This window comes from Notolepis coatsorum, assembly GCF_963971535.1.
Source record: "Notolepis coatsorum genome assembly, chromosome: 12".
Lineage (NCBI taxonomy): Eukaryota > Metazoa > Chordata > Actinopteri > Aulopiformes > Paralepididae > Notolepis > Notolepis coatsorum.
Window position 1 is genome coordinate 24,545,018 of NC_140176.1, and position 53,564 is coordinate 24,598,581.

Below are 53,564 nucleotides of genomic sequence, written 5' to 3' on the forward strand. Positions count from 1 at the left end.
AGCTGTATACTTTAAAGGGGCATTTCACTGAAAAAAAATGCTGATTTATTATGCACATATACAGTATCACTGGATGCCTATGTGGCGCTAATTACAGCTCAATTAAATGATATAGTTGGAAAAACTAGCGATTGCTATTTTTTCACCTCCATCATTTCATGTAATTAACGCAACATGGTTTCAGTGTCCTCTGATGACATCACTGGAGGACATATTCAAACTCGTTAACTCTCAATGACTGTCAAACTAAATTAATGTGTGCAAAACTGTTTACAGCTTTAGGAATCCTTAGGATACATGTGAGATTAGGTGCAAAATAAATCTTAAGTCTTTCGCTAAAGTGCTCCCAACTCTGTCACAAAAAAAGAAGTGCCACGTACGCAAGTTAGCGCCCGCGTCCACCTGCCGCATATTTCTGGGCGCAAGCGTCTTTTGTCAATTGTTCCCAATGAGGACAGAGCGTATGCGAGCGTATGCGGCCGCATGCTGCCGCCTATAGGAAATGCGCTGCAGTCGGCCTCTTTTTTCAGCGCCTTTCAGTTTTTTTGTGCGGCCGCACCCAGCGTTTAAAGTTGAAACTTTCTGAACTTTTCAGAGCGATGCGCTGAGCGCATTTCAGACAACCAATCACAGCCAGTTATATCTACCACTCTGTTTGTAAACTGACACCGGAGTTGCCTGCCTGTCTGCCCACAAGAGACAGGAGCAGTATGAGGGCACAAATACACTAATAACTACACGAATACACTAATAAAAAGCAAAGGGCAAACTGTGGTGTCAGGCAATAACTATATATATATAATTAATATACAATAAAGTGTATTAAAATATGCTATATGTGCAAAACCGCGGCAGTAAAATACGATAAAAAGATGGCTGTCGCTAGATTTCTATTCTCTCGGTCATCTTGCTACAAGATGCGCTTCATCCCAAAACTACCGGCGCACTGCCAGCGTTTTTCAGCTGGAAATGTGAGCTAGGTGGACGCATGCCCTTAGTTTTCTTTTTATTGTCAATCACATTGTTACACATACCCAGGGTTTCCCATTAATTACCTGTCCCACCACAGTCTAATTAGTCCCGCCACAGTTGTATAATGAACCAAAAATAAAAAATAAATAATTATTTCTTTTATTATTATTATTTTTTTTTTACAATTTTTTTAAATATGAAGTTTGCCAATAGCGATGTATCAGTAGTATTGGCAGTGGTAGTAGTCGTAATAGTAATCCACTATATATATTTTTTTTTTTTCTAAAAAATAAACCAGTTCAACACAGGTAACCACTTTTGCTTAATTTCTTTGATGGCTCAAATGTATGCTCTAGTCCCGTGGTTCCCAAACCTCTCCTCGAGACACCCCAGCCGTTCCATGTATTTGTTAAATTCCACCACCAGCATACCTGATTCAACTAATAAAGGGCTAGTTAAGTTTAATCAGGTGTGCTGGTGGTGGAATTTAACAAATACATTGAACGGCTGGGGTGCTTCGAGGAGAGGATTGGGAAGCACTAGTCTAGTCGATTTTGTGTTTTGAGCACAAAAGTTCATCATAGATCTAGCCTCTTTATTTGGCTCTCAAAGTGCACCAGATTGATGCATTTAACTAAAATGTACAAAAATAAAAATCGGGGGGGCATGCCCCCGGACCCCCCTAGGGTCGGAGGTTCACCCCCCATATTCTCTGAAAATTCTGTGGGAAACACTGCATACCCAAAATTCATCCTCTGCATATTATGGAACTATACTTATGGGAGAATGGGCAGCCATAGTCAGGCGGCCGGGAACCAACTCCAGCTGCAACGTGTGTAGCTACCTAGCATGCATGTCTTCATGGTGCGGGAGGAAACCGGAGTACCCAGAGGAAACCCACGGCAAAAACACGGGGAGAACATGCAAGCTCTGCACACAAAGGCCTTCCAACGGGGTACGAACCCAGGGCCTCCTTGCTGTGAATGTGTGAAAGCACTGCTAAGTCACTGCGCCACCATGCCGCACCAAATGGCTACATAATGTGTACTAAAAATACATATTAATTTGTATTAATTAAAAATGTTTTTTCAAAATGGAACAGAGCAAAGCCTGTCGACATTAGCCGGTGTTCCAGCAGTGTCTGCACACATACATGGAGGCTCCACTGCATTATTCACATGACAGCTTTAGTCTCTGCAGTACAGCACGCAGGTGACACGCAGTACGGTCTCCACTCTCCGCTTCCACTTTATACTCGTCAATGTCAAGTAGGGGTCGGGCCGACGGACGCTCTCTCACCCAGACATGTGCAAAATGATTTTCTCATGGGCTTTTACCTGGTGAATGTGTGTGTGTGTGCATGCGTGCATGTGTGTGTGTGAGCGTGCGTGCGTGCGTGCACACACATTTGTGTGTACGTGTGTCTGTGGGTTGTGTTGGTTGGTGAGAGGGTTTATTCTCTTTACATTTATTTTTAAGAGAAAAAAAACGTCACTCTGCAGCATATAACAAACTATTCCATTAGGGTTGACAGGCTTGTTGAAGACGTGATGTAGAAGTCTAAGATGAGGACCGTCGCAATTAAGGAGAAATCCTTTATGTAAGAGTACTTTAAAAACAACAGGTATGACCTGAGAATAGATGAGGATCAGAGTCATTAAAGGCATTGTGTTATCTAAACACAATGAACAGTGACACGTCCCTGTGCATCCGTGGGGTCTTACTTAATTCCTCTATATGGCGGAGGCGTTTCTTTCCAAGGCCTGTGATTCCCAGGTTTAAGTGCCATTATTATTGCCTCTTTGCAAAAGAAAACACCGTCCTTGACGGTGTGAGGAGAGAGCGAGTGGGTGTACCAGAAGAACACCATCCTCCCTGGCAACGGTGACGCACAACCCTGCACACCATGTTCAGAATTTCAACGTGACTTTTTGCTCAGTGCAATTTGGCTCATCTTCCTCTCGGCGAAGCTTGACGCTTGATGAGAGTGTGAAGAGAGGAGAGCGGAGGAACAGGGGAGGGAGGGAGTGTGATCACCAAACACCACATGCGCTTCCTTCTATTTACCCCTCACCTGGTGGAAATTAAAGCCCCCAAATAAATCATGTCTTTTTTAGAAAACATTAGTAACTGACCTCTATTAAACTGTTGATGGTCCTGTAGCATAGACATCTGTGCTTTTAATACATGCAGTGGAACACTGGGAAGCACAGGCACACACATTCCCACACAAAGATGCACAGCCCCCCCCCCCCCCCACCCCATCCCACCCCACCCTCCTGTGTGGTGGTGTCACTGCATGTCCATCCATGATTGGGACACGGCCCGAGGGAACATCAACTCCACTCCCAGCGTCATCCTAATGACATTTCCACCAATAATTCTGTTCCTGTCCTGTCAAGTGCACACACACACACACACAGACAGACACACACACATACACACACACACACATACATACATACATACATACATACATACATACATACATACATACATACATACATACATACATACATACATACATACATACATACATACATACATACATACATACATACATACATACATACATACATACATACATACATACATATACACATATACACACACACACCCACAGACAGACACACACATACACACACACACACACACATACATACATACATACATACATACATACATACATACATACATACATACATACATACATACATACATACATACATACATACATACATACATACATACATACATACATACATACATACATACATACATACATACATATACACATATACACACACACATATCCAGAAATCAAAGTTTGGGTTGGGCCAACATGATTAATTCCTAGCCTCGACACCGTTATGTTTGCACGACAGAATGCGTGCGGCAATGTTTGTGCGGGTTATCGTGGTTGTTTATGGCTGTGTGATCCTTTTGGAACCTTTTGGATATGATTTCCTTTTGGATGATTTATCTGAAGCTGACGGTATGTATGACGCTGAATGGCATGCTGTACACTGGGACCACTGAGCTGAAAACTGTAGAGTTTAATAACATAGGGCTGCAATGTCTGTGTTGGAACAAATCAGCTTTGAAGTAGGGACTCCAGGGTTAAGTGGGACCTATGATCTGCTTAATTCGTCATTCTAGACAGCTTTACACTAAGCCTGCATGTTTTTAAAACGCTTCAGACAACAAATATAAAATGTAACAAATTGTGGCAAGATGTTTCTAGGCAGCCCGACGGACGCTACCAGCTTGACGATGTTGTCTTTCAACTTCCTATGAGCGTGTGACATGGTAGCTATCTCAAAATGCATATATACTAGACTTCAAAGTCAGTCAATTCTGAATCGGAAACAACAATCCTCTTGTTCTATTTCTTAAATAGCTTTGCTATAAGGATTAACGAGTTAGCTAAACAGTATGTGCTAAGCAGATGCATTATTCATTCTGTTTGGGAATATCCACTCTAGCTACAGTAGCATCTTTGTCGTCAAGTTCAGCTACTGGAAATAATGACAATGACAGAAGTGGGTAGGGCATATAAGGTGATTCATTTAGGTATAATTATATTTGTATATTGATTCATACATTGGATTGGATTTTAAAACAGCTGAGCAGTGTTGGGAAGTATACAGAATATGAGGGATTTTTACAATAATGTTGTCCACGGTATATTCATTATTGTAAAACATATACATTAAAACATAAATACTGTACATACTGTATATTTTTAAGTTAATAAAAAACACGTTTCTTGTATAAAATAATATATGTGATGTGGGGGTGGCTGGTTTAAGCAACCACACCTGGCCTGGATCAAGCTAATTAGACATGGGAGCAGATAAGGTAAGATAAGATAATCCTTTATTGATCCCTTTGGGGAAATGCAGGTGTCATAGGAGCATGGGGAGGGGGAGGGGAGGTACAGGTATGGGAAGGGTAATAGTAGAAAGAGAAAAATATAGGCTAAAAAGTTGTATCTGAATATAGAAAAATGAGAAAAATAAACATTGTAAACAATATGATTAACTCTGAAACAGTGTAAACAAAGGTGCAGATAAGGGTATGTATGCCCTATTGGTTATATTAATATAGGCAATAGAAAATGTGAATCTGAATATATACTATGAGTAAAAGTAAACACAGCAGTATACACAAGGTACCGTAACTAACTGGCATGCTATACGTCATACTGTACGTTGTAGTCTGTGCAGGTTTTGGTGGTCAAGAGTCAGACATTCCTAATAGTTCTTGAGTTCTGCAGCCATTAGTTCTCCAGCTGCTGCAGCAGTCCATGCCCACGGTTGTGGAGCCTGACTGCCGCTGGCATGAAGGACTGGCCGAGGTGGATAGTGGAGTGTCTGGATTGTGTGAGTCTGTGGCTGAACGTGCTCCTCATCTTGGCTAGGGGTGGGAGGGATTCTTCAGGATAGCAGCCAGCTTCCTTCTCATCCTCCTCTCTCCCACCATGGAGCTAAACTTCCTCACCAGCTTGTTCAGTTTGTTGGTGTCCCAATTGAGTTGATGTAGCCCCCCCCCCCCCCCCCAACATACGGCGGCAAAAAAGAGGACACCACAGACTGGTAAAACGATAATCAATGTGCAGTGCACGGGTTAAATCTGCCATCCTCACACACAAACGAGGAGAGCCTTTGTATAGAGTAGACAACATGTACCATCTGCAAAAATGGGGCTAGTTTTGCATGACACATCTGACGATTGCATACCCAAAGTAATTTGCGATTTATTATACTTTATACTTTATTATACTTTATACTTATAGCATATACTTTATACTTATAGCACATGCATGAGTCTGGTCTCTTTTAACACTTTCTGTGCCAAAATCGGCTTATTACGTTTCTGGGCCCCGACCGTAGAGTGCCAAAAACGATATTTTTATTCATTATCCATCCAGGGAGCCTGGTGTTACCATAGGGAATGAGTCTGAGATTGCAAAAGTGCAATACCGGCCGCATCCTCCCAGGCGGCGGTATCGAGCACCCTTTGAAACCTTGTGTCCTGGGCTGTGCGTCGATCTAATGTGTCTGGTCTGATTTTTCCTTGTCGGGCAAGGGAAGCGGTTATAACGATCGGATTGAGAAGCGTCAAATGCTCCAGATAGATTATGTGTGGCAGGATTATGTTGGCGACACGATCGACACCAATACTGTGACTCGCGATCAGATAATTGGAATATTATTTTTGGGGTACATCCTAGTCAAGGTAAGGGCTATATGATATCAATCTTGCGTTGATCAAAGCATGCCTTCAACCCGATCACAACATCTGTGTGTAACGTTAGTCCACAACATATTCCATTGGTGACGATCAAAGCATCAAAAAACGAACATAATACCCATCATATGCATTTGATGTGTGTAGGGACAAAACGCCAATGGATTTAGTATAATACACGTTGCAGGCTATAACCAGCCTCCCAGGAATTACCCTAGACCGCTCTAAAACCATACTTATATTCACCACGGTATAAAACGGGAATGTATGGATGAAAAAAAATAATCTTTTTCACATATTGAACGATATACTCAATGTCAAATGGGCCATAGTATTGTATCCATAGCTATAATATAGAATATAGTTATAGCCCTGCAAACACCGCCACGTATTCCTATACTTTAAAGCGTTGGCCTTTTAACCACACATTACGCATATCGCTCCGGCGCTGATTGGGTTAAGAGGTTAAGCCCCATCTAACGTGTAGGCTACTCTCCGTCAACTGTCCTTGGTAGGTTAATGACTATAGGCTACTGTCTGTCAGCTGTCCTTGTAGGCTAGTGACCTGTCCACAGAGTTGGGCTTTTTTTCTTTCCCACAGACAGTAGATGATCTCTGTGTATGTTATGGGAGTGTGTTTTGATGCCGGTAATTATCATTAATGGTAATAGATGGTCTCTGCATGTGTTAAATGTTGTAGGTGTGTTTGTTTGCTCTGTGTGAGAGACAGAGAAAATAAATGTGTGGCTACAGCCTGATGAAGATTTGTGCTCTACTTTCTAGTTTCTGATCATAATTGGACTCTTGAGATAAAGAACCATTATGTCCAGGTTTAAATGTTTGGACAGCCTGTGTATTTGTTTCAGACAGCCTGTGTATTTGTTTCAGACATCCTGTGTATTTGTTTCAGACAGCCTGTGTATTTGTTTCAGACAGCCTGTGTATTTGTTTCAGACAGCCTGTGTATTTGTTTCAGACAGCCTGTCTATTTGTTTCAGACAGCCTGTCTATTTGTTTCAGACAGTCTGTGTATTTGTTTCAGACAGTCTGTGTATTTGTTTCAGACAGCCTGTGTATTTGTTTCGGACAGTCTGTGTATTTGTTTCAGACAGTCTGTCTATTTGTTTCAGACAGCCTGTGCATTTGTTTCAGACAGTCTGTGTATTTGTTTCAGACAGCCTGTGTATTTGTTTCAGACAGCCTGTGTATTTGTTTCAGACAGCCTGTGTATTTGTTTCAGACAGCCTGTGCATTTGTTTCAGACAGCCTGTGTATTTCTTTTGGACATCCTGTGTATTTGTTTCAGACAGCCCGTGTATTTGTTTTGGACGGCTGATGTATTTTTTTCTCCTTTTTTCCGATTTTTCTCCCATCCCACTGTTAGTCGTTATGCCAATTCCCAACCCCCTTCCTGGTTGTTGCGCACTCCCCCCTACTGTTGGTCCGGGAGGCCGGAGACTGTCACATGCTTTCCTCCGACGCATGTGCAGCCAGCCGGCAGCCAGCCTGGCAGCGCAGATTCTCACTGGGAGAGTGTAACGTGTGGAAGGTCACACTACCTCCCTCCAGATCCTACCCTCGCTGTGCAGGTGCCCTGACCGAACTGTAGGGGTCGCTGTCCACAACGCCCAGGACTCACTCATCAGCTTTCCCACCCCTAACACTGCCAATTATGTTAGTGTGAACGACCAGCCAAGCTGATAGCAACGCCGAGAGCTGGATTCGAACCCAGCGTCTCCAGCGTTGATGGCGAGCACCTTGCCCATTACACCACCTAGCCGCCCGGACGGCTGATGTATTTGTTCTGCACCGTATAGTAGTGTTGAGAGTACACAGCTTTGGTAGATCCAGAGTTTTGTTTTGGTGCTGTATTGGCTTGACTTCCAGATTTGTTTAAGTCTTATGAAGGTTGTGTATGCTTTGTTAATCCGGTTTTGGATGTCCTTACTTGCTCCCCCATTATGGTGAATGATGCTTCCAAGGTATGTGAAATGATTATCCCACCAGTTAGGACAGCCGAAACCCGACCAATCGTTCGCCGTCGACTAAAGACACACTTCTTCAATCAATATCTGAAGAAAAAAATATGAAGAAAAAAAACGAACCTTACTGTCATGCACTTGTCCTAATACTAACCTACTGTACACTGTAGCACTCAACTCTTTGATGAACATTGTTACTCAGCTGATAGAGTTGTAGCCTACCCTTCCTGCTGACTTGTCATACAAAACTTGTAAGTCGCTTTGGATAAAAGCGTCAGTTAAATGACAAAATGGTAAATGTAAATAGTACAATAGTACAAAATAGTACCACCCCCCCCCCCCCCCCTTCCATAACTCGTTAGCAGCCTGTCAGACTTGTGGAAGGCATCATTGGACTCAGAATAAATTTAGAGATGCTCTTGCAATTCTATTAAGCTCACTGCTATACTTTGAGAGCACCTGCACAATGAATGTGCTTGTGATCTGCTTATGATCACAATCTACCAAATGGTTTTAATAGTATTTTTTTTTCATTTAATTCAGATGTTCATTCATATGTTACACATCAGTCCAGGGACCTGCATATACCTTATTGTGGTACTTGACTTAGGCAGTTCTCAGTGAGGTATAGAGGGTCCAATCTTTGGAATGCAGCTGATCCTATACTGAGGAAATCTCCATCTCTGCTTATTTTTTAAGCAAACTACAAAAAAATGCTCATATCCAAAAGTAGTAGATAGATAAATAGGTCATACATGTAGGTATGCATTTGGTTATGTGGGTGGGTAGGTTTGTAGGCAGGTGGGTGGGTGGTTATGTATTATTATGTACGCAGTATGCATGTATGTACTGTGTGTATGTATGTTTGTAATTTGTATTAGTATCTTTTGAATGTATTCTGGTATTTTATAACATGTATATTTTTGTATGTTTGATTTTACAAAACGGGAAGTTCTCGATAATCCTCTAGGCTTCTAACTTCTCCTTCACAATATGGTTATAACTTATTATGTATTGTTTTTACTTTCGTTTAACTGTGTTAATAAATAAATACAAATACAAAATACCCCCGGAGCCAGTATGCAAACTACCATTTCCAAACCATCTACAGAAGTGAAGTCTACAAAACGTCCAGCAGGATCATTAACCTCATTGATCACAATTTTTAATGCTATAACAAACTTGGCAGGTTGACAGCCAAACCTTTCCCATTTCGCCGGGCATGTTAAGTCTCTGATGCTAATGGAGTTGGCACTGCATCGCTTACTTACTCCACATGCCATTTGCGGAGCAGGAACAACAAGGCACTGGCACTGAGAGGCGGAGGTGTAGGATGGCGCTGGCAACTGAGTTATGTGAGTGTCAGGCCCACAGAGGGTTGCCATGGCGTTCAGTCCGTCATGCAAACTGAAGCTCTAGGGGCTTTGTGTGTGTGTGTGTCAGAAAAGGTCTCTTCGGCAGACTCTAGGAGGAAGGTAGAGGGCTGCTGTAGGTTGTGAATGATTTATCGCTACTACTTCCGTCCTGGAGGCGTCACCACTGAGTGGACGAGCAGTGACGGTTTGAAACATTGGGATATTGACAACCATACTGGGTAATTTACATTGGAGGTGGTTGGGGGGGGGGGAGAAACACTGTATAAACAAGCAAAACTGTACATTGGGGGGGGGGGGGGGGGGGGGGGGGGACACTGTACAAACAAGCAAAATTGTACATTGGAATATTGACAAAACCATACTAGGTAAATTACTGTACATTGGGTGGTAGGGACGATGACAACTATGAAGATCAGAAAGATAATGGTGACGATGTAAACACTGATGATGATGATGACAATAATGATGATTATGATTATGATTATGACGACGACGATGATGACAACAATAATAATGATGATGATTATGATTATTATGACGACGACAATGACAACAACAATAATGATGATGATTATGATGAGAGCAGAGATGGTGATCCATCAAGTACAGTACTAGTACCCCAAAAACAATATCTATAAATATACTGTATGTTATCTGAAGATGTTTAATTATGATGATGATGATGTAGATTTCTTTATTTTATTCTATCTTTATTTAACCAGGTTTGTCCCATTGGGATCCAATATCTCTTTAACAAGGGAGACCAGGCCAAGAATAGCAGCAATACGGAGTTTCAGAATAAACTCATTACACATTACTTGTTAATTTGTTCAATTCACACTCCTGTCAAAACGGCAACGACGGGAGACCATGTTGACTTCTACGTTATGCAAATGCAAAAGGAATTTGCCTATGGTGACGATTCTAAAGAGAGTCATGGAGTAGAGAGGAAGGATATGGATTAGGGACTCAGGGCGAGAATTGGCGAGAGTTGGTGGTCCTTGATGTTTGGTGTCAGCCGTGGGTATCCTGTTAAATACCCAGAGCTTTGGTGTGAAAAGGGAGCCGTAGGCGTGAGCCAATGGACAGGCGGTGGCCTGGCGCCCTGCAGACAGGCTGCGATGACAGCGTCAGCGGTAATCTAGAGCCAGACAGGTCGCTTTGTGACGCGGCAGGGGAGAAAAACAAATCATGTGACCACATCTTACTCGTCTGTCTAGTTATCTAATCTATCTATCTATCTATCTATCTATCTATCTATCTAGCTATCTATCTATCCATCCATGTCTTCCAAGATATATTATTTGCTGTACAGTTGTCTTGATATATAAAGAAAGGGTGGCTACCAAATCATAAAAGAAAATGACTTATTTTCATTGTGACATCGTTATCCTTTAATCATCTCAACCGCAACACCATAAAACAGAACAAGACAGAATATCCACTGTCACGTACGTGGGTTGTTCATTATCATTATTGCCATATTTTAACACCATGTAACATCAGGTTAGTATATTTAATGTGTTGTTTTGTTTGTGTGATGTTGTGTCATCTCCTAACCTCCTGTTTCTGTTTTGCAGATGCCACTCATCTCCTTGATTGGATTGGTTGCACCTGGTTGGTGCACCTTCAGACAGTCAGTTGAGATGAGTGGATATAGGGTGGGAGATGACACACATCCTGGCGCCTCTCTCTGTCAGTTGCCAGTGATCAGAGTATTGGGAGGTTGCCATTGATTGACCACTGTGTGTGGATACCTTGTGCTTTGTTTGCCACTGTGTGTGGACTTACCAGTAGCAGGATATATATATATATTGTTGTTGTGGGCCTTAGAGCCATAATGCCTTCCTGCTTGGAAGTAAGTATCTATATATATATCTATCGGTATTGCTCTGGTGCTAAGTTATATACTATATATTATATTGTATTATATACATATTATTAGTATTCTCCTATACCTTACCTTGTCTGTTCTCCAATTACCTTGTTCCCTATTTGTTTACATGTTTGTGGGATTACTTCCCCTCCTTAGAATAATAAATCAGTGGAGGTTTGAATTCCTACCCTATACAATAAATATAATTTACTATTTTGGAAAAGCGCCTTGTGTACGTTTCTTACCTGCCCGGGACTGTGCTTAATGCACTACTGGAGGGGCTGATTTTCACATACAGCCCGCTCCAGCTTATATTCTATATAGTCATTAGACTTTGGTATGTGACACCACTTCTACCAATCTGTATTACTGTAATTCTCCTCTGGAAAGAGCACTCCTCTGTGAATTGCAACTGGGCCTTGATTCAAGAACCCCTCTAAACTGTAACGACGGAATAACGTAGAGACAAAACGAATAAAAACCATTTCCCTATTCAGAGTAACAGGTTTTTTTTTTAATGCAAATGCATGCAGTGGGTGCTTAAGCAGCTGCGATCGCTCCCTTGTTATGTCTTTAGAGACCTCTTCTCTTGCATTCTGCTTCTTTGCGATGTGCTGCTAAGAGGGACACCGGGGTTGTGTGTGTGTGTGTGTGTGTGTGTGTGTGTGTGTGTGTGTGTGTGTGTGTGTGTGTGTGTGTGTGTGTGTGTGTCCATGAGTGGGATAATCATATCCACATCCACCCCCGCTGACAGTTACTGCTCCTCTCCTACGTGTGTGTGTATTATTAATATTGTGTGCTTGTGCATGTACTGTATGTGTGTGTGCGTGTGTCATGTGCGTGTGTGTGTGTGCACTGGGACAATGGGTTGGGTACAGCTAATCAACTGGAGAGACAGCCGAGCAATGGTGCGGGGGCGGCAGACCCGATCCCACAGTCTTACGTAACAGAAATCCACCACGGCCACCTGATTCTGCTGTGGATGATGTACCTCCTGCTCAGCGACTAACCCACTTGAGAGAGCCGATGGCACAGATGGCAACAGTAAACAACAAAACAATTTTGAGATCCCCCTTGGCACTTACTGTATGGAGTCATCAGGGTTTATTCCCCCCCTTGCTCTCCCTGAGATACAGAGGGTTGATTCCCCCCCTGACAGGGACTTTAAGGGTGCCTTTGAACTTTGTAAATTGCTCGAAAAGATGTGTTGCGGGGGGGTGGGGGGGGGGGGGGGGGTTCTCCTGTGTACTCAGATTATTATATTGCATGTGCAAAACACAGCATTTGCTCTCTGGTGGTTCAGCTTTTGCACGTTTAGTGTTGCTGTTATTGAGCTGAGGTGTGTGTTGAGTGTTGTGAAAAGACTCCCTCAGGTGTCATAGAACACCCCTCATCTGTCAATCTTCTGTATGAGTCAAATGTTCTGAAGATTATGAAATGCTGCGTGAAAACACATCTATGACATGAAACATGTTGACCAAATGTTAGGTTGTTTAACACTTTCAGTTGCCAGCAGGGGGCGCACATTTAGTGCTTGAATGCCCACCATCCACTTCAATGTTAACGTTAATATCGCCTAATCTAGGTTTTAAATTATGGGTCTAATCTGCCCGTCGCTTATCAATGACTCATTTTCCAGTCAACATTGTCGAAGCGTATTGTTTTTTTATCGGTTAATTTCCGTTTTATAGCATTTTGAAAAGCCCTCGTTTTCAAGGGGAAAAAAAGATTCTGTGATAAACGCCCTGTACTGGAATATTCTAGAACGTTGTCATTTTTCGGCCTATTTATGAATAGTTTTCAAATAAACGCTAGATTATCGATAGTATAATTATGTGTACGTATGCACGCTGGTGCCGCGAGCTGAAAATCGATTCTCTTAGTTCCTGATCGCTCGCACAGTCAAACAGCCATATCACACATAGGGGAAAAGCTTATATCTCCGTGAAAACAGGTCTGATTATCCTAAGACTGGTCAAATAGATTCCTTACCTGAGATCAGATGGTATCCAAAAAGATTATTCCAATTCCTGATCGCCATTCCAAAAATCGATCCTTTTATTGATCCAATGCTACGTACTGTAAAGACATATTACACGCTGTTCTGAGGGTCCACAATGAATATGATCGGCTCCGGTTACATGCGTGAGAAGTAAAATGTGGATTCCGGAGTTTTTTTTTTCTCATCCATTTTCATTGAGTCCATTCCAAAAGGGTGCATTACCATCTGGGAGACGATAGGGGGCGCTTTTTCACATCTGAGCGCCTGGTGGGGCTGGTTTACCAACGGTAGACTCGGTTGATGAAATATGAATTCAGATCGCTAATAAAAAAATAAAACTATATTTCTCGTCGTGGGCACTCAATGGGGGGGCTGATAACACGAGATATGTCGGGATGGGCATTCAAAGTGTTAACATCATTATAGATGTAAAAAAAAATCTTTACAAGTGTGTTAGTGTGTTGTTTGATAAACACAGGGCCGTTGCTTTCGCCATCATTTAGATATAATCAGCGATGACTGATTATAACACAATTGATTTGCTCCCCTCGGCTGTGCAGGTGTTGCATACCGCAAGTTTGAACAACATTCCAAATAACACTCTCGACTTCTGACTTAGTGATGGAGCTTCTTTATTAAAAGCTCTTTGGTGACACAGGCCAGTGGATGAAGGGCGTTACTTGTCACCAGGGATATAAAACAGAAGTGAGAGGGAGAGGGAATGAGGGGAAAGTGAATAAAGCAATAATATGGCTGGATTTACCAGGGGGGGGGGTTTGATTCCCATGCATACGTGGCAGACTCAGCAATATATTCAACAGAGGTTACGATATAACAATTCTCATCCTCCCTTTCTGACGGCAGAATACATTTTCTCTCCTCTTTTCCTCCCCTCTTCTCTTTTCCTCCCCTCTTCTCCTCCTCAGAAAGCTACCACTGGGACAAGAGAGATGGATGGAAAAGAACTGAGCAAAGGCTGCAGCATCCCTGAGAATCACAACTCGACTGATCCGAGCTCCTTCACAGACGCAGTCGCCATGGAAACGGCTGAACAATCAGAGATGGCTACAATAACAGACTGTGGAGTGGCACTCGCTGCGACTGACTCGACCGAAGAGGAGACGGCTTTCAATGCGGATGGAGAGCAAGTTTGTTTCGAGGCAGACTCGCTAGATTCCATTGGGTCGAGGAAGGTGGTGCTCGACATCCTAGCTGACCTACCGATGAACAAGGTTGAGGTCGACGAGCTTGACAGCTTGGGGAATGGGCTCTGTGTCAATACTCCCTGTCCGGATCAAAAGGAGGCTTTGATTTTGGAATCAGGTCGCGAAGAGCTCAACAGGAACGAATCCATCACCTCGTCTGTGTCGGACACACTGTCCAGCGCAGATAGTGTTTACGAGAGCGATGCTCATCGTAAGAGACAGGACACACAGGAGCAAGACCTTGAGCCGCTGCCTGAGGCTGAAAACACGGAGCCTGATCCTGAGGCCGATGGCCAAGGAAATCCATTTATAGAAACAGCGGAGGATCCTGCGGTTCAAGAATTCCCATTTGAACCCCCTATCAGTGATATCACAGAGGAGTCGATATTGGAACAGTATATTAGAGAAGAAGCCATGTCCGATGTTTCCAACGAATCCCGTCACGACTTTGACCCCGACGAGATTGACGAGTGCCTGAGAGTTGAGATTGCGGCCACTTCGTCAGACAGCGACACGGACGAAAGATGGAGGACAATATTCTCTTCGTCCATCAATAAAGAAGATGACGATTCGTACTTGGAGGGTCTCAATCTGACCGCACATGAGCTCTTCGTGCAGAAGGTCGAGATTAGAGACCTGGAAGGCCAAGACAACAACAACGCTGTGGAAGTGGACGCTGAAGACGCCCCAGTGGACAGTCCACAGCAAGTAGAAGTGTTGGAACAGCCTGATGACATAATTTCCTTCCCTTCCCCTCCACATGAAGTAACATATAACCCCTTAGCACTTCAAGGCCTATCTAAAATCTCTGAAGATGAGAGTGAGAATGGAAAAGATATGAATCACAACAACCACACCACCCACCGCCAGGAGTCCCAAGAACTGAATTCCGATCCCAAGAGCAAGAGGGTACCCAAAGACTTCTGCGTGATTCAAGAGACGAAGAGCAAGAACGTTAGCACGGAACACGTGGATTTCCAGGTTGCTCGGAGGCAGTGGCTGGAGATGGAAGAACAAACCAAACAGCAGGTTGTCTCTCCTACGACCAAGCATCCCAGCTTCCACGGCAGCCACAGCTTCATGTACACACCGGTTCGCAACGTGGAAAGACCTCACAAGAGAGACCACGAACCGGAGGGTTTGAGTATGGTCGGAGACTACCCCCATACCCAGTTCAGCCCTTGCTCAGAGGACTCTGGCCTGGACGACTCCAGCTATAGGTCCCCTTACGATGACCCAGAAACACCCATTGAGAAGGAGATACGCATAGCCGTGGAGACAGAAGAAAACTTCCGTAGAGAGAGGAGCTTCTCCAAGATGGGAAAACTGACGGACTGCGGCCCGTTGCGACCTATCCCCAGATCCACCAGCACTCCTCTGACGCCGTCATTTATCATCACATCCTCACCGTCAAAGGGGCCGCTGAAGCGCGAGATGTCCGCCAACAATATCATCATTCTCGAACCTGCCGACGACTTCCCCTCCAGCCCAAGACATGGCAGCAGTGGCAAAGAGACCCTGTGCCCTGAAAATAGCAACTCCAATCTCATCATCCTGGAAACGTCTAATCTGATCATCCGTAGCGCCTCAGAGCTTTGCCTAAACAAGGTTTACGGGGAGCCCCAAGAGAAGATGTTCCTCAACAACCCTTTCTTCAAGCTGCGCTCAAGAAGTACAATGTCGCTGGTGGACGAAGAGATTAAGATGGTGAAGCAGAGGGAGGAGGAGCTAAGGAGAGAGAGGGCCGGCCTGTACACCAAAGACAGATTCAACACAGCCACGGTGACGCAAAACCACATGGACAGCTTATCATTTGATCATTCAGGTGAGTTGAGATGTCACTGATCATAATAATAAATAATAATAATAATAATAATAATAATAAATGGGATTTATATATCGCTTTTCTAGAAGTCAGTCAACAACAATAAGGCATGGGGGTAGACAAACAAACGATACACAGAATGGGGGGCCTAGGAGAAGGCAGTGGTGAGTCTTGAGGTGGGATTAGAAAATGAAGATTAGAAAAAGAAGCCAGGCTGAGTCGATTTGATGAACTGGAGAAGGTTGGTAGGGGGAGAGTTCAGTGAGATAGCGGTTGATATATCAAAAGACGATGTATTGAAAATAATATTCATTATAATAAGGGCTAGGACCTGATAAGCATCTTGCTTCTTCCTATTCCATTTAGTTTCTTTCTTTTTTTAATTGTATCTTTTCATTGATATTTTTGTATTATTTTATATTGTTCAAAATAAACTATTCAATAGTTCGTTCATTCATTCATTCATTCAGATAAGGCAGGTGAAGGGCTTTGTAGGTGAGGACCAGGAGAAGATCACATTCAACTGAAAGTGATTGTTTATGTTTCCACAGGCTTAAATGGAACTTTTGTCTTTATGATTCTCTTAGTGGATGTGCCCATTAAGTGCAAGTCCTCTCCATCTTCCCCGATGAAAACAGCATACAAGATGGATCGCTCAGCTCTATCGTGTGACCACAGGGTAAGATCCATTTTGCACATGTTCTCCCATCACCATCACTCATAGTTCATGAAAAACATCTTACATTTACATTTTGCCATTTAGCTGACGCTTTTATCCAAAGCGACTTACAAGTTTTGTACAACAAGACAGCAGGAAGGGTATCTTGTTGAACAAAGTGAAGGTGAACATTAAAGAAATTAAAGTACCTAAAAAAAACACTGTGGTAATCACATTAGCACAGAGTTGTTTCTTTTTTCTTTTTCCAATACTGGAGTAAAATACATTACTTTTTTTATAAAAATAAAATTATATATGCACGAATGGGAAAGTTGCAGAATATTTTTCATCTAAAAGCTTTACCCATCAAGAATCTCTAGGGTATATACCCGTATATGATATACACAAAAAGTAAAGGAGCACTTCGCCAAAATATAGGTATTGCTATTGTTTCATCTACATAATTTCATGGTATAAAATACCAATAAATAATGTTCACTTTGCTCTGTTGCAACTAAAGGGAAGATGATTTGTTTGTATTTCATGTCCATGTTCAAGTTCACCTCATATCATTGTCATTTTCATTTCATCGTTTGTCACCATCTCACACTCTTTACTCCATATTCAGTGTAATAACCTGACAGAGGAGGCGGAGAAGAGGGAAGAGGTGCTTTGAAAACAGGTAAAGGAGCGCCTGTCTCTTCTCAGTTCCCAGACGAGGTCTACACAGGAGGAAGACGCAAGAGTGCCATGGCCCTGCGCTGGGAGGCCGGGGAGTTCGCGAGCAACGACTGAACGGGAACGGGACCAGCACTGTGCGGGTGGGAGGCGCCAAACGTCCACCTTCCGCTCTTTCGGCTGACTTCAGACGCAATCGCTGCAAACCCATGTCTGTGTTCCATGTCGCGGCATAACCCAACGCTCTGCTTCTGTTTCTACGATGCCTTGGTCAGAAGAGCAAGACAGTGTTTGTGGCCACACTAGATACAAAAATTATTACAACAACAACATAGATGATGATTGAGAGATGCTTAAACTATCAATTTATTGGTGTTACAGGGTAAAGGAGAATAATGGTGTCACTTAGATTTATAACCAATTTACTACCATCTACGTCCGGTTTACATTTTCCTCGATCACCTTGCAGTGCATGCTGTATGTAAAAAAAAAAGAAAATTCAACGTTTCAACATACTCGTTTTTTTGTGTGCAAACTTTACAGTGTCAAACCTAGCTTGGAAATGAACTGTTGTCCCTGTAAACAAAGTCACCGTAACTCATTGAGCGCCAATAACAAGATATCTCGTTTCTGAGAGACAACGCTTGAGCGCCAGAAATGAGATATCTCGTTTTTAGTTCATTTTTTTCTATTTTCTTATTCTAAACACTCGCGTGGGCCTTTGTGAGTGTGGCTGGGACCTGCAATGACGATTGAATCCCGACAGGTGGCAGTATCGCCTACCTTATGAACTGCATGGGCCAGTTCAGTGAGAGCAATGATTACTAGGGATCACTAGGGCAGCAGTGGCATGGCAGCAGTGAGCAAACTACAGCAATCTAACGTTCGATAAGGGCGATCGCCTAGAGCGAACTATTGGATATTATGAAGAAGACCGTTTCCACCAGACTATGTTGGACTCAGCACTTCTGGTAAATCATAAATATACTATAGTCAAACCGGCCGATGAGGAAACCTATTCGGGTCTGGCCCGAGCAGACTGTAGAAGAAGAAGACAACAGATGAGGGCCACCTAACGTTATATGTATTGATCCTGTTGATTCAAGACACATGGAGCGAGAGTGGAGTACCTTCTGACAAATTTGACTGAACCCCATCATAAAACATGCTTTTGTAATGATCGCAGCGTCGAAAAACGACCCCCCCCCCCCCCCCCCCGATGGCTTTGTGAAGAAACATATGGTCGTGTACCTTCTGACAAAGGTAACGTCTATTTTACATCTATTTTAGCGAACCCCATCATAAAACATGCTTTTGTAATGATCGCATCGGAAAACGACCCCCCCCCTCCCCCCCGATGGCTTTGTGAAGAAACATGGTCGTGTTTACCTTTGACCTGGCAATAATATAGGTTTCAGGCGAGCAGCCGCGAGATTTGCAAAACACTATATCTCACGATCTAGAAAACCAGCCTGGATTATTGTGAAACGGGGTGATTTTTTTGCGTGGTATAGCGCACAAACGAAGGTATGTAGAAATAAACAGTTTTGTCCCTGTTGGGAGTATAAATAGTGCCTGTCAAATGAGCCATACTATTGTCTCCATAGCTATAATATAGAATATACGATGGGTCCGCAAACATCGTGAAAATGGTCAATAACGCTTGCACCAGCGAGTAAAGATGGAAAAACAGCGTGGCAGTCAATGAGTTAAACACGAGGACATACTATGTGACAATAAAGTCTGTAAAGACGATGTGCTTTTTAAGGAATAATTTCCTGAAGGAAGCGTCCATTTCCTCCTGGCGTCAGGTGATTGACAGAGCGTAACGTAAACACGTTTTACCTGTAGGGGTGGGCCTTAAAAACAAAACACAGTCGCTGGTACAGCGGGAGGTGTCTGAATGTGCAAGGCTCCACTCTGGAACAAATAACAGCTTTATGGGGCCAAAACTTAAGGCTTTATGTTTCTTTGTGATGGATAATGGATGCGTCTATGGGAGTTGTTGTTCATACTGTACAAGAATGAACGGCAGAAAAATGGCTTTTTCTGAAGGTAGGCAAACAAACCCTGATATATCCAACTGTATGCAGACAGCACCAGGAATACTGTAAAGACAACCTACTATATAGACAATTGGCACAGACTTAAACAATAAAAAAATAAATCTGTATTATCTCTAAAGGACCGTCAGGAACTGTAGAAACTAAGATGGCTTCCAGTAGTTGTGTTCTTGATCTCTGGTTCAAGTTTGGGTCATGAAATTACCAGTTAGATGATTTGTTGAGGTTAAAGGGGCACTTCACCAAATAACAATGCTGATTTATTTTGCACATAATCTCACACTTTCATTTAGTTTGACCGTTTGAGTTTAAATATGGCCCCCAATGATGTCATCAGGGACATTAAATCCTTGTGTTGTGTTAATTACAGCTTAATGAAATTATGTAGTTGAATGTAATTAACACAACACAAGGATTCAATGTCCCCGATGGCATCACTGGTGGCTATATTCAAACTAATTTACTCTACAATAACTGTCAAACTAAATTAATATGTGCAAAACTGTTTTAGAGTGTTTGGATGTGTGTGAGACTATGTGCAAAATAAATCATATTTTTTTTGTGAAGTGCCCCTTTAGGTTGAGTCTGCAAAACATTTACAAGGGAATTCAAATAGTTTTTCAAGTGTCTGTTTGCCAAGATGCCTGAATGTTTAATGAATGTATTGTTGAGTCTGTTTGCTAACATTTTCTCGACACTCTAAATGTAAATCAGATTTGAAAACATATTTTGATGTAACGTCTCAATAAAGGCAAAAGCTATATTGTTATATGTAAATGTATATTTATTGTATTTTCATACTGTGCTTTTATTCGATGTGAATCGCAGAAAAGGGCATAAAAACAGCACATCCCAATAAAGGGGAGTTTCTCTCAATGTAATGTTATTATGTAATGTAATGTTATTCTTATGACCTGGGACAGCACAATTAGTAATTGACCCATCTCAAACCCTGCCCGCCCTTAGGCTGGTAAAGCTATGCCTCCTAAAATGTGAATCGGAAATACAGAAATACCGGCTACAGGCTTTCCGGTTTCCGGGCACCCCCTGATCTGTTTATAGTCCCCAGCGAAACAAACAACAAGCAGGTCTGTCAGCCTGTCGAGGGAGGCGATAACGAGGTTGTTTCTGGGGGGAATACATTTTCATGAGCACCGTGTCGTGATTTCAGGGGCGGGACTTCCTACCTGATATCCACTTTCGGCCGTAGTGCTTTACCAGGCTTTATCTCTCGAGATAAAGCTGGGAACGAGGTTAGCCCGCCCTTGGGAACCAACAGTTGTGATTGGAGGATCAAGTTTGTCCGAGGGAAGCAACAGTTGTGATTGGAGGATCAAGAAAAGAGGGTGGGGCTTGAGATAGGCCAATGTGAACATGACTTTCTCTCTCCCAATACATCAGACCGGCAAATCCGGGTAATTTGCCTTTTTCGAGGCCGTGCCTACTTTTGGGGGAGATACAGACACTGTTCCTATTGACCATTGCATGTTAAAGGAACATGCCAACATTTATGGGAAATGCTTAGTTACCATCTTACCATCCAGAGTCAGACAAGAAGATGGATACCAGTTTCCTCTCTGTGCATTCAGTAGAAAGCTATCTGGCTGCATGTTAGCCTAGCTTAGCACAAAGCTATTTTCCCAAAATGTTGCCGTGTTCCTTTAAGTCAAGCAATTACTTTCCAACACTGGCCACCATTGTTCACCATTGTGAAACGCTTATGAATCTCTTAAAAGGGACTTAAAAGAGGTAATGACTGTTTCTGGGCCTTGATAGTCTTTGGGATGCTTTATATCCTTGTGTTTTGTCCTAAAGTTGGAGTTTATGAACAAACACCATCCAATCCCTGTTTATTCCTTGAGTTCCTTGTTTTCCCCCAAAAAAGAGGCGAGGCAATCAGAAGTCAGTACAGATGACGTGTTGGCGGTCTGATGTACACAAGAAACTAAGACTTACCTGTGATGTCGTACACATTCACAACAAATGAGAAACTGACTGTGTTGTTGTACATACAAAGAATGTTACCTCAGCGCTCAGTTCCTAATGTGAAATCAATCCCCAGATCAATCACACACTTTTTCCATCTCTTCCGACTCGTTCTTGACGGATTCCTTTTTTTTTTAACTACGTTTCTGGCTAAAGGAACATTTAGTCAACATTCACTTTTTCACAGCACAGACACTGTCCTACTGCATAATAATAACACATTTTTTTCTCCAACATCTTAAAATTCATTAGTATCCCCCTTTAATCAGTCGAATGGTGACTTGATATCCCTGTATACAGAAAGATAAGTGTTTGCCTTTTTAACGGCAATATTCATTTCAATTCACTTTTCTACAAAGTGTTCTTGATTCCCTTTAAAAACGCATGCACTTATTTTCTGTAAGATCTCGTTTGAAGGTGCATTTTCTAAAGTCTGAAACAATGTTATTTTCAACTATGGAATGTTTTATTGCTACCTACAAAATGCATACAATTTTATAATCTTCTCTAGAAAGCAGCTGTTGTGAAAGAGCTTGTTACAACCTTAAATGCATCGCTTTGCGAGCCGTTTGTATGCTTATTGTTACAGTATGGCTTACTGTACGAGTCACCCAAGTTGCTTGCTGATATAATAAGAAAATGTATGAGAAAATTACTTGCTGTGTGAGAGAGGCTTCGGTGCATTTAGCAAAGTAGCATAAGTAGGCGATTCTTTCTTTGTTATTCTTCAAGCAAGTGTTCAAGTAATATAGTGCAACAATAAAATATATATATGAATAATTCTTGTCTATCTTTGTGTCTCGGAGTCAAGGGGCGGGGTGGGGGGGGGGGGGTGTAAGACAGGTTTGTAAGGTGATAATTAGAATTTAGAGGTATTCATGTCACAGATATTAATAGATATGGTGGCAGTGTATCACACCTGGGTTTAAACCCCCGGATCTCCCGAATGGGTAGCAAAACATCTAAGATGACAAGAGAGAAATCCTTGAGCTCCAAAGACAGTGAATAGTAGAACGACTCCTAGGACACTATGACTGATTGATTGATTGATTGATTGATTGATTGATTGATTGATTGATTGATTGATTGATTGATTGATTGATTGATTGATTGATTGATTGAAAACTTTATTAACAGATTGCAGAATGGGTACAATACAGTACGGCTCAATACAAACAATTGTTAAGGGGATGCAGACCAGAAAAAGACTTTCGTCTTGTTTACATTTTCAATTCATCAAGACATTTATGACATACTGTACATGACATACAGATCTATACAGTACTGTTTCATCATGACATTTATGACATGCAAGACATACAAATATACAGTACTGTTTACGAGAAAGAGATCATAAAAATATATATATATACATTCGAGGGGGAAGAAACTGTACATTGGAGGGGGTTGGGTGGGTGGGTTGGACATTTACCGGGGCCAGTGGCTGCAGTTTCTAATTGCAGCCACCTGTAGGTGCTCTTTGAGAGCGGTTTTGAAGGAGGGTAGGGATTCACATTATTTTACGGCTGTGGGTAGGGCGTTCCACATTGTTGTGGCATAATTGCTAAACGTGTTTAGTCCCTTGTTTGAGCCGAATCTGGGTTGAACATGATTTGTGGAACTCCCTCTGGTGTTGTGGTCGTGGAATTCACTGACCTTTGGGAAGTATTTCGACATGTGACAGTACGACTCCTAGGACACCATGACAGTACACATGGTGACTTTACTGGGGGACGGCCCTCAGAGGGTGTGACTACCCAGGGCCCCACGCTGGGGGACGGCCCCCCAGAGGCATCTCTACAATTCGTAGCTGCATTTCTGCAGACCCCTCTCTGATTGGTTGAGCGAAGCCCCTCTCTGATTGGAAATGTACTACCAGATTCGCGTATAACGTTATTTCGCGTGACTTCGTGGTTTATTCATAACGTTATGCACATTTCACAACACAGCCAGCTGTCAGAAACTGTACATTGTAACGTTGTTATTTCCCGGCCTGCCCATTTGATGTTCCCAAATCATATTCAGAAAGTATCACAGAGACTTCTATTGACCAAGGAATTAGTTATTATTAGTAAGACACAACATTTCCGTAGCAATTGACCACCAGACTCTTTCTCTTAAGGCATTAACTGGGGTAATTAATATAAATGTTATATTGTAACTGTCTAGTTACACATTGGTTCCGAAACATGTATGTTAATTAAAATTTTGAATCTGAGAGAGCTCTGGTCAGCAAAGCTGGCGAGCGATTATTATTGGTTTTAATGACAAACCAATTACATAATCCTATCCAACATATGTGTAAAGGCACACACAACATATTCCAGTTAACGGTATATATTTTTAATGATTCGTTATGACGTAATCAATACTTCCATGCGTATAAATTGCGTTCGCGACCTCCATGTTTTGGGGCTATTCATCAGAAAACTCGGATCCGGGATTCGGCTCCCATCCGTCGGGCAACAACTGTGGGTTTTCAGCCTCTCTCTCTGGAGCTTAAAGGGGAACTCCAACATTTTGGGAAATTAGCTTATTTAACATCTTCCCTGGAGTTAGACAAGAAGATACATACCTTTTTTGTCTCTGTGCGTGCATTTTAGCTTTGGGAATAGACGCTCCGTTAGCGTAGCTTAGCTTCATCACTGGAAGTGGGGGAGGGTTTGAGCCTTACAGTGCCTTACAGTGTATTGCAAGGTCTGACATTGACCAAACTTGATATGCATGACCTTGGTGGGCTCTAGGTCAACTCCTGAAAAGGGGGTCAATGTCAGACCTTGCAATCAAAAGTTAGGGGGCACACTGAAATTATGGCAAGGGTTATTAGCCCCCTAACTTTTGATTGCAAAGTCTGACATTGACCCCCTTTTCAGGAGTTGACCTAGAGCCCACCAAGGTCATGCATATCAAGTTTGGTCAATGTCAGACCTTGCAATACACTGTAAGGCACTGTAAGGCTCAAACCCTCCCCCACTTCCAGTGATGAAGCTAAGCTACGCTAACGGAGCGTCTATTCCCAAAGCTAAAATGCACGCACAGAGACAAAAAAGGTATGTATCTTCTTGTCTAACTCCAGGGAAGATGTTAAATAAGCTAATTTCCCAAAATGTTGGAGTTTTCCTTTAACGGAGTTTCGACTCCTGGCTGCGTGTTGCTTTCTAACAGCGGAGGAGTGCAAGAATGTGACAATTTGACCATGTGACCGCGGCAACGCGGGAGAGCGGCAGTGCGGAAATAGGCTGTCTATTGCCATTCTCTAAGACAAACGCTAACCTTAACCAGCTCCTTAACAGCGCCTAAACTTAACCGTTCTAACCTTAACCAACTCCGAAACAATGCCTAACCTTAACCATGCCTAACCTTAACCTTAACCATAGAAAGAATATTGCCATTCTCTAAGACAAACTCTAACCTTAACCAGCTCCTTAACAGCGCCTAAACTTAACCGTTCTAACCTTAACCAACTCCGAAACAATGCCTAACCTTAACCTTAACCATGCCTAACCTTAACCGGCGAAAGAATACACGTTAAAAAAAAAAATTGATGGGATTCGAACTTGTCAACAACGGACCGCAGGACCGCAGGACCGCTGCGCTGCCAGGTGAGCTGAGCTTCGAATGAAAATCATGGCGGATTAGGGCAGTTACATAATGCCGCAAGCTCTGCCGCTCCGCTCCGCGGCAGAGCGCGCTCTGCGGTTGCCGCGCCAGCCGCGGGGCGTGTCGCAGCCAATCAGGGAAAACGCGGAAGCAACGGCAGCACTGCTCCGCTGTTATTAAGCAATAGGCCTCCTGCCTAGAGCTTGTTGCGGCTCATGCGCATGCGCGCGCTCGGCCAATCAGAGAGGGGTCTGCAGAAATGGCCTCAACCAATCAGAGAGGGGTCTGCAGAAATGCGGCTACGAATTGTAGAGACGCGTGTTGCGTGGTAGCCACTAGCCAGCCTGAGCCAGCTAACTCAGCTTGGGCAATTGAAACTACACTATTACAAACTTTAACGCTACCTTTCCTTCCTTGCATCTAAAATGTCTTCAAAAGCCCAACGAGAGAGCGAACATGTTGTGGAAGGAGAGTCCACGCTTAAAGAAGAATTAAACAAAAAGGTAACATAGGGCAGCCCATTTATATGGCATAACGTTAGCGTTAGCCCTAGCCGATTTAGCAGCTAATAATAGTGAGCCAACGGCCAACCTCGAGTCGTGTTAGGTTTGCGATATTTTAAAAGAAAAAATAATGCACTTATATTGTTAAGTACGGTTAGCAAATACTACCGTCTTTGGTCTTGCTTTTATTTACACTGGGATTCAACGGGCTGTGAACCAGCTGACACAGTTGACTCATAATGTGAATGAATGAAAACTTTATTTAACAGATTGCAGAATGGGTACAATACAGTACGGCTCAATACACACAAGAAAGACTTTCGTCTTGTTTACATCAGGGTCCCCCATTTTCAATTCATAGTGACATTTAATTTATGACATACACAACATGCATGACATTTATGGCATAGGGACATACATGACCTACAGGTATTTAGTAGTTACATTTGTGACATATACGATATTCAAATATACAGTACTGTTACATAGGGGAGGGGACTGTACATTAATATACAAAGAAATATACAAACGGTGGGTTGAGAATATATACATACGGTGGGGTGGAGACTGTACATTAGGAGGGGGTGGGGGTGTTTGGACATTTACGGTGGCCAGTTTCGAATTGCAGCCTCCCGTAGGTGCTCTTTAAGAGCGGTTTTGAATGTGGGTAGGGATTCACATTCCTTTACAGCTTTGGATAGGGAGTTCCACATTGATGTGGCATAATTGCGAAACATGTTTAGTCCCTTGTTTGAGCCGAATCTGGGTTTAACATGATTTGTTGAGCTTCCTCTGGTGTTGTGGTCGTGGTATTCACTGACCTTTGGGAAGTATTTTGACATGTACATGGGTACCAGGGGAGGAAATTAGGCCACTTTACTGGCCAAATGCTAGTATTTTTTACGTTTGGCTGGTAAAAAAAATCAGATACCCGCCAGTTGGCTGGTAAGCCAAAAAGTTAGTTTCCTCCCCTGCTGGCGAGTATACAAAAAAATAAAACATTCTGCAATCACTGCACTGGCAAACGGTGCGCGGTGAGTGTTCGCTTTAGTTGACAGTGCCACAAGAGCACTGCACAAGACCACCCGCGGACATATAATGTTTAATAAACGTTTGCGCAGTACTGGCCAACCCGCGGACATATAATAATAAAAGTCCCGCGGTACTAGGCTAGCCATCAGGAGCACTCGCAAACAGATAACGTTAAACACAGCAGAAGATGGAAAACAGACAGACTGACCAACGGGGAACTGCATCCAACCCTAGTACAACCCTCGAGTATAAGTTACTAAGGACACATTTAAATCACAGAGGTGTAATGTTAGTCTACTGGAACTGTATACAGTGGTTAGCTTCTAGTTAGCGTTTTAGCTATAGCTGCTTGCTAGCTAACGTTAGCCCCGTGTGCTCAAAGCAGCCAGCTAGGTGTATCTGTTATGACTATAATGTTTCCAAAAAAGCACCGGACTACGACGTAAGGTTAGACATTTTATTTCATGCTCAAAAGCCCCTGGCTTGCACATCGCAGTCACGAAAGGGGCTAGCTCAACCAGTGCACTGTGCACAACAGCACACCAACCCAACTGACGTTACCACAACACTTGACGGTACTTCACAGCACTGTCGTAAGACCACCGTGCTGTCTTAAAGGCACAGTGTGCCTACCCAGATGCATACACAACATTGACGCGGCTTGACATACAAAGAAGTAATTATCACAATTAGCGATTTTTTTTGTCTGGTAAAAAATCTGTTTGGCTGGTAAAAAAAATCAGATACTCGCCAGTTGGCTGGTAAGCCAAAAAGTTAGTTTCCTCCCCTGATGGGTACCTTAGTCGTATAGTGTATCTTGTAGACCAGGCCCATTGCAAGTTGCTGTACTCTGTTGTCTACTCTAAGCCATCCTAGGTTATCAAAGTGGGCAGGGGTGAGGTGGGTTCTAGGGGTAAGGTCAAGTAGAAGTCTGACCAGTTTGTTTTGTGATGTTTGTAATCTTGTTTTTAGCGCCTTTGAGGTGCTTTGGTACCATGAGGTGCAAGCATAGTCGTAGTACCCTTGAATTAGTGCTCCTGCCAGGGTCTTCAGGGTATTCTTGTTTCTTATTCTTGAAGAGATCCGGTACAAGAATCTAGTTCGTTGGTTGACTTTTTTTATTACCTTGGATGCCATTTTGTCACAGGAAAGATTTGCCTCTAGGATGAAACCTAGGTGTAATTTCATCTTTCCTTGTGACAATATTGTCACCCACTTAGGGGAGGAAGTTAGGCCCTTTTACTCGCCAAATGCGAGTAATCTTTGTTTGGCGAGTGATTCATGAAGAGCACTCGCCACACTGGCGAGTAGTAAACAAAACAAAAAAATCATTCTGCAATCTGCTGATTCGCTCACTGGCATAAGCCGAACTCTAACTCCCCCCTTATGATTCCTCCCATTTGCGCCTCATAATAATCCATAACCAATTAACATCATCGTTGCGCTCTAAGCTCCTCCAATGAACACTCGCTTTCTAGAAGATGCCGCCCATCTAGGGGAAGTGGATAGACCACTGCGTGGACCTACAGACTCCTGTCACCGGCTTGACAACGTAGACAAACTTAGACAAAAACACATCAGTGGATGAAAATAATTGCATGTAGAGTCGTCGCTTTCGGATATCAGTGCAGTCTGACATGGGGGCGAACAACAGCATGCAACGTGTCTCCTTCGAGTCGGATGAGAATGGCAAGTCAACCAGCATTGGCCGGCTAGCTACCTAGCATGTAACAAGCTACCATAACGCGCGTTCAACATAGTGGGCGACTATACTGAGCGGCTTTGCTTAAATGCAGCCGAGTGACATTTTATTATTACCGAATTATTACCGGGTTTCTTTCCCCCCATATCACCACTCGCCCATATGCCCTTCACAGCGGTGATGTTGTCATACTTGTCATTCAGAATACACCTGCTGAACCCCTAGCGTTGACATGAGATTCGATTCCAATGTATTGTCATCATATACAGCACAAGTACAGTACAACCAGAATACGTTTGGCATCCAACCAGAGTGCAAATGTAACAAGTCAAGTTCAAGTTGTTTCATTTAGCTATTACATTACAGTGAAATGCTTGGTTCTTTCACTGCCCAGCCCAGTCCAGCCCAACCCAGTCCAACCTAGACCAGCCCAACTTTCCCTGCCCAGCCCAGTCCAGCCCAGCATCTTTCACTGCCCAGTTCAGCCCAACCCAGTCCAGAATAGTTCCCTCTTTCATGTTAATATGTGATATCCTAATATTTTGAAGAGTAGAGACGGTGTGATTAATATGTTTTATGCTAATATTGTGACTAGAGACACTTATTAATGTTTTATGGTAATAAATATTTTAAAGATAAGAGAGTAGACACGGTGTGATTATTACTATGATTGAAAATGTATTTAAACAAAGACATACAAAGAAGTAATCACAATTAGCGATTTATTTATGGCTGGTAAAAAAAATCTGTTTGGCTGGTAAAGAAAATCATATACTCGTCAGTTGGCTGGTAAGCCAAAAAGTTAGTTTCCTCCCCTGCACCCACTGTAACTGATAAGCCGTCGGTCTTGCTGAGTTTGTTATTTGATCCGAAGAGAATGGACTCTGTTTACCCAGGTGTAATGATAGTTTGTTATCAGCGAGCCAGGTGCAGATTCTGCCGAGTTCAGAGCTGAGGGTTTTTTCAACCTGTAACTTGTTCTTGTCAGAGACCAGCAGGGCTGAGTCGTTCCTCGAACAAGAACAAGTTGCAGTCACAAGCTGACGACATGTAATTTGCATAAATTAGGAACAGTAGCGGTCCTAGTATGCTTCCTTGTGGAACACCACAGCTCACTGTGAGAGGGGGGGGATAGAGTACCGTTTACCTCCACCATCTGTTCTCTCCCCTCAAGGTAGGATTGCATCCAGCTCACTGATAAACGATCAAAACTAGGGATGCTCGATATTGGCTTTTTTACCGATATTCCGATATTGTCCAACTCTTAATTTCCGATACTGATATCAACCGATACCGATATATGCAGGGTCCCCCCCCCCCCCAAAAAATTTCAGGTAACTAATAATTTCACTGGATATATATATAACAAATATTGTTATTGTTTTTTTCTTTTTTTAAACCGATGCCGATATTTTCCGATATCACATTTTACTGCCGATATCGGCCGATAATATCGGACATCCCTAATCAAAACCAATTGCTTTTAGCTTGTCAATCAGAATGGAGTGATTGACAGTGTCGAAGGCCTTTTGTAGGTCCAGCATGACCATGCCGCAGTATTTGCCCGCATCCACCTCGTTTGATGTGGTCGTTCAAATAGAGAAGGCATGTGTCAGTGGAGTGGGATGTTCTGAAGCCAGATTGGAATTCGTAGATTCGATTTTTTTCCGCCAGGTACTTTTCGACCTGTTCGTAGACTATTTTCTCCATGACTTTCGAGATGGAGGTAAGACTAAAAACAGGGCGGTAGTTGCCTGGGTCTAATTTGCTGCCCTTTTTGTGCAGAGGGGTCACTCTAGCAATTTTGAAGTCCTTGGGTACGTGTCCCTGTTTTATGGAGAGGTTTATTATGTGTGTGATGACTGGGGTGATGGCGGCTGCTGAGTCTCTGAGGAATTTGGAGGGGATGTTGTCATGGCCAGTGGCCTTGTTAGGTTGGAGGGCGCTCAGTTTTTTGAGTACCTCATCGGTTGTTACCATTTCTAGTTTGAAGTCGTCTTTATGTGAGACGCAACTTTATTTCACTAAAGTGCTAATAAGTATATAAACGAGACAATGTGCCCGTATCCGAAACTAAAATGTAATTGTAACTTTAGTTGCAGAATATCTGAGTGAAACTCGCCGACACATTCTCATTGCCAAATGACAAACAAACTACACTTTATAAATCAAGTCATGTGATCACGCAGGTCAGCTTTTTATTCGACATCATTTTGAATCCAATGCCTTATGCCAACATAATGCTGTGAAAAATGGCTTCAAATTTGCAGGAATATTTAAAAAAATTTGGTAGTTTTGTCCTCTTTGGAGTCTGACTGCGCACAGGCACTGAGAAGTACATATTCTTACTCTGGGTTACCAGGTTGTGCCTAGGCTGGTAAAGCTATGCCTCCTAAAGTGTGAAAACGGAAGTACAGGAAGTACCGGCTACAGGCTTTCCGGTTTCGACAAAACAATTATAGAAACGTGTGAAGTGCACAATATTTCCTTGTTTAAGCCACTGCAACGGCTTTGCCTGAATAATTTACTACATGACCGGGACGTTCTAGCTTGTTTGCCGACAGGATTCGGGAAAAGTTTGGTCCGTTCAGAGGCAGCTTCCAGGGGAAGTACATACACCGGAAATTCTACCCCATACACACTTTCGGCAGTAGTGCTTTACCAGTCTTTATCTCACGAAGGAGATAAAACTGGGAACGAGGTTAGGTTGTGCCAGAACTTGAAGATTTAAGTGTAGTGTATGAAAGGGATAAGTTGATTTCTCAATCTAATCTGGCAACACATATCGCCATACATGAATTTACAAATGTTGTGACATACTATATGTTTTCCAATTCACTGTCGGTAAATAATTATTCACTTGTGTCTACTGTCACCTTTAGCTGGTATCAAGCCTATGGTACCTTTCTAATGCATTTCTTATAATTATTCAGATCAAGGAGCAGAAAATTGTGGTGGATGAACTCTCCAATCTGAAGAAAAACAGGGTGAGTAATATGTCATAGCCCATAGGAACAAAATCTGGTAATACATTTATTTTGGATGTAGTATGCTATGTGAACGGCAGAGTCAACGTGAACATAATACACTTTTGTATCATTGTAGCAGGAAAGTGGATATTTTTCTTTTTTATATATATATTTTTTTGTACTTTATTGTGTCAATAAACACTCTACATTTAGAGTACACACACACATAGTTACACATACATGTATGCATACATACCTGTACATACGTAAATATACACAAATGTACATACGTATATTGTAAATCTTGACACTTTTACCCATCACTCATACAAAAACAAAAACACATAGACAAAAGGGTGAGTACCAGTATAGATGTTACTGACTGGACTGGTAAACCTATCCATCCATCCATAGTATACATCCAATATCCATCCCTACTCGTCCCCACATACATATACAAATAAAAGTTAAAAAAAAATTATAAAAAGGGAAAAAGGACTTGAATTATCATTATAGGTGTAGGCCTATGGAATATTCCCCAACAATTGGGTAGTAGATCAAACTGCTACTACTACTCTAGTTTTCTATTACTGTTTCATGTTACTTAACTTCTCATCTCAACGCCTGATCTGTCTGTCATCTAATACCTTTCCATAGTTTAAATAAACTAGGGATGCACCGAAATTTCGGCCACCAAAAATGGCCTTTCGGCTCTTGGCCGAAAGAGTTTTTTCACCGAAAATATATCACCGAAAAAGAAACAACCTGTAACCTAACGCGTGTTGTTGTGATGATGTCATCAAAACGCGGATTCAGTCATTACATGCGCGCTGTGAGCTCTTTAGTCCTGCGTGTGATACTCCTCTTGGGCTGTGTTCAGAGCCTCCTCCTCTACTCGCTTTAAGGCCTCTACATGCTACAGAAACTTCAAAGCAACTGCAACACAACATCGACAAAGCAACGGTGTTGTAGACACTCTGCCTTTATGCTTCTGCAACATCGACGCACAAAGTTAGTTTAACTAAAGTTAGTTTAGGTTCGTGTTAACGTTAGATAATGTACAAAATAAACGTATTTCCGGTGCTTTTAGACGTCGCTCTTTTATTTTGAAATCCCCCGACCGGAAGTGTTATAGTGTCTGTTGCTAGCAGCTTAACTTCTGTCGCCCGTTTCTGTGCTTTTCGAGCTAACGTTAACGTCATTAGTTTCCAATGGAGAGGAGAGAAAGACCTCGGCTCACATGCAGCTCAAACTACCTGTTGGAATAAATTAATTGATTGATGTTTAACTTGTCCCTGTGTATGTCCAGTCATTTCGACTAGCAAACTTTGTATTTAACGTTACCTCAGGATACCATTGTATTTAGTTGGTTAGCTATGTAGCTAATGTGGATAGCATTTTGAATAGCACCAATGCTAGCTGGCTGGCTACAGCTTTATTTACTAAATTATGGAGGCTTTTTAATCGTCAAGGTAAGAGAGGATTTGTCATGATCAACTGAAGGCGTATGCTATGGAACAATATGTGCTTGGGTTTTCAGAAAAAGGCCAGCTATGTGACGCTAATTATTTAGCATCAACGCTGGCTGGCTACAACAATGGAGGATGGTATTCTCTGCGGGACCAATATTATTCTATGACAGCCCCCCATTCGCTAACCAACCAATCACTGCTACGCAATATCAACGCAACGGTTGTTTAAATTAGATTTTGGAGACAGGTACGCAACGTCCTCGCAACACAGTCTACAAGACCCTCTGCAACAACCGCGTTGAAATCGCGCTGATGTTGTGTTCAGATTCAGATTCAGATTCCTTTATTGAGCCATTTGTGTAAAACACATTGGTAATTGTTGCAGCAATACAGTGTATGCATTCTTTCTTTTTTTCACAGTAAACAAACACCAACACAGACAAGAAACGAAAACAGTGCAGTGGGGGATTAATCAATAAATAAAATACATATATATATAAAGTGAAGTGTGCAGAGATCCAGTACGGACTAGTGCAGTGCAGTCAATGTCATTGAGCCAGTGTCACTTGGGGGCAGAGGGGGGGGGGGGGGGGGGGGGGGGGGGGGGGGGGGGGGGGGGGGGGGGGGGTGGGGGGGGGCCTGAGGCATTGATCAGCCTGGCGGCTGAGGGGAAGAAGCTCAGTCTGTGTCGAGCTTTCACAGCCTTTGGGATCCTCAGCCTTCTCCCAGAGGGGAGCAGGGTGAAGAGGCTGTGACCGGGGTGGGATGGGTCGGCCATGATCTTTCTCGCCCTCTTCAGCGCCCTGGAGTCGTGCAGGGACCTGAGGGAGGGCAGGGGACAGCCGATCACCCTCTCCGCGGAGCGAATCACCCGCTGCAGCTTGGCAAGATCTTTTGCCGCTGCAGCAGGGAACCAGGAGATGATGGAGTGGGTGAGGATGGACTCAATGATGGCCGTGTAGAATTGGGCCATCATGGTCCTCGGCAGTTTATATTTCTTCAACTGCCGGAGGAAGAACATCCTCCCCTGGGCCTTCTTGAGCAGGCCCGTGATGTTGAGCTCCCACTTCAAATCCCGGGAGATGGTCATGCCGGAGTCACCTGAGTGCCTCCCAGTATGATGGGAGGGGGCAGGGCTGCTTTCTTCCTGAAATCCACTACCATCTCCACTGTCTTTTGAGCATTGAGCTCCAGGTTGTTGCAGCTGCACCAGCTCTGCAGCCTCTCGATCTCCCTCCTATAGGCCGACTCGTCCCCCCTGGAGATGAGACCCACCAGGGTGGTGTCGTCAGCGAATTTCAGGAGTTTGACCGAGGGGTGCAGACAGGGTTAGAAATTAACATTTTTTTTCAAGGGCTTTTTTTGCCCCCCTTAATTGCTTTTCGGGGGCTTTTTTTTGTATTTCGGGGGCACTGAATTTTTATGATGAAAATTAACATAAGGATTATAAAACATTGTTGACACTTTTTTTTACAGTCTTCGTCCCTATGTTTGATAATGTAATGTTAATGTCTCCATATATAGGGCTCTACGCTAACCTTTTTCCCAAGGAGCACATGTGCTCCTAAATAAAATGTTAATAAATAAAATCTAAATAAAAATTTAGGAGCACACAAAGAAATTTAGGAGCACAGTGAAAATTGTTCAAGTAACACAGAGTTTATTAACTATTTATCTCATGCATTATTATACTGTGCGTGTGCACACTATGAATTGAAAATGGGGGACCCTGATGTAAACAAGACGAAAGTCTTTCTCTGGTCTGCATCCCCTTAACTTGTGTGTATTGAGCTGTACTGTATTGTACCCATTCTGCAATCTGTTAATAAAGTTTTCAATCAATCAAACGCAAAGGATATCGGTTGTCAAGCTGCTTTTGTATGTTGTAGTGTTGTTATGATACCAACATTTTGACTTTGATACAGATAGGAAAGGTAATGGAATATATTATTAGATGACAGAACATTGAAAATTCTTTATACAATTATTTAATTCATTATGAAATAGAAATTCCGTTTTTGGGTGGAACGTTTGTTGCAAGGAGGGAGGAGGCGGGGACCGCTGCGTGTTACACACAACACGGAGAAATGGTCTAGCTGCTTCGGTGCGTCGTTAACGTCGGAAGAAATTCCCCACTAAGCCCTAAATTCAGAGCAGAGCAGTATCCTAATGACTTTTATGCTTCAGTCGATAAGGTGTTTTGCGAATTCTGTCAACATACCGTGGGGACTGGACCCGCAAAAACACGTGCGAATATCACTTCAAAAGCCATGTCAGCCGGATTCCTCTCTTTCTCCTCGTCTATCTTTTGCTCAAAATAAAAATGAATGGGCTTCATGGCTGGCTGATTTTTTTGCGTTGTCTGATTCTGAATGTATAACTTGCCTAAGCCGGTACCGTGACTTTGTTTTCGGGCGCTACTGTGATTGGACGTTTATGCGCCTTGTGTAATGTGGGACTATTATAACAGCGGAGCTGTTTTGTAATCGTCACTCGTCTCGAGTAAATGATTTTTCCGGGTGGCGCACACACACATATTATTAGGGCCAAATACAAGGGAAATGCTCGCACTGTAGATCATATATATAATTATATATATAATTAGTAAACTGTCGGGGGCATTTTCTGCCCCCCTTAACTGATATTCGGGGGCATTTTGTCCATTTTCAAGGGCATTTTGCCCCGAGCCCCCGTTAATTTCGAACCCTGGGTGCAGAGAGGCACAGCTGTTTGTGTACAGGGAGAACAGTAGTGGGGATAGAACGCAGCCCTGCGGGGAACCGGTGCTGGTGGACCTAGAGCTGGAAATGCTCTTCCCCAGCCTCACCCGCTGAGACCTGTTGGACAGGAAGTCGGTAATCCACCTGCGAGTGGAGGCCGGCACCTGCAGCAGGGATAGCTGGTGCTCCAGGATGGGTGGAAGGATGGTGTTGAAGGCCGAGCTGAAGTCCACATACAGGATCCTGACATAGTTGCCCGCGTAGTCCAGATGTTCCAGCGTGTAGTGCAGAGCCATGTTCACAGCATCCTCTGTGGATCTGTTGGCTCTGTACGCGAACTGCAGCAGGTCCAGCACAGGATCTGTGATGAGCTTCAGGTGGGCCAGGACAAAGCGCTCCAGGACCTTCATGACCACAGAGGTCAGGGCGACAGGTCTGTAGTCATTAAGGCCCGTGACCTTGGCCTTCTTGGGGACGGGGATGATGGTTGAGGCCTTGAAGCATGCTGGGACGTGACACAGCTCCAGCGATGCATTAAAAATGGTGGTAAACACCGGTGCAAGCTGGTCAGCGCAGTGCTTCAGGGCAGAGGGGGAGACAGAGTCCGGGCCGGCCGCCTTCCGGGGATTCTGACTGGAAAACAGCCGTTTCACCTCTCTCACACTGACAGAGAGAGGGGGGGGGGGGATGGGGGGGGGGGGGGGATGGGGGGGGGGGGGGGGGGGGGGGGGGCACTGGGGTGGGGGGATGGAGGTTGTGACCGAGTGGGTGAAGGAAGAGGGCGGGGGGAACCTCTTTCTCAAACCTACAGTAAAATGTGTTTAGCTCGTTCGCCAGGGGGAGGTTATCAGGCGCCTGTGGTGAAGTTGCTTTGAAGTTGCTGTAGCATGTAGAGGCCTTTACACACGCATGACTGTGTGGCAAAGCAAAACACCAACACAAGATTGCTATGCTATTGCTGGATTTTGAGTTATATTTGATCTGCAACATCTAGTTTGAAAGTTAGATCTGAATTTCATTTGATGGTACAGGCTCACGCACCACTGCTAGATGTACAATAATTATCGCATTTGTACCATAACGGCAGCTCGATTGTTACATTGTCAATTGAATAGATTAAAAAAAATTAACTAATTCATCTCACAATTTTCAGTAATTAATCTAGATTAAAAATAGCATTTTTCTATTTAAGACCGAAGCTTGTAACAGATATTTACTTGAGTAAAATCATGGAATGAATGTAAAATCAACACAAAGAAAGTATATTTAGATTCAAAGACTATTTTAATCGCTTTCTTTGAATACAGTTTCTCTCCCAAAAAAATAACAACAAGCAAATATACTGCTGAAAGTTCAGAACATTGAAGATTTTTCACTCCATAGATGAATCTAGATTAATTTATTTTAATGCTTTAAATAATTTTAATTAATCTCCAACGTTAAAGCATTAACTTTGACAGCCCTAAGAAAAATATGAATAACCAGATATGGTATGAGTTCATTTTGGGTTGATTTTTCCTTTTAACCCTTTCACTGCCACACGACAGAAGGCTAACCCTTTACTATCACACAACCGACGGCGATGCTCCATCATTAGCTCCGCGGTTGTGTGATAGTAAAGGGCTAACCTTCTGTATTGTCACAGTGAAAGGGTTAACCGGCTGTCGTGTGGCAGTGAAAGGGTTAATACTGTCTACTGAAGCCTTTTATTTAATTTTTTTTTTTTTATTCCTCAGAGAGTTTATGTTCAACAGCGCAACAGTAACATATACTTCCTGGCAGACAGAGGGCAGATGCTCGGTTCATGCAAAAGTAAGTTGAGTGCTCTAACCTTATGAGGCCTTCACTGTGGAAACACAGTTAAAGGCCAATAGACTTCTTCACTTCTAGAAGCTAGAAGCTGTTTAGCATTAACTGGTACATTTACATTTAGTCATTTAGCTGACGCTTTTATCCAAAGCGACTTACAAGTTCTGTATGACAAGCCATCAGGAAGGGCACAACTCTTATCAGCTGAGCAACAATGTTCATCAAAGTGTTGAGTGCTACAGTGTAGGTTAGTTTATTAGGACAAGTGCATGACAGTACCGTTAGTTAGGGTTAGATTTTTTATTTTAAATTTTTTTTGGTAGCAGCGGTAGCGGCTGCACAGCATCCTGCCGCAAGACCCTGCAGCGCACGGTCAGAACAGCTGAGAGGATCGTTGGTGCCCCCCTCCCCTCCCTCCAGGACATCTACAATACACGCCTGGCCCGCAAAGCACTAAGCATCGCGGGTGACATCACCCACCCCTCACAACGTTTTTTCACTCTCCTGCCCTCCGGGAGGAGAATGAGGAGTCTCTGAGCCAGGACCAGCAGACTGAAAGACAGCTTCATACACCAGTTTGTCAGGAAGCTGAACTCTCTCCCAGCTCTCCCCTCCGCTCTCACACTGCCACCACAGAACCTGGACTACCCCCCACTGACACACACAGACACAAACTCACTGCCACTTTACTGCCATTATTTATTTTAGTTTACTGCCATATCTATAATTTTACTGCCACTATTGTATTCTACTGCCATTATTTATCAGTTATACTTACTATGTACCACTGTTGCTAAAAAAAAAGATTTGCACTAAGTTCTCTTTTACCTCCTATATTTATTTCAATCATACATTCATTTTTAACCACTGTTTATACTATATAGTCCTGTATAGTGTATGTACATTGTGTCCCATATTACTTTACAGTGTTTCCCCTGAAAAATAATTCAGCAGCGGTGCTGTGCCTCTTGGGGCGTCCGGGGGCATGCTCCCCCGTAATTTTTTTTTTACATTTTAGTTAAATGCATCAATCTGGTGCACTTTGAGAGCAAAATAAAGAGGCTAGATCTATGATGAACTTTGTGCTCAAAACACAAAATCGACTAGACTGCAGTGCTTTCTCCCTGTAGCCTTTTCCTCAGGTCAGTTTTTTACATTAAGCAGCCCCCACAGCCCAAATGAAATGATAAACTAATTTCTGTTGTTTTTTATTAAAAAAAATTGAATAGTCTAGTAAAGTTCATAGCAGCGGCGGTCCTAATTCAGCGCTGCGCTGCTGCTGAATGCATATAGGGGAAACACTGCTTTACTTTATGTTACTTTATGTTTATATTAGATCTTTTTTTTATACACCGTGGGAAAGGGGAAACAAAATTTCACTTCTCTGTATGTCTTGCACATTATGAGAAGCGACAATAAAGCTGACTTTGACTAGCAGCCCTCTGTTGGCATTTGTCAGCAATGCCAGTGCAAGTCAATGGAAGGCTGGATGAAGAGGAATGTTTTGAATCCCCATCGACTTGCATAGCTATTAACCACCTAAATTATAACAAACGCTGCTACACATTTCTCCACAATTGCAACAGTGATTGCTAAAAGACAAACAAAAATAAATCCTGTAATAATAAGTAACATTCTTTGCCCACAGAGGAACTGGACAACATGAAAAAGGACTTCCAGGACATGTAAAGTAAACTGCCTGGGAGACCTTCACCACAACCATGTGTGGCATCTTCTGTTTGCTGAGGCTGTCGTCCACTCAGCGTGTACTGGACAAGACAATTCAAGAACATTTGAAAAGAAGGGGGCCAGACTCAAGTCGGGATCTCACTAAAATGTCCACAAATCCTTATTATGAGTGTGTGTTCTCTGCTCATGTTCTTCACATGAGGGGCTTCCTCACCCCTCAGCCAGTTCAAGACCCTTACGAAAATGTCCTGGTTTGGAATGGGGAGGTTTTCGGAGGCTTGACAGTTGGAGCAGAGGAGAACGATACTGAGGTTCTCTGTCAGCACCTGTCGGGCTGTAATGACCCCTCTGAGATCCTGTCCATCCTGTCCACCTTACGAGGACCCTGGACGTTTGTCTACTATCAGCAGACTGGAGGCTATCTCTGGTTTGGCAGAGATTTCTTTGGGAGGCGAAGTTTGCTTTGGAAGTTTGATGTGGAGGAAAACGCCCTGACTCTGACATCCGTGGCTGGCCACGCCTCTGGTTGTGCTCAATCAATGTGGCAAGAAGTCCCGGCTGTCGGCGTCTACAGGATTGATCTGAAAAGGCTCACAGAAACAGGCTCACTGACATTCGAGGTTTATCCCTGGGTTCACACAGGACCGGCAGATGATAATCTGTTTTCTGCTCATTGTGAAACTAAATGGGAGGGTCTCCCTAGTAACTGCACAGCAGTGATGAACCCGGCAGGTCTTGTCCTCACCTCACCAGTGTGCCCTCTTAATATGTCAGTCCCTACATTTTTGAATGAGGCAGAATTTCATCCAACAGAAGCAAGTTCACATGTATCTGTTGAGGGGCTGGAAACATTGCTAGCGTCCAGAGAGAAAAAGAACGAGGTCAGTGGTCTTATTGATGTGCTTAGTGAAGCAGTACGACGTCGTGTTCAGTGTCTGCCTATTGGAAACAAAGATAATTCAACACCTAATGACCAAGCTACAGTTGCCATACTTTTTTCAGGGGGTATTGATTCAATGATCCTGGCTGCCTTGGCTGACCGCAATATACCGGCTCATCAACCCATAGATCTTCTTAATGTAGCATTTAAACTTCAGGCACCAAAGATGCAGAAAGAATCAAAAAAGAAGAAGAAAACGCAGAAAAATAAGCCCACAGATTCTGGGATTGATGCAGCTGCCTCCCACATCTCTAGTCCCTTCGATGTCCCAGACAGAATCACTGGAAGAGCGGGTCTTAAGGAACTTCAGGATTTAAATCCAGAGAGAAAGTGGAATTTTGTTGAAATCAATGTCACACAAGAGGAGCTTCAGGAAATGCGCCATAACCGTATTTGTCATTTAGTGCACCCTTTGGACACAGTTCTTGATGACAGCATTGGATGTGCTGTGTGGTTTGCAGCCAGAGGGATCGGTTTCATTGTGGAGGACAAAGATCAGAGGCTCTTCACGTCACCAGCAAAGGTGGTGTACACTTACCAACGCTTCTAAAAACTAATAAAGATGTATAAAAACAAGCCTAGTTAAGCCAAACCCAGCCACGATATTCACGCATGCGAACCTGGGTCAGTTAGACATTTGCAATTGTGGGCCAGCCCTCCGGCACTGGCAAAATAAAACCACAGAAAGTGCCGTTATGGAAAATTATAAAATTCCACAACTACTAGGCATTCATATATTGACAGGGTGTTGGTAGCAGGAGAAATTCACCAATACTAACAGCCATTTTTAACATGTCAAAGATTAAGCAAAATAGCTTGATTTATAAATAAATATTGGCATAATAGTAAAGCTTTCTAATGGAGACATTTATTATATTTCAACTAGGAATGTCCCAATCAAGTTTATTTTTTGCCCCTGATCTCTATCCGAGTCATTTTAATATTGAATAGGCTATCGGCCGATGCCAAGTTAGTCCCGATCTGACATTTGTATTTTCCTACATGATACAGCTGCGCACGGCACACTTGATATTAAAGTTAGTAAAACCAATCCAATGTAGGTAAGATATGCTTGACAGTTTAATAATACCTCTGTATTAAAGGTCCTGTGTCTTATAAATGGCCTTTTCCAGTGTTTAGCATTGTTTCCTAGCAATGGGGGTTTATATCAATGGGGTCTGTGTCTCTAATTCTCATTTGACTCTAGGGCTGCAACTAATGACTAATTTGGTAGTCGACTAATCTGCCGATTATTTTTTCGATTAGTCGACTAATCGAAAACCAATGTAAACAACAACAATTTTTATTTTATTTTTTATTTTTATTTTTTTTTTAATTACCTATCTTTGTGAAAGTGGCTTCTCAGCTCTGGTCCAGCTGAAGACAGAGCAGAGGAACAGATTGGACATTGAGCATGACCTCAGAGTTGCTTGTCTACCATCAAGAGACTCTTGTCAGGACCAAACAACAACATCATAACATGATGATCCCATAGCAAATTAAAATAATGACTCATGAAACATTTGAATTTGGATCTTTAAGCCACTTTAAATGAAAATGTATTTGAAGAACAATACAGCAATCACTCATAACAAGATAAATAAATTAAATAATACAAATTAAAGTGGAAGTGTACTTTAAATAACTTTTGTTTGCTGTGTGTGAGAGGAGTCCGTGTGTGTGTGTATGTGTGTGTGTCTTACTCTGATCGCTGTGTGAGTGAGAGGAGTGTGTGTACTGTGTAATTTGTGTGTGTCTTACTCTGATCGCTGTGTGAGTGAGAGGTGTGTACTGTGTAATTTGTGTATGTGTGTGTGTCTTACTCTGATCGCTGTGTGTGAGTGAGAGGAGTGTGAATGTGTGTGTGTCTTACTCTGATCGCTGTGTGTGAGAGAGAGGAGTGTGAATGTGTGTGTGTCTTACTCTGATCGCTGTGTGTGAGTGAGAGGAGTGTGTATGTGTGTGTGTCTTACTCTGATCGCTGTGTGTGAGTGAGAGGAGTGTGTATGTGTGTGTGTCTTACTCTGATCGCTGTGTGTGAGTGAGAGGAGTGTGTATGTGTGTGTCTTACTCTGATCGCTGTGTGTGAGTGAGAGGAGTGCGTGTGTAATGTATTGTGTGTCTAGTCTGATCATCATCTCCTGCAGGGGAACAATGTTTTCAATGTCCAAAATTTGCTATGGGATCATCATGTTATGATGTTGTCTGGAACCCTGAGAAGCCACTCTCACAAAGATAGAGTTCATGAGATCCTCACTCAACTAAGGTCGCTTTCACATATAGTTTTGGTGGACTCGGTGCGGTTCTGGGGGTGAAGTTGCAACATTGTTGCATTCTTCATTTGGTTTGCCTGCGTTCACATAGAGAAATCTGTCAGCGGACCGAGACCTTCTGAACAATGTCACGCGGTCGAAAAGGGCGCTTGTCTATTGGACAGTGGAAATGTGTGTGTGGCTGCAAGCCCCTGTGTGCGCGCGCGCGTGTGTGTGTCTGTGTGTGCTGTCTGCGAGCCCTGTCTCCAGATCAGCGGAGCGAGTTTTTTTTGACATGGCATTGATCCATTGTTCTATTGAAGCACATTACCACCATCCTCTCGCTAAACAACTTGTAGACCAATAATAATAATAATAGTATTGACGTGGCATTGATCCATTATTAATGCCGTGCGCCTCGGTAATAATAATAAGCCGCGTGTTTCTTCCTTCTTCCCAAGATGCACAGTTAGATATATAGATATATTATAGATAGATAGATAGATAGATAGATAGAGAGATAGATAGATAGATAGATAGATAGATAGATAGAGAGATTAGATGCAGTGTGCTTGTTTTGCAGTGAGTGCTGCAAGCAGTGGTAATAATAATCACTTCCTATAATATTTGGTTCGCGTTTGGTCCGCTGAAGCCGAACCGAGACCTACGTTTTCAGGCGGACTAGAGTTCGCCTGCTTGGTCCGCGGACCGAGTTCGACGCGCATTCACACAGACCCGAAAAACCGGACTATCGAATTCTGGTCCGAAAGTCCGGACCAAACAGCCCCTGTGTGAAAGCGACCTAAGCCATTCTGATTTGACTGTTTTGCTGACGTGAGTATGGCACTGGTTGTAGTCACCGCCCACAATCAACAATTCGCTCAACAACAGAGCGAGTGGAATTACTTCCTCAAATGGGTTGACGACTTGACGTGCGCGGGTGCCGACAGACAGCAGAGAACGAGAGAGAGATAGAGAGAGAGGGACACAAGCTTCTCTCTGGGAAACACGCATTTACACACACACACACACACACCGTGCAGCGCGGGGATGGGGCTTCTCCACTCGCATATCATTGTCAAAAAATATCTTTGACTCGTGCCCGTATTCCGATCCGTGCAATAGTATTCACGGGTATATATTGTCATTTGAAACAAGTTACCAATGCATTGTCCCGTGGGATTATGCCCCCGCGGCGAAATTAATTAGTATCCCCCTCAATCTTTCTATATCTCTCTCTGTCTGACTGTCACTCAAAGCGCTTATGGGCGGAGCCCAGCCCAAAACAGCTTGAAATCTTGGAAGTGGAAAAATGCTGCTTTAGAGTAATTGATTAAAAATACAAAACAAATGCCGGCTGGGTGGCGCAGCGGACATTGCCTCGTCACCAACGCAGAGACAGCGGGTTCGAATCCGGTTGTGGGCGTTGCCTCCGGCTTTGGCCGGCCGTCATACTAACTCAATTGGCAGAGTTAGCGGTGGGAAGTCGATGGGTGCTAATCTGGACGTTGTAAGCGGTGACTCCTACAGGTCGTTTGGGGCGCCTGCACAGCAGAGACAGGAAAATGTCGGGGGCAGTGTGAGCCTCCTACACGTTACTCCTCGCCAAATGAGAGTCTGCGCTGGCAGGTGAAAAGATGCGACTGGCTGCTTGCACATGTATCGGAGGGGACATGTGACGGGCTTCTATCCTCCCTACAACCAGCCAGTGGGGGGCACATGTGATCAACGTTCAAGACAGGGGAGGGGAGAATTGGCACGGCTAAAGTGGGATGGGAGAAAAATAGAAAAAGGGAGGATAAAAAAAATACAAAACAATTAATTCTTTTTTGACATTTTTTTTTTACAGATGTGTTCCATACACTCACAGGAATTGTGTAAAGTTGCCCAAATAGTGAAAGGAATAGCAATGCATGTCCCCTTTAAGAAAACGATACCCTGCATCACAGCTTTCCCTTAATGATTTAATATAGCCAACGCCTATCAATTAAAATATGCCATGATCTTGGGACATCCCTAATCTCAAATGTCTTTGTCCAATCAATGACTCCAAACTAATGGTGCAAATCTATACTGTTCAGCAAAAGTAATGGATTGGATTGGTACTCCGTATTAGAATATACTTGCAGAAGATGGACACCAATTTACTCCAACATTACGGGAAATGTCCTCCCCAGGAGTTTTTACTTCCTTTACGTAATTTGTGCTAAACTAGGCTACCTTGCAGCCTTTTCTACTGAAGGCACAGTTCAGTAGGAAATTGGTACCGATCTTCTTGTCTGACTCTGGAGAAGATGGTAAGCACATTTCCCATAATGTTGGCATATTCCTTTGAAAGTTTTAGGCCCAGTATATTTCAGTGTTTTACATATTCAATTTTTCTTTTTTTTTAGGGTTCAGAATTTGTTTTGGCAGTGACCGAGATCCTTATCAACCGCCACATTCATTTGCATGCATGTCTGTTGTGTTACTTTATGACTGCAGGTGATCTTGACCGGCATTGGGGCAGATGAGCAACTGGCAGGTTACTCCAGACACAGAGTCCGGTTCAAGATGTCTGGATATGAGGGACTGGTCCAAGAACTAGCCATGGATCTGGGCAGAATCTCCTCCCGGAATCTGGGCAGAGATGACAGAATCATCGGAGACCATGGAAAGGAAGCTAGGTAGGCATGAAACTTGTTTCATATTCTACCTGTCATTAAAGGAGCATTTCACCAAAAACTAAATCTCACACATCCAAAAACAGTTTTGCACACTGATTTAGTTTAGAAGAGTAAATGAGTTTGAATATGGCCACCAGTGATCTCATTGGAGACATTGAAATTTGAAAAACTGTTTAGTTTTTGGATGTGAGATTATGTGCAAAATAAATCTGCATTGTTTTTTTGATGAGGTGACCCTTTAACACATTGAGTGCCAACAACTAGATTAGTCGTGCTAACTCGCCATGCGTTGAGTGCCAATGACTTCATCTTTTAATCGTTATTTCTTTTATTAGCGATATCCATTCATTTTTCATCCATCCAGCCTGATGTTATCATTGTGAATGGGTCTGAGCTCGAAAAGGGCAAATACCGCCGCCTATCGTTTCCCGGATGGTAATGCACATCATTGGATTGGATTGGCTGGGGTTGTGCATCAGGAAAAAAAGTCCGGTCCGGGGTTTTCCCATCTCGGGCAAGCAGTATCTTCGTGTTACCAGATTGACTGAGGACCCTCAGAGCAGCGTCGATTATGTGTTTCGGACTATAACGTTGGATCAATAAACGCGATCAATATTTGGAATGGCGATTAGGAATTGGATTAATCTTTTTGCAGAACATCTGATGTGAGGAAAGGACTCTATTTTACCAGTATTGGTTTAATCAGATGTTTTTTTTCTCAGCCATCGCAGCGTGTCTGTGTGTGTGTATGACGTTAGCGCTGACCAGGTCATGGATAATAGATTTTTCAGCCCGCTTCTCTAGCGTGCATAAGTGTCACATATACTATCGATAATCGAGCGTTTATTTGAAAACTATTAATAAATCAGCAGAAAAATTACAAAGTGTTGTGTATTCCACTAAAGAGCTATTATCGCGGAATTTCTCTGGAATTACTAGAACTCTCCGAAACTATACTCGTATTCAAAACGGTATAAAACGGAAATGTACTGATTAAAAAACAATCCGTTTCGTACATGTTGACTGCAAGCAAGTCATTGATAAGCGAGGGGTGTTTTAGACCCATAGCCATAATTTAAGATATAGTTTAAGCCTTTGCAAATTTCCCCGACCTCTCATTGACTTCAGCGCTGGCACTCTAGCCCATATATGGTCAAAGGGGCGTGGCACTCAATGTGTTAAGCACTGGCATGAAGTGAAAATTGCATTTGCTAATTTTCCTACTATTGCTGTAATGACTTTAAGTATGAATCAAGTGTTGTGCTTAACTCACGAGAATCACGAGAAAAGTCGGGTTTTAATCGTTATTTCTTTTATTAGCTATATCTATTCATTTTTCATCCATCCAGCCTGATGTTATCATTGGGAATGGGTCTGAGCTCGCAAAGGGCAAATACCGCCGCCTTCCAGCCGGTATTGCACTCCATTAGAAACTATGTAGTTTCTGTTCTGGGCCGATCTGAGCTGTGCGGGCGGGGTTTAAATACTCCGGCAGGACGAGCGTTTACAATGATACATCTGCGAGGCTGCCCCCCCCCCCCCCCCCTTCATATGCAATGCCGGACAGCGTGGGACGGACCTCCGCGAGCAGTATTTCGAATGGCGATGAGATAATTGGATTATTTTTTTTGCATTACATCAGAGACAAGGTAAGAACACTATCAAATCTTGCGTTGATCTGATATTTCTATCTCCCGCGATCGAAGCTATCTGTGTGGACTGTGTTGTGCTTTTTACCGTTGGTGGCAGTGGGGGGGGGGGGGGGGGGATAATAACGATAATCTAGCGTTGATTTCAGGAAGATTCGATAATCAGGCGAAAAATTACAGCGTGATAAGTGGATTTCACTAAAGGGCTATTATCATGTCTTTTCCTGGGATTATTAAGAATCACCCAAACTATACTCATATTCAAAACGGTATAAAACGGAAATGTACGGATGAAAAAACAATAAGATATATTTTAAGCACTCGCAAGTTTCGCAGTCTCCCCATTGACTTACAGTGATGGCGTTCTAGCCAGAAGGTAGACAGCGACCCCTGGCACTGAATGAGTTAATATAATATACTGTAAACAAAAGGTAATGGCAGTTTGCTGAAGGTTGAAACAGTGACCCATATGGACAGGAAGTCACAGGTACAAATTCCTATGTTGGCTGTGATACAGGTAGTACAGCGGATAGCAAAACAATTGTGCACTTTTTCATAAAAGCATGAAACTTCTACCATAGTAAGTTTATACCATGAGGTTTATTTTCAGATGTGGAGGGAAGTCAGATTTGACCTCCGAGGCCCGGGAGAGGTCAAATCCAAGATGGCCGTCCAAAATATTCAAAAATTCATAACTTTGGAACGGAACACAGTAGAAAAACACTTAAGGTATCATTTCCTACCAACTTCAGGGTGCCCATTCTGTTGGTGATACCTTTGAGACCAATAGCATTCAAGAAAATGCATTTAGATCAATGTGGAGGTCAAATTATGCAGACAAAGGGAGGTAAACAGTGCAAAAAGGTAGTTTATTTCCAAAATAATAACAGTAATAATGATTATAACAACAACAATGGCAATAATAATTATCATAAGTTATTTAAACTAATTTATTATTTAACTTTTTAATATGTTTTTATTTTGAGATTCCGGTGCCGTGGAAGGAATCTTTGGCTGTTGCAGAACTTGGATTATGGTCTATGTTGTCCACAGCTCCTGTTGTGAACAGTCCATGACGCAACTTTGGTGGGCACACAACATCTTCCATCCTAAATCGCTGGCATACACCATTGGCAATGTCTGATGTGATTTGCAGCAGCCTGTCATAGGAAACACACAATCCCAGATTGAAAAGTGTGTCAACTAGCCCCCTACTTCTTGTAACTGCATGGATCTTGAGGGACAAATATAGAGGGAGTGGAGTTTCTCAGGTGTGCCTTGTACGTGCTGAGCTTGGTGAATTCTTGTTCCGTGCAAAAGAGAAGGATGAATTAAAGATCTCTTTGCGCACTACTTGTGCTGCTCGCATTAAGTGCATGGCATCACTGTCAGTTTGACAGGCTTTCATCAGAGCTGGTCCAATGTCCGTCTCAAAACTTAGTAGTGTGTCTCTTCCTTGTGCATGTGCCCTCAGATGGGGAAGCTCAGAAAGCAGTCGTTCTTTCAGTCTGGTAGTGTAGATACGTTCCTTCACAGTCGGACCAAGTTGTTCTAGCCTGGTCTTGTATAACTGAGCGATGTCTGTCAATTTGAAGACATGGGCACTGTTCTCATCACTGCTCATGTCTTCCAGGTATGCCACTAACTGTGCAACGGCTATGCCATGTAGGCCAGACTCATTTCCATCATTGCGTTTAGATGTAGCCTGTTTAGATGTAGCTCTGTTATACAATGATGACAGACAGAGAGTATGGTACTGGGCCTCTAGGGCAATCATGTCACCCTCTGCAAGATTGGCCAACAGAGCAGTGTCCTCGAGCTCAAGAGCACACTTCCTCACATTTCTGTCAATGTTGTAGGTTGATGCATTGTGTAAACCTGAAGAGCCTGCTGCAGGCTCATTGCAAAAGAAGCAAGTAGGTTCTGTGGACTGTGAATGGCTGTGGGCAGACAGTGTGTGTACAGATGAGGTACTGTCCTGTTGTGCTGTAGTTAATTTCCCCCGACTTTGCTCATCATATGCTTTTTTGTTGAATTTAAGCGTACATTTCTTGTGCCACTCAGCATTGTGTCTCTTCAAAGTGGACACTATGCCATCTCCATCATCTAGTACAGTGTTTCCCAACCGGGGGTACGTGGGTGGTCCCCAGGGGGTACATGAAAAGATAAAACCCAACTTTTTTTTATAATTTTTTTTTATTTATTTTTTTATAATAAACAAGTTCAGAGGAAAGAGACATTCACATCAGCATTTCATATTAATTCCCACAGTGGCATAAAAAAGTGTCTTTTCAGTATATAGATTGTCCGTCAGTATAGTTATATACTGTGTAGCCTGCCTGCTTGCAGTTGTGATTTTTAGAGATGAATCATCGTTTAATAATATAATGTGTGGCAAACAAGGTATGTTTATCTCCGTTATATTAGTGAGAAATAATGCAACCGTGGCCCAAAAAGCTAGTACTCCTGGACATTCCCACATCATATGTATGTATGTTCCTATGACTTTTTGCGGACATAAAGCACATAGGGGACTTTGTAAAATTTTGATTTTACAGAGTTTCCTGGGTAACAGAAAAAATCTTTATCAGTTTGTAATGAGTTAATTGATTATTATAATTACGAGAGGTTAACGGAATATTATCCCATACATTCTGCCAATTTATGCAGGCGTTGTAATGCTTTAAATCTATGTTCCAGACAGTGGTATTACCTGTAGTTCTGTTTAGTTTTCCTTGTATTTTATTATATAACCCAGAAACAAAATTTTTTTTAACATGTATGCCACTCACTATAATCATTAAAGGATGAACTGGTAAAGGCTGATTCCATGGGACACCATAAGTGCGCATTGCAGTGCGCAACTGTAAATAAAAAAAGAAGGATGTACTAGGGACATTATAGATTTGTTTGAGCTCTTGAAAGGATCTGAGACCGTATTCACTGTATATGTCAGATAGTTTGTGAATACCTTGTCTTTGCCAATTGGGAAATGTAGCTGGTTTCCTTCCCAACAGTAAGAAGTTGTTATCAAAAATAGGGGTATCTAGGTGCCAATTTGTGTCCCACTGTCCCATTTCGGCAATATATTTCCAAACGTAAATTGAATGTGCTATAATTGGGCAGAATTTAGTACGGCAAAAGCTTTGCGATAGACCAGAAAAGAGGATATATTTGAGTGTATATGGAGATACAATGTGCTTCTCCATATTCACCCATGGTATGTCAGAATCATTATTGAACCATCTTAGCAACGGCCTGAGCATAAAAGAGAAATAGTACTGTTCGAAATTATGAACCGATAGCCCTCCTGCTTTCCTACTGTAAAAAATAAAATAAAAAATGTATGTACAGGAAAACTGTACCCAAATAAAGAATAATGCATGCCAAAATTGGGGGAATTCAAATTAAGTAATAATTTGATGGATATAATATTATTATTGGCTATACTTGTTCTATCGCGCAACGTTCAGCTTCCCACCGGACTGGCAGGTGTTACACCGAGCATCATCATTGTAGTGTAGCTAGTTAGCAAAATATCAAGCCTCTTTCAAAATGTCTGTTAACATTATGGATCAATGGCTGAGTGGAGCTGGTTCATCCAGCAACAACAGCACAGGTGATACTGCTGAATCAGGAGAACCCATTCAGAAGAAAAAGAAAACGGAGAAAGTGAAGAATTGTCAGTTTGGTGAACATTATGTGCTCTCTGGATTTACTGTCACAACTACAGAGCAACCACAGCCAATGTGTTTCCTCTGTGGCGACATGCTTTCGAATAATAGCATGAAACCATCCCATTTACATCTTTTTATATTCAGATCTAATTCTATTGCCTATATTTATGTCTTTCTGCTATTACCCTGCCCATACCTATACCTCCCCTCCCCCATGCTGCTATGACACCCACATTTACCCAAAGGGATCAATAAAGGAATATTTCATCTGATTGTATCATATCGTATCGCATCGTATCTCATCTCATCTTATGTTATCTTAGTTTTGAGTCTTCAGTGCTTTGTTAACTTAATGTTACAATGGGAATGAGGTGATGATGTCAGACCTCAGAACTAAAACTTTACTTCAATAAACTGCCAACCTGTGTGACCATGTGACTTTATCCAGGTCATCCACTCACTCACTCACACACACACACACACACACACACACACACACACACACACACACACACACACACACACACACACACACACACACACGGTCTGCCACAATATATAGACTATTAATTATATCCTGGGGATCACCACCATTGATTGCGTAGTAGGGGGTACTTTAGGTTGGTTTGAAATGCTTTGGGGTACAGTACTCAAAAAAGGTTGCGAACCTCCCCTGTCCTACCCAATCCTACAAATACACAACAGAAAACATAGAACATACAAACGCATATCTCTCTCACTCATCCTTCCTTCTCATTGTCCTAGTGTCTTTAGCTTGGCTATGTAACCAATAAAAGGGCCCCATACTACTTCAAACTTTTCACTAGACCCCCTTAGGTTGTATTTAATTTTCTCCAGATTTAAAAAGAACATGAGATCTTTGAGCCATAGGGATGCTTTGGGGGCTGCTGGTGATTTCCACTCTAGCGAAATCCTTCTGCGTGCTAGTAGGGATGCAAATACAATTCTATCTATTGTTCTTCTCCTAACCCTTTGGTGATCCGGTCTTGGTAAGACTCCAAAGATGGCTATTTCTGCACTGGGAGTTAGCTCCATGTCGAAGGCCTCTGCGAGGTGTTTGAAAATAGCTGTCCAGAAGCTGTGTAGGCGGGGACAAGACCAAAACATATGCGTCATATTTGCTGGGGACATGTGACATATATTACAAGAGTCTGTAATATTGGGATATATTTTGGCGAGTTTAGAGTTTGTGAAATAGATGCGATGGACCACCTTAAATTGCATCAGATTGAGCCTGGAACAAGATGTACTATCATTTACTCTGGCCAATACTCTATTCCAAATAGTCTCACCTATAGCATCGCCCCATTCCTTTTCCCAATCCTCTTTGATTTTTATCAAGAAATGTTTCTGTGTTACGGGAGATCAGGGTGTAAATCCTTGATATAAGACCTTTTTGATTTGTGGGGATGTCCAGAATTGTGTCAATTACTGAGTTGGAGATATTAGGGAAGGAGGTATTATGTTGTTTAACCCAGTTTCGAACTTGAAATAATCGGAATAAATGAGATCTCGGGTGGCCAAATTTTTCACACAGATCGCTAAAACTACAGAAAACCTTATTTGTGTATATAATGGGTCCCTCACTCTAACTAGGCCTGACCTTTGCCAGGTCAAAAAGGCTGCGTCAGTGTGGGGAGGGATAAAGAGGTGGTTGTTGCAAATGGGGCTGTGGGCCTGCCCTGTATATAAATATTTATAAATAAAGGCTAAACTAAAAGTATGACAAAAGTATGCTTTTAGCTACCCATATTATTTTGCTCCTAACTAGTTAGGATGGGTTAAATGCAGAAGACACACTTTGAGTATATGTAAAAAGAATTACTTGACAATAAAGATATTCTACTTCATAGATGTTATTTATTTCCTAGGTTTCCCTACTTGGATGAGGATGTGGTGAGCTACCTGAATGCCCTGCCTGTGTGGGAGAAGGCAGACTTGTCCCTGCCAAGAGGGGTTGGAGAAAAGCTTCTTCTGAGACTGACCGCAAAGCAGGTGGGCCTGGGCTCTTCTGCTGTGTTGCCTAAAAGAGCCATACAGTTTGGCTCCCGGATCGCCAAGCTAGAGAATTGCCACGAAAAGGCCTCTGACAAGTGCAAGAGACTTCTCACGGGATAAACCATTTATTCATTTGAATAGAAAGTGTAATAAGGGTCAAATGTGTTCCCTCACCAAGATTGACATGCAATCTAGTTTCATAACATATCTTAGGGTGACCAAACGTCCTCTTTTGCCCGGACATGTCCTCTTTTCACGCCCTGTCCGGGGGGGGGGGGGGGGGGGGGGGGGGTATAAATTCATGAAAATGGCCGGGTTTTTCAGTTTCAGTTTCACTGCATTTTGCAAGCGTCTGAAGGCTCGGGCTGCATTTCTCGCCGAACATATAAATTACCGAATTAAAGCACTATTTGTTGCCGTTCTAATGCCATCTCAAAATCCATTCATCGGTTCTCGAGTTACATGCCTATCTCAGGCGAGCGTCTTTTTACGCCAGATTATCACCCCGGACTCCCGAGGCTCCAGAAGTCAATCATCCGCCGATTGCGAAAATGATTGGTCAGCGTTGTCATTTGTAGTCAACAATGAGTGTATAGCTTTCCAGTGATATCCCAAGTTGGGGTGTGCGAATCAGGGATCTACTGTAGGTGAAAATTGACAAACGAAGACGGGATCAAGTGATACAAATTCCGAATGAATTTACTTGGATCAGGAAATGGAGAGATGGAGAGCTTTTTTCTTGGCACACTGTTTTCCCGGATGTCTCCTAGATTACTAGAAGACTCATTTCTGAACGGATTTTTATAAAATATGGACCTGTACTACATAAGACTTCAGGCTATGGATTTGCTGTGTTTTCCAGCTTATACAAAAAAATATATATATATATATTATTTTTAGGGATGTTCGATATTATCGGCCTACCGATATCATCGGCCGATATCGGCATTAAAATGTGATATTGGAAAATATCGGTATCTGTTTTCCAA

At 42.7% G+C, this 53,564-nt stretch overlaps 1 protein-coding gene across 4 annotated transcripts; it reads left to right on the forward strand.

Moving 5' to 3' along the window:
- Window positions 1-25,833: 25,833 nt before the first annotated feature.
- On the forward strand, window positions 25,834-52,826 carry LOC311238517 (asparagine synthetase domain-containing protein 1-like). Of its 4 annotated transcripts, XM_084326612.1 has the most exons (5): window positions 25,951-25,979; window positions 31,647-31,700; window positions 39,332-40,835; window positions 45,049-45,230; window positions 52,449-52,826. In XM_084326612.1, the coding sequence occupies exons 3-5, from the start codon at window positions 39,405-39,407 to the stop codon at window positions 52,693-52,695; spliced, it is 1,860 nt and encodes a 619-aa protein (XP_084182738.1). In that variant the 5' UTR covers window positions 25,951-25,979; window positions 31,647-31,700; window positions 39,332-39,404; the 3' UTR covers window positions 52,696-52,826. The 4 variants fall into 4 exon arrangements, with proteins under 4 accessions (XP_084182739.1, XP_084182740.1, XP_084182738.1 ...); XM_084326613.1 differs by lacking the exon at window positions 39,332-40,835 and having other exon boundaries at window positions 25,834-25,979; XM_084326614.1 differs by lacking the exons at window positions 45,049-45,230; window positions 52,449-52,826 and adding an exon at window positions 37,611-37,686 and having other exon boundaries at window positions 25,834-25,979; window positions 39,332-39,516.
- The last annotated feature ends 738 nt before the right edge of the window (window positions 52,827-53,564 follow it).

Bases quoted from the DNA above. Each gene is read 5' to 3' on its own strand.
- LOC311238517 (XM_084326612.1), top strand. From the start codon at position 39,405: ATGTGTGGCATCTTCTGTTTGCTGAGGCTGTCGTCCACTCAGCGTGTA. The intron at 40,836-45,048 runs GTGGTGTACACT...TTATGACTGCAG, and splicing joins TCTTCACGTCACCAGCAAAG to GTGATCTTGACCGGCATTGG. The intron at 45,231-52,448 runs GTAGGCATGAAA...TTTATTTCCTAG, and splicing joins GACCATGGAAAGGAAGCTAG to GTTTCCCTACTTGGATGAGG.